This window comes from Malania oleifera, chromosome 3, assembly GCF_029873635.1.
Source record: "Malania oleifera isolate guangnan ecotype guangnan chromosome 3, ASM2987363v1, whole genome shotgun sequence".
In the NCBI taxonomy this organism is placed as follows: Eukaryota; Viridiplantae; Streptophyta; class Magnoliopsida; order Santalales; family Ximeniaceae; genus Malania; species Malania oleifera.
Window position 1 is genome coordinate 118,664,720 of NC_080419.1, and position 72,089 is coordinate 118,736,808.

Consider the following 72,089-nt stretch of genomic DNA (forward strand, 5'->3'; position numbering starts at 1 on the left):
TAAGGGGATGAGCTTTGGTATTGAAGATCAGTTGATCGTGGTAGTGCGAATATATCACGCTCGCAACCCACCATGACTTCCATGTGGTGCGATCTACTCCTGAGTTATGGGTTGCTAGGTGTAAGGGCAACGATTACGCGTGAAGATTGCGTGCCATGTATCGGATGATACACCGTTTTTTCATAATCACCCAATATAGTGGTCCGCATACGTGTCTGAATGAACTTATATCGCAGGACTATAACCAAATCACGTCGTCCCTCATTGCTGCGGGAGATAGTGAATATGATCAGGGGAGATGCGTCGACGTCGATCGCTACATTGAAGGAGTTCATTGATCGTCGATTCGGGTATTCATATCTTATAGAAGTTTGGTTGGGCAAACAGAAAGCAATAGCCCAAGTCTTCGGTGATTGCGAGAAATTGTATGAAACATTACCGAAGTGGATGAAAGCGATGCGCGCGTACAATCCTGGGACTACAGTCAGGTGGAGGTCAACTCCGATTCCAGGTAGCACTAACAGCGCAACCTTCGTATCTGTATTTTGGTCATTTGCAGCATCTATTCAGAGTTTTTTGTCACTGGCCTCCCGTTATATGTGTGGACGGGACACACTTGTACGGTAAGTACAAGGGCAAACTCCTTATTGCGACGTGCCCTGATGCAAAAGGCAAATATTCCCCTTGCTTCGCTATTGTGCAAGAGGAAAGCCTCGACACATGGAATGGGTTTCTGTATTCTCTGCGTTTGATTACCAACAGGGACGACATTTGCCTCATATCAGATCGACATCCAGGGATTATCGTTGCGGTGCAGCACAATCCTGATTGGCAACCACCACATGCGCACCACCGATTTTGCCTTCGACATGTCGTCGGCAACTTTTAATACGAAAGTGCGGAGTGTCAATATGAAGCGAATGGCTGAGCGAGCCTGAAGGGAGCATCAGGTGAGAAAATTTGACACCTGGATGGAGAGGATATTCGACGAGGGTGGAGAGCCAGCCAAGTTGTTCTCGATCAGATCCCTCCTCATATGTGGACTCAGTGCCACGACGGCGGAAAGAGGTATGGAAACATGACCACCAACCTGGTCGAATGTTTTCAACGCCGTCCTAAAAGGCCACACGTAGCCTTCCCATAATGGCTCTCGTGCAACTAACATTTTATCGTGTTGCACATTACTTCAATAGCCGACGGGAGTCTGCTCATAACGCAATATCTGGAGGAAATATGTTAACTCCGCATATATTGCTATCGATGGAAAGAAGGAAGCTGAAGGCGACCGGACAATGAGTCATGACGTTCAACCAGTCTAGTGGTACTTTTAGCATCACGACCGCACAGCGGGGACCCCATAAAGGAAATAATGTCCAAACTTTGAGCATCCAGAGGCGCGAATGCTCCTGTGGGAAGTGGCAATCTTTACACTATCCCTGCTCGCACCTTCTTGCAGCCTGTGCAGAGACACGGCTAAATGCGAGCCAGTTTGTTGAGCCATATTGGAGCACTGCCGAGCACTATGCAACATATGCTGCAGAATTTTATCCAATCATGCATGAGGCATATTGGCCAACTTGCTCTTCGCCAAACTTGCAGGCAAATCCTGCATACGCTAGATATAAAGGTCAGCCTAGGAGCTTACGTATACATAACGAGATGGATGCTCGGGAAGGTCGGAAACATATCACGTGTAGCATATGCCGTCAAGAAGGACATAACCGCACAAGATGTCCGAGAAGGACCCAACCTGGGGATACAGCTGGACCTTCGCACTGACCTATAAGTTATAGGTTATCCGGGATTTGCATACTCTTACTCCTCGCGTCACGACAAGTTTTCAGCTGCCATTCTACTCATTCCTTCTGAAAAATTTTTCCCCAAATGTTAAATCCTCAGACCGCTTTCATTTTTCGGTGAACCCGCGAATGCTCTATGCTCAATTTGTCTCTGAGCAATTGAGTCACTATGTCCATCAATCGAGAATAGTGTATGTTTAGATGAAAACTTGGTGAGACATTTTCATTTGTACACATCTAGGATAAACCCCTGAGATTTTTGATCGGTTCCACCATACAAAGCACCGGGGATAGATACTCAATTCTTATGATTTCTATTTTAATGCTTTTAATATTCTGGCTTGTTTGCAGGATCGATCCAGGGCCGTCCGATACTACTGTACTGAGTATGGGCGATCGGCACCGGTCTAGTCGGGCGTGGACCGATTCGCATGCTAACGTGCTATATTGCCGAGGGGGGCAGTCAGAGCGTACAGGATAGGATAGGCGCAGACCCTCGCATTATTGATTGGATACGTGACGTGGGTTTTTATGAAATATATCAGATTGGCCATATCCAGTTGGATTGGCATCTTGTAACTGGGTTGGTGGAGCGATGGAGGCCAAAGACACACACTTTCCACTTGCTGCACGGGGGAGGCGGACTATCACATTACAGGATGTCGTGGTGTTGTTCTGGCTACCGATTGATGGGTTGCCCGTCACTGGTCGTACAGCTGGGCCAATACAGGATGGAGGCGTCAGTCAAGGGGGAGGACTTCGCCGCCTGTGCGAGATATTGTTAGGAGTGGTGCCTCCAGATGGTGAGCTTGTTGGTGCCCGCATTCGCATGCGGTTTCTAGAGGGGGAGATGTTTCGCCAGCTTCCGGCTGATGCTGATGATCAGACTATAGCGTGTCACGCATGTGCCCACATGCTGCGATTGATATGTGGGATGCTGTTCTGTGACCTATCGGGGAGTTACGCACACTTGATATTCCTTCCACTGCTCGCAGAGCGAGCAGTGATACGCCATTATAGTTGGGGTGCTGCGACGTTAGCCTGGCTATACCGAGAGATGTGCCGCGTCGCTGACGTGTCGCACTCACAGATTAGAGGAGTACTCCGCTTATTGCAGGTTTGGGCATGGGAGAGATTCACGTCGTTAGCTCCTACGCGCCGCGGTGTCCGACGTCTTATTCAGAGGGATGAGGACGGACGACCGATTGACCCAGCTCCACTTGCGTGGAGGTTAGTAACTCAACTGAAAATCATTTGCTTCAGTTGTAGTACGTAGTAGTGGTTACACCTTGCTAACTTACGTTTTATTGTGTACAGGTGGAGGGATTAGTTGTTGGCGCCTAATGTTGCGCAACACACGCTGCCCTGGTACAGATTTGAGCTGGACATGCACCGGGACCACGAGGTAGTCTCGGTGATGTGTATTGATAGTATTTTTCAAGATTTGCATATATTCCCATCCCACCTCTGACATTTACTATATGTCAATGGGAAGTTCGTATGGGCGCCCTACACTGATGACATTGTTGCCGACCTACCACCTGGTTTTGCAGTTGGGTCGGACCTCTGGGTTGCCCGAGTGCCACTCATATGTTTTCATATTGTTGAGTGGCATCTCCTAGACCGAGTGATGTGCCAGTTTGGCTTTCGACAAGGCACTCCTGGTCTGTTCTGTACTTCGGGGGTTGATGTACGTGGGGAGGACTTGCACGAGATTGATGGTCGCGGTCGGGGGAACACAGATTGGGCTGCGGAGCACGCCATGTACGTGAGTATGTGGGTACATAGGCGTGACTACATTGTCGAGGGAGTGCAGGCAAATGGCCCGATGTGTCCGGAGGATCCGTATTACGCGTGGTACAGGTCGATCACAGGTCGCTTCATAGATAGGACTGCGGCGGTCTACATGAGCCTCGTACGCTTACTCAAACGTATACCTAATTTGTTACCGCGATGATTAGTAGTTCAATGTTTTAACCACTATATTCGCATATATTGCAGGCTGACATATTACACCAGGTCGACTCGCTATCATCAGACCCCGCTGTGAGAGATTTAGCGAGAGTTGGTTTGGACATTGTCTACGAGGACGGGCGACGGATCCGTACCCCACGCCGGATCCCGGCCCCACGAGGTGGTCGAGCAGCTCCAGTACGAGGGGGTCGAGTAGCTACATCCAGCCGTCCATCGAGTCCGGCCTTCTCATCGCCCATTGTACATGAGGAGTATGTGTTCAGGCCGTCCGCACCGTATGCCCCATCGACAGCTGCAGATTTTGCGGGACCCTCCAGTAGACCGGCGAATTATCGATCTAACTCTGTCGCAACGCCGTCGGTGTCGTACTTACTAGACGACCCTCTCGATGCAGAGGAGGTGGACGCACCCGGCTTGCCAGCTCGGACTCATCCAGAGACTACATACGACATAGCTCCCCGTACGCTTCACCTAGAGAGGGATTATCCAGTACGTATGAGCGAAGATGACAGACATGTAGCCCCTAGACGTGACCGGACGCCAGACGCGGAGGAGTCCCCAGGTGAGGGCAAACGCAGACGGCAGCCACCCCGACACCGGAGACGACCTCCATGTGGTACCGAGTAGCCGATATATGTATTTGTTAATTAGTTCATACTTTCATTTGTACATCAGATATATGTTTACAGCTTCATTTGTACATAATGTATTTATTCATTATTCATTTGGGCATAATGTATTTATTAATGACTTCATTTGTACAGCATCTATTTGTATAGAATATATCATTTGTCCTTTATTTCTACTTGTTTGGAGTATCATTTGTACATAATGTAATTGTTTGGAGTATCATTTATACATAATGTAATTTTCTTAATTCTGAATCTATAGAGCAACAATACGTAAAGTGACAAGCAGGTATCATTTAGTGTACTAATTTGATATGTTGAATGTATACGAATGTGATGAATGTAACGTTGTGAACATACTGGTGTCAACTGTATTTGAAGAATGTTTTATTTGCACAGATGCGTGGATGGATATGCTCAATTTGTAAACAGGACTCTGCCAAAATTAGTATAGTATTTTGATAGGTTCAATGTATACGATTCTCATGAATGTAACGTTGTGAACATACTGGTATCAACTGTATTTGAAGACTGTTTTCTTTGCACAGGTGCGAGGATGGATATGCTCAATTTGTAAACAGGACTCTGCCGAAATTAGTATAGTATTTTGATAGGTTCAATGTATACGATTCCCGTGAATGTAACGTTGTGAAATATAATTTAGTCTCTCTATGTATGTTTCTTAGGTTTTATTTCTACTTTTAATTTGACAATATTGAAAGTAACAACAAACGGGCCCCCAAGGAAAAAGGAAAGAATTCAATTAGGTGCAATTCAACTTGAATAGGGTTGAAATGTATACTCAGTAAAAGAGCTGTATGATATGATGATTTATCTTTAGAACTACCAAAAAAAAAATATAATTCTAAAAAGTGTATACCGAGCCATTTGTATTTCTACAACAGTTGGTTCGTGGCATCATTGTATCCTTCAACTTTCGGATGCTTCAGAATTGTGTTACTAAAGATACAAAATTTTCATGAACATAAGAATTTTAATGTTTTGACCACAAACATATTGCTAATAGATTCCTTCGCATGGAGCATTAATCTTTTGTTCATAATAAGATTGACATGAAAAAGAGGGTATGTCTTCTTATTTTACATATAAAGTAAGATTTTTTGTTAATTAATACCAAGTTGCGAATTTAGATATGAATGAACAGCTTCGATGAAATGGAGTTCAAACTAAACGAGGGAAAACATTGGAATACTTTGGAATCATTGAATGCACAAACCAGAAGCTAAGCAAAGGCACAATAGAACCAATCATTAAATCAGAAATGTAATGACAATCCAAAATGTAGAAAGTTAAACATAAGCCAGACGAAAATAATAACCTATGATCTGTAAAGGAGAAAGTTCTATTAACTCCTATCGATAATAGATACATATATGATGAAGAAGTAAAAGTTAAAAAACATTAAATGTAGGACAATGTGGTCCCAACTCTACACGCTAGAACATGTTAATAACATAAAAGAAGGAAATAATTTACAAATTTTAGCTCATTTTGTATGATTCTTGAAGGGTTAAACCGTTTAACATTCGGAAATGTGAAGACAATCCGAAGGGGGCTTGTCGTCTGAAGGAGAAGCAGAATCAGAATTCACCTTCTCTCAGCTCCTCGTTGCCTTCTCTTCATTACCACCTACACTGCAGGACACTGAACTGCTCTTCTTCTCTGATGAAATACATGGATTCTCTGCAGGTATCAAAATGTCCGTCAGCAGCTTCTGGCCTACTAGCTGAGGCTGTTGCTTATTATCTTGTCCTCTTTTTTTTCATGCAGCTGTTGTTGTCGATTTAGCATTTGTTGCTACTTGTTTTCATCTACCCCCATTCTTTCCATATTCTGGGCAACGAGCTACCACATCCACCTTAAAATCTTTATTGCTGAAATCATCGTTTTCATCTTCCCCATCAGATATCTCTGTAACAATTAACGATTTTTCTGTGCTGTAGCCGTTGATACTTTCTTCCTCGCAGACACTTGGGGAATTTCATGTTAATTCCCAACAAAAAGAAAAATAAGTTTTGAAATGAGTAAAAGACTCCATAAGTATAATTGTAGTAGTCATTGCAGGAGTAATGACTAGTCTATCTGATCTGAGATCATTAGGGTGTTCTCTTAGTTGGACAAATGGTATGGTTTGGAGCAAATTGGCCAGGGTGATTGCTAATCACCTGGATTCATTGTTTCAGCTTTTTGGGGAATGGGACCTCGATCATTCTAGCTCGTTCATTTGCTATAACTTCTGGATAAGTAAAGGAACTACGGGACCAGTTCCTTGGTCCATGGTGGTTTGGAAGAGTGGAAGTACCCCTATACATGCTTTCACTCTTTCGCTGGGAATTATAAATAAACTACCTACTTGTGATAGACGTATTGGGTTTTAAGGAAACCTGTATTGTTCCTTTTGGTTGGTAAGAGACTTGGTTTGGCCTATACTGTTTATCTCATATGGAATGCCAGAAATAGGAAAAGGTTTGGAGGAAAATTCATATCTCTAATGGAGTTGATTGTGACCATTTAGAAACATATATACACAGTACTAGGCCAAAAGGTCCCTACATTTGCTCAGGCTCTCTTAAGATCCTGAGTGTTAACTTTATTGCTTGTAATTTTGATGCAGTTCATTTCCCCCCCTATATCTGCCCAGTGTTCCATGTAAATTGATGGATCATCGACTCTCTTTGTGCTACAGATAGCGGTAATAAATGGAACATAACATTTAAATATATATTTGTTTAAATTTCTTCTCAAACTCTTGTTGGTTTCTACATCCAAATGGTGCTTCATTTGTTTGCCTCTGTTAATGTTTGATATGCATTGTTGGCCCACAACCTAACAGCTTAAGCATTTAGGTAAAGTGGTATTCTAACTTGCTACTGGAGCTGGGTACCAAAAGGTCATGGGTTATAGTCTTAATGCCTGCCGTGGTGGTGTTTAAAAAATTATTGTATTCCCTGTAATGAGGGTTATTTATCAAGTGTCCATCTCTTCACGTGCTATCGGGCTGCATGTGCGGGGCAGTGCTAAAGCTTGCGATACATTGTTAGCCCACAACCTAACAGCTTAAGCTTTTAGGTAAAGTGGTATTTTTACAACCAATATGGAATGTCTAGTTTGCAATTTCAATTTGTGATATTGTGCATTTTTTTTTTCTGGAAATCAACTGAATATGGTCCTTGATGTTCAGATATTTGCATCTGATAGCTTTCTTCAATTGACGGAGTATACGCGCGAAGAAATTTTGGGGAAGAACTGTCGATAAGATATTTTACATTTGGCATTTTTTTTTTCTGAAATATTGTTTATATTATTAAGCTAGAGTGCCTTGACCCAAGTTGCTGGTTGGAGAACACAATCCGTTCTATCTTAAATCGAGTAAGAGCCAAGTTCTTGTAAAATACATGGTGCCTTAGAGACATCCTTTTCCCCACTCACCTCTTGCTTTTAGATCATTCATGTTTTATTTTACAACTTCTCTTTGTGTTTTCATCTCATTGTATTTTGAAGCCTCTCAATTAGTCATTCACAAATATTTACAAGCATACAACCATAAGTTACATATGGAATGTTATATTCATTTATGTCTCCTTTATATTGAGGGATATGGATGTTAAAGCTTGATATACATTGTTGTCCCAAAACATAATAGCTTAAGCTTTTAGGTAAAGTGATAATGTAACATGGACTCTGCCGTTGGTTACCAGGAGGTCTTGGGGTCTAGTCTTGTTGCTTGTGTTTATTGTGTGGTTTTTAAAACTATTGTATTTCCTATAAGTGGTAATCTAACAATGGATATATTATCTTTTCACTGGGGGTTTGGGGAGCTTCTTGGTTCTCATTTGTTGGGGAAATTTCCTCCATTCTGAAATTATAATTGAAGTTTAGAACATTTGTTGGTAAATTTAAATGTGGAAGGTAAGAGCAGATCAATCTCAATAATTTAGCGCCATTAATCATCATACATGGGACTGGTGCTTAGAAGCTGGAAGTCTTGGGGATTATAGGTTGCAGGCTTATTCTTGATTTTATCAATATATGTGATGGGGCTATCTCTGAAAGGCATGCATGCAAGACTTCATGCCATTTATCCTTTTTATTATGTCATTGGTCTAGTCTAAAGTCTGAACTCTTAAAGATTTCAGGTTGACATTGAATGGTCTTGAATTCAACATTCTATATGGTTTAATATGTCCATGAACTCAAGTCTAACTTCATGCTTGTAAAGTAAAAGATAACTTCATGCTTCTACTATGGGGGGGATATCATACAAATTTGATATGAGAAATATTAAATTCAAAATTTTGAATAGTATATGAAACAATTTTGAAATGAGCATACACTTCTTAATTTTGTTGTCTTACCTGATCTTAATAAACATTTAAATGGATCCAAAAACATAAGGGGGCAGCAATACAATATTAATGAATTTTTTGTAAAATTATAATTGCATTATTATTATTATTATTATTATTATTATTATTATTATTATTATTATTATTATTATTATTATTATTATCCCCAAGATCCAGCACTATCTATGATAAGTATTTTTGTCATTTGACTTAATAAATGAAACTGTCGGATCCTTCTAATTTAAATATTAATATGAGTAAAGATATTTTTAAAAAATAGGCTAAATTCAACAAAATTAGATTTAATTTTTTTATTTCTATTTTTAAAAGTAACTAAGACTTAACATTGGGACTAAGGAATTGTGTTACAGATGACCTCCTCTTCCTCTTTCTTAATTATTTTCAAGCGATAACCACCCTTAGGCCTCCCTATTAAAGAAACTTTTTTATTTTTAAGAAATGAATTACTAAAAAGGTGAATTATATTTTTATTGTGCATGTCAGTATAATGGATGTGATCTGCAGGTCAGAATTCTAAACAGTTGTTGCAGAGCATGCACAGTAGCCTGCATATAGCCATTATTTCCTACCATCCTATTTTTGCTAGCATCCATCAACTACGAATACTAATAAGCAATAAAAATAATATAATGTATATAAACATATTTAGTAATTATTTCTATAAAAAATTTTAAATCCCATCTTCGGATTTGCTGCCGTCCAAAGAGACTAAGCTCTTTGTCAACCATTTGATATTGTCCAATCAGATACAGACAAATCTGGGCTGACGTGGGCCATCCAACTCTGCACATTTTGGGGCTGTCCACTCGAGACGATCCATCCAACGAACCAAAAAACACCACAGCAGAAGGAACCGAGTTTTTTCCTTATTTATCATTTTCTAAAATATAGATATTAAATAAAAAAATTTTACAAAACTAATTCTTAAATTGACACGTGGAAAATCTCGCTACTCCAAGTAGCGAGATTTGTTTTTAGACAATAATTGTCCAGTTGACACGTGGCAAATCTCGCTACTCCAAGTAGCGAGATTTGTTTTTAGACAAATAACTTTCCAGTTGACATGTGGTAAATCTCACTACTTGGAGTAGCGAAATTTGGTTAAATATCGCTACTTGGAGTAGCGAGATTACGTCAGAGTCATTCTGGGAAATTCTTCCCAGAATGAGGTATTATTTAATATATTTTTTTTAAAAAAAGTTAAAACGGGAAAAAACTCTACAAAAGAGAATAGCCATAGGTTTGCCAAGCCTAATTTCCCGACATGACCAGGACTCCATTGGGATCCACATCCATAGCAAAACTGAAATTCATACTCCTGATTATCTTTTTTTTTTTTTTTAAATATATTAAATAATACCTCTTTTTGGGAAATATTTCTCAGAATGACTATGACGTAATCTCGCTACTCCAAGTAGCGAGATTTACTTTTGACTGAAGGGCTCATGCTGACGCGTGACAAATCTCGCTACTTGGAGTAGCGAGATTTTCTTGGGATACTTATTGCTCTGCCAACCGTCTTTTGACGCGTGGTAAATATCGCTACTCCAAGTAGCGAGATTTTTTCCGGATAATTAATGCTCTGCCAACCGCCTTTTGACGCGTGGTAAATCTTGCTACTCCAAGTAGGGAGATTTACTTTGGATTTGAAATGAACATCCACCCTGCTATCAACGCGTGGCAAATCTCGCTACTTGGAGTAGCGAGATTTGCTTCAGAATAACCTTACCCGTTCTTCCTCCTTTCTTGCGCAAACAGACAGTACTGCAGAACCGAGCGCAAGTGACCGTTGCGGGCTTCAAATCGAGAGTTATATAAGAACGAGATGGGGTAAGTTATGTTTTCCATGTTCGGTGCATAGATTTTTAAATTATTTTTATTTCATCCAAAGCTTTGATAAGCGGAGAGACAGAGTTTGTGATTTGTGTTGAAAGATTCGTGGATAAACACTTTTCTTAAGGTTTGTATTTCATTTTTTTGGTATTTGAATTTGATTTTTTGTCGAGAATATTTAATTTTTTCCATTCAAACTGTTGTTCAATATTTATTTTTTTTTTTTTTGGATTGTTGTTTTATTGTAAAATGCATTATCTTTCCTATCCTAGAATTTGTTGAAGTTTCCTCCACTCACTAAATTTGTTGAATTTCCTTTTGCTCTTTTTAATATAATTGTGCAATTATAATTAGATCATATGGTTTACCTTCAAAAGATCGATCGGAAATTTTGTTATTCAATCCTTAAATTTCCTTCTGCTGTTTTTAATACAATTGGGCACATCCACTAAAGTTTTTTAAGAACATGTAAATTGTATGGTTTTAATTGATGCTTTGAGTTAATGTGAGTGCACATTATAATTATAAATTGTATTGTCATTTATCGTATTGCGTGCATATAATTTTCTATGAGTTAATGAATTTTAGAATTGTAATATTCACTTATTTTATTTCCTACACAAACTTTAATAATTTTAACTCATTTAAGAATGTAATGCCTATGATAGATTTCATAGATAACGCATAAAGTATATATATATATATATATATATATATATATATATATATATATATATATATATACGTGACTTTGATGTTTCTTATATTTAATTTCAAACTTTAATTTTCCTTGAATTTTAGTTTCAATTCCTAATGAATCAAGCTCATACCTTGAACCAACCACGTAATAAAGTTCAAGTTGAGCTGAATGTTTGAAAAAATTGGAATAAATTAGAATAGAACTTTATAATTATAATATAAGGAGTATCATTTGTGAAATTTTTATTCTCAAATAAGAGGTCCTAGTGACGGGATTGAGTCCCCTCTCCCTCTCTTACAATTACTAGAATACAATAATTAATAGGATAAAAGATATTCATCTTTTTTTAAGTTTGCTTAAAAGACAAATATCTTTCCTGAAATTTAAAAAATGTCACAGACGTCTCTTAAAGTATCAAAAATGTTAAAAACATCATTTGATGTTTGTCAACAGAAAATGAACTTTCTTTTAAAAAAAAAAAACTTGTCTTTTTGCAAAATTTAAAGTGAGATTTGTGTATTTTTAACAAATCTCAAGAGAGATCCTTGAAATTCTTGAAATGTCAGCCGACGTCCTACAAATTCTTAAAACCCCTCGGGAGATATTTAAAATTCTTGAAATCTTAGGAAATGTGATTGTCTTTTTATCAAATTTTTGGGAAGATTAGTGTCTTTGCCTAAATTAATATACTTTATTAAATAATATAGTTCACCAATCACACTAAAAAACTAAAACTTGCAAAAATTATATTTAAAATAAATAAAAATATCGAAAGAAAGTAAGAGTAGATAACGTGGGGAATTCATCATGAGACAAGCCCCATATGTATAAGATCCTAGGGTGGGGGGTGCCTGAGGAGGCCACAGTCCACAGAGCACCATTAAAGATCCAACGGTACGAGGGCGAAGCCGGCCTCGACTAGCCACCGTTGATGACATTGACTAGGAACACCGTAGAGATGATAGTTAAAAGGTCACATTATTAGAGGAGAGTAGTAATGAGCTTTTTCCTGCCCGAATTTATGTATTTTTCACCAATATATCGATATAAATGTAGTGTTCACATTTTAAAGCACTTGCCATAAGACGATCCCATTCCCATTTCATGAATCGAGATGTTATGCGTCCTAAGTAACATTTTTCCAAAAGATCCCTTCAACTCCTTTGAGTATGGCTGTTCGGATCAGCAATGAATCCTCAAAAGGCTACTGAACAAAATTGAACTTCAAATTAAGTGGCAACCCAACCCATAATGAGGCAGAGTACGAAGTACCATTTTGGAAAAATTACTCTTAAGAGCACCATTTCATAGTTCTTTGGATTCTAAATTAAATTACCATTTTGGGAAAATCCGAAGTATATGTCATATGGGGAAAATCAATACATATTCATGTTTTAACAGTTCATTCATTACACTTTTCAATTAATATATTTGCTTTGTTGGTGGAAATTGAACTTAACTCCAAACTCTAGAGTTGTTTATTCATAGATGTTGAATTAATCTATTTATTTTCTTGGTGGGAAAGTTAGGTCCAAACTCTAAGTTCATTCATTCATTAGAATTTGTATACATCTATTTGGTTTATAGTTATTAGTTATTTCGTCTAATTTACACATATCACTTATACATACAATTTTGTCTTGCGTAGGTTTTTTTTATTTTCCGATCGCTGATCTAAATGGCAGGAAGCTCAAGCAATGCTCCGGTGACGGTATTTTTATATATAGGGGGGAATATTATAACCGCATTAGATGGTGTTAGGTATAGTAGTCGGCCAGTTCGACTTATTCGAATTGGCCGTAGGTGTAAATTAAGTAAATTATATACGAAGATATATAAATATTTGCATATTGATCCAGATCAATATGCATTGTGGGTGACCGCAAGATACCCTGCGCGAGAGTTAAATAATACAGCCTTCTACAAGCTGTTCCCATATCAGATGATTATGGGCTGCGCATTGTATTGGATGCACACTGTGTCGGTGAGACATATTTAACTATGCAATTGTATGTCAAGACCATTCCTCGAGTGGGTGTAATCGCGGTTAGGCAGCCAGACGCGCCTGTGGAGCAATTGGATGAAGTCGGTGAAGACACCGAACAAACACATCAGGTCGATGTTGGTGGGGAGGTTCGTGCTATGTCCACGATCGATTTTAACGAATATCCGGGATCGTCATTCCAGCCGTCGGAGTACGAAGCACCTATTCCTCACACGTTTCCGCAGGGAGGTTGCGAAGACGTCCCGAGTGCGGGACCAGCATCGTTGTTCGCCATTGCGAACGACGCATTGGACGAGGGCATGGACATTACGAACAATGTTCATATTGAAGACGAACACATGCACGAGCAGGAAATGGGTGAAGGGTTAAATGATGTCCCCGATGATGTGAACTTACCTCACCATGACACGGACGATGCAACGTTTGACGCGCAATTCATGGGCGAGCTTCTGATGTACGGTCATATTGACCTAACTGTTGTAGATTTAACTACGGTCGATGAGCTTCCTATACACATCACTCGTTGGGAAGAATCCTCTGAGTTGAGTAAGGGGATGCTCTTCGGATCGAAGGATCAGCTGATCGCCTCAGTGCGAATATATCACGCTCGCACCCACCATGACTTCCACGTGGTGCGATCTACTCCTGAGTTGTGGGTTGCTAGGTGTAAGGACCACGATTGCGCGTGGAGATTACGTGTCATGTATCGGATGATACACCGTTTTTTCGAAATCACCCAATATGGTGGTCCGCATAAGTGTCTGAATGAACTTATATCGCAAGACCATAACTAAATCACGTCGTCCCTTATTGCTGGGGAGATAGTGAACATGATCAGGGGAGATGCGTCGATGTTGATCGCTACATTGAAGGAGTTCATTGATCGTCGATTCAGATATTCAATCTCTTATAAGAAGATTTGGTTGGGCAAACATAAGGCAATAGCCCAAGTCTTTGGTGATTGGGAGAAATTGTATGAAACGTTACGGAAGTAGATGGAAGCGATGCGCGCATACAATCCTAGGACTATAGTCAGGTGGAGGTCAACGTTAGTTCAAGGTAGCACTAACAGCGCAACCTTCGTATCTGTATTTTGGTCATTTCTAGCATCTATTCAGGGTTTTTGTCACTGGCCTCCCGTTATATGCGTGGACGGGACACACTTGTACGGTAAGTACAAGGGCAAACTCCTTATTGCAACGTCCCGCGATGCAAATAGGCAAATACTTCCCCTTGCATTTGCTATTGTGCAAGAGAAAAGCCTCGACACATGGAATTAGTTTTTACCAACAGGGATGACATTTGCCTCATATCAGATCGGCATCTAGGGATTATCGCTGCGGTGCAGCACATTCCTGATTGGCAACCACCACGTGCGCACCACCGATTCTGCCTTCGACATGTGGTGAGCAACTTTAATACGAAAGTGCGGAGTGTCAATATGAAGCGAATGGCTGAGCGAGCGGGAAGGGAACATCAGGTGAGAAAATTTGACACGTGGATGGAGAGGATATTCGATGAGGGTGGAGAGCCAGTCAAGTCGTTCTTCGATCAGATCCCTCCTCATATGTGGGCTCAGTGCCACGATGGTGGAAAGGGGTATGGAAACATGACCACCAACCTAGTCGAATGTTTCAACACCGTCCTAAAAGGCGCACGTAGCCTTCCCATAATGGCTCTTGTGCAACTAACATTTTATCGCGTTGCACATTTCTTTAATAGTCGATGGGAGGCTGCTCGTAACGCAATATCTGGAGGAAATACGTTGACTCTGCATATATTGCTAGCAATGGAAAGAAGGAAGCTAAAGGCGACCGGACAACGAGTCACGACGTTCAACCGGTCTAGGGGTACTTTTAGCATCACAACTGCGCAGCGGGGACCCCATAAAGGAAACAATTTCCAAACTTTGAGCATCCAAAGGCGCGAATGCTCCGGCGGGAAGTGGCAATCTTTACACTATCCCTGCTCTCACCTTCTTGCAGCCTGTGCCGAGACACGGCTAAATGTGAGCCAGTATGTTAAGCCATATTGGAGCACTGCCGAGCATTATGCAACATATGCTGCCGAATTTTATCTAATCATGCATGAGGCATATTGGCCAACTTGGTCGTTGCCAAAATTGCAGGCAAATCCTGCATAAGCTCCACATAAAGGTCGGCCTAGGAGCTCACGTATAAAGAACGAGATGGATGCTTGGGAAGGTCGGAAACATATCACGTGTAGCATATGTTGTCAAGAAGGACATAACCGCACAAGATGTTCGAGAAGGACACAACCTGGGGATGCAGCTGGACCTTCGCACTGACCTATAACTTATAGGTTAAGGCGATTTGCGTACTTGTACTCCTCGCGTCACGACAAGTTTTCAGTTGTCATTCTACTCCCTCCTTCTGAACAAGGTGATTGTAAATAAGTCAGCCGCATCCATCTACGTGAAGATTCATGAACTTGGGCATGGGTCAGGAGAGCCTTGTCCTATATTCCAAATGTAAGATCCTCAGGCCGCTTTCATTTTTCGGTGAACATGCAAATGCTCCATGCTCAATTTGGCTATGAACAATTGAGTCATTGTGTTCATCAATCGAGAATAGTGCATCTTCAGATGAAAACTTGGTGAGATATTTTGTACACATATAGGATAAACCCTGAGATTTTTGTTTGATTCCACCATACAAAGCAACCGTGACAGATACTCAATTCTGATGATTTTTATGTTTATGCTTTCAATATGTTGGCTTGTTTGCAGGATCGATCTAGGGCTGTCTGATACTAGTGTATTGAGTATGGGCGATCGGCACCGGTCCAGTCGGGCGTGGACTGATTCGCATGCTGATGTGTTATATTGCCGAGGGGGCAGTCAGAGCGTACAGGATAGGATAGGCGCAAACCCTCGCATTATTAATTGGATACGTGACGCGGGTTTTTATGCGATATATCAGATTGGCCATATCCAGTTGGATTGGCATCTTGTGACCGCGTTGGTGGAGCGATGGAGGCCAGAGACACACACTTTCCACTTGCCACACGGGGAGGCAACTATCACATTACAGGATGTCACGGTGTTGTTCGGGCTACCGATTGATGGGTTGCCCGTCACTGGTCGTACAGCTGGACCAGTACAGGATGGAGGAGCCGGTTAAGGGGGAGGACTTCGCCGCATATGCGAGATATTGTTAGGAGTGGTGCCTCCAAATGGTGAGCTTGTTGGTGCCCGCATTCGTATGCCGTTTCTAGAGGGGGAGATGTTTCGCCAGCTTCCGGCTGATGCCAATGATCACACTATAGCGTGTCACGCACGTACCCACATGCTGCGATTGATATGTGGGACGCTGTTTTGCGACCTATCGGGGAGTTACGCACACTTGATGTTCCTTTCACTACTCGCGGAGCGAGCAGAGATACGCCATTATAGTTGGGGCTCTGCAACGCTAGCCTGGCTGTACCAAGAGATGTGCCACGCCACTGACGTTTCGCACTCACAGATCGGAGGGGCACTCCGCTTATTGCAGGTTTGGGTGTGGGAGAGATTCACGTCGTTAGCTCCTACGCGCTGCGGTCTCTGGCATCTTATTCAAAGGGACGAGGACGGACAGCTGATTGACCTAGCTCCACTCGCGTGGAGGTTAGTAACTCCACTTACAATCATTTCCTTGAGTTGTACTACGTACTGGTGGTTACACCTTGTTAACTTACGTTTCATTGTGTATAGGTGGAAGGATTAGTTGTTGGCGCCTAATGTTGCGCAACACACGCTGCCCTAGTACAGATTCGAGCTGGACATGCACCGGGAGCACGAGGTAGTCTCGGTTATGTGTATTGACATTATTTTTCAATATTTGCATATATTCCCATCCCACCTCTTACATTTACTATATGTATACGCGCAGTTCGTATGGGCGCCCTACACTGATGACATTGTTGCCGACCTACCGACTGGCTATGCAGTTGGGTCGGACCTCTGGGTTGCCCGAGTGCCACTCATATGTTTTCATTGTCGAGTGGCATCTCCCAGACCGAGTGATGCGCCAGTTTGGCTTTCGACAGGGCATCCCTAGCCGCTTCTGTACTTCGGGGGTCGATGTACATAGGGAGGACTTGCACGAAATTTATGGTCGCGGTCGGGGGAACACAGATTGGGCTGCAGAGCACGCGATGTACGTGAGTATGTGGGGACATAGGCGGGAGTACATCGTGGAGGGAGTGCAGGCAGATGGCCCGACGCGTCCGGAGGATCCGTATTACACATGGTACAGGTCGATCACACGTCGCTTCGTAGATAGGACTGTAGCGGTCTACATGAGCCTCGTACGCTTACTCAAACGTATACCTAATTTGTTACCATTTACATTAGTAGTTCAATGTTGTAAGCACTATTTTCGTATGTTGCAGGCTGACGTATTACACCAGGTCGACTCGCTATCATCAGACCCCGCTGTGAGCGATTTGGCGAGCGCTGGTTTGGACATTGTCTACGAGAACAGGCAACGGATCCCTACCCCACACTGGCCCCCGGCCCCACGAGGTGGTCGAGCAGCTCCAGTACGAGGGGGTCGAGCAGCTACCTCCAGTCGTCCATCGAGTCCGGCCTTCTCACCGCCCATTGTACATGAGGAGTATGTGTTTGGGCCGTCCGCACCGTATGCCCCACCGACAACTGCTGATTTTGCGGGACCCTCCAGTAGACTGGCAAATTATCGATCTGACTCTACCACGACACCATCGATGTCGTACTTACTAGACGACCCTCTCGATGCGGAGGAGGTGGATGCACCCGAGTTACCAGCTCGGACTCGTCCAGAGACTACATACAACATAGCTCCTCGTCCGCTTCACCTAAAGATAGATTATCCAGTACGTATGGGCGGAGAAGACAGACATGCAGCCCCTCGACGTGACCGGACGCCAGACGCAGATGAGCAGCCAGGTGAGGGCAGACGCAAACGGCAGCCACCCCAACACCAGAGACAACCTCCATGCGGTATCAAGTAGGCGATATATGTATTTGTTAATTAGTTCATACTTTCATTTGTACATCCGATATATGTTTACAATTTCATTTGTACATAATGTATTTATTCATTATTCATTTGGGCATAATGTATTTATTCATGACTTCACTTGTACAACATCTATTTGTATAGAATATATCATTTGTACATAATGAATTTGTTTGGAGTATCATTTGTACATAATGTAATTGTTTAGAGTATCATTTGTACATAATGTAATTTTCTTAATTCTAAATCTATAGAGCAGCATTAGGTAAAGTGCCAAGCAGGTATCATTTAGTATAGTAATTCGATATGTTGAATGTATACGAATATTATGAATGCAACGTTGTGAACATACTGGTATCAATTGTATTTGAAGAATGTTTTCTTTACACAGGTGCGTGGATGGATATGGTCAATTTGTAAACAGGACTCTGCCGAAATTAGTATAGTATTTTGATAGGTTCAATGTATACGAATCTCATGAATGTAACGTTGTGAACATACTGATATCAATTGTATTTGAATAATGTTTTCTTTGCACAGAGGCGTGGATGGATATGCTCAATTTGTAAATAGGACTTTGCCGAAATTAGTATAGTAATTTGATAGGTTGAATGTATACGAATCTCGTGAATTTAACATTGTGAACATACTGGTATCAATTGTATTTGAATAATATTTTCTTTGCACAGGTGTGTGGATGGATATGGTCAATTGCAAGCAGGACTCTGCCGAAATTAGTATAGTATTTTAATAGGTTTAATGTATATGAATCTCGTGAATGTAACGTTGTGAAATATAATTTAGTCTCTCTATGTATGCTTCTTAGGTTTTATTTCTACTTTTAATTTCACAATATTGAAAGTAACACCAAACGGGCCCCCCGAGGAAAAAGGAAAGAATTCAATTAGGTGCAAGTCAACTTGAATAGGGTTGAAATGTATACTCAGTAAAAGAGCTGTATGATATGATGATTTATCTTTAGAACTACCAAAAAAAATATAATCCTAAAAAGTGTATACCGAGCCATTTGTATTTCTACAACAGTTGGTTCGTGGCATCATTGTATCCTTCGACTTTCGGATGCTTCAGAATTGTGTTACTGAAGATACAAAATTTTCATGAACATAAGAATTTTAATGTTTTGACCACAAACATATTGCTAATAGATTCCTTGGCATGGAGCATTAATCTTTTGTTCATAATAAGATTGATATGGAAAGGAGGGTATGTCTTATTATTTTAAATATAAATTAAGATTTTTTGTTAATTAATACCAAGTTGCGAATTTAGATATGAATGAACAGCTTCAATGAAAAATCTTTATTCTCGATAATGGAATTCGAACTAAACGAGGGAAAACATTGGAATACTTTGGAATCATTGAATGCACAAACCAAATGCTAAGCAAAGGCACAATAGAACCAATCATTAAATCAGAAATGTAATGACAATCCAAAATGTAGAAAGTTAAACATGAGCCAGACGAAAATAATAACCTATGATTTGTAAAGGAGGAAGTTCTATTAACTCCTATCGATAATGGACACATATATGATGAAAAAGTAAAAGTTAAAAAACATTAAATGCAGGACAGTGTTGTCCCAACTCTATATGCTAGAACATGTTAATAACATAGAAGAAGGAAATAATTTACAAATCTCTACATTTTGTAGGATTCATGAAGGGTGAAACCGTTTAACATTCAGAAATGTAAAGACAATCCGAAGGGGGATTGTCGTCTGAAGGAGAAGCAGAATCAGAATTCACCTTCTCTCAGCTACTCGCTGCCTTCTCTTCATTACCACTTACCCTGCCGAACACTGAACTACTCTTCTTCTCTGGTGAAATACATAGATTCTCTGCAGGCTTCAAAATGTCCGTCAGCAGCTTCTAGCCTACTAGCTGAGGCTGCTACTTATTATCTTGTCCTCTTTTCTTTCATGCAGCTGTTGCTGTCGATTTAGCATTTGTTGCTACTTGTTTTCTTCTACCCCCATTCTTTCCATATTCTGGGAAACCAGCTACCACATCCACCTTAAAATCTTCATCGCTGAAATCATCGTTTTCATCTTCCCCATCAGATATCTCTGTAACAGTTAACGACTTTTCTGTGCTGCAGCCTTTGATACTTTCTTCCTCGCAGACACTTAGGGAATTTCATGTTAATTCCCAACATCAAGAACAATAAGTTTTGAAATGAGCAAAAGACTCCATAAGTATAATTGTAGTAGTCATTGGAGGAGTAATGACTAGTCTATCTGATCTGAGATCATTAGGGTGTTCCCTTACTTGGACAAATGGTACGGTTTGGAGCAAATTGGCCAGGGTGATTGCTAATCAGAGATTGATTCTGGGGGATCTGAGGGCCTAAAAAAACCTGTAAAGGCTCTTAATGCATCCTACTTCTCCCAACAAAAACTGCACGACAATCCCTCGGATGGTGACCTGCAACTACTACTGAATGAAAGGAGAGGGACTGTGAAATTATAGATGGGAAAGGAGAGGGAATGCGAAATGATAGGTGGTCTGGGTGTGCTGGATTTGAAAGCCTGGCATCTTTCCTTGCTCACAAAAACACTCTGCAATATCCACTCTAAAAAGGCTTTGTTTGGTCCAAATGCGTCAATCAAATCTACCTGAAAGGTTCAAGTCTATGGGAGGCCAGGATATCAAATGATGAATTCTCACTATACAAAAAGCTCATTAGAATTAAGAATTAGATTATGTAAAGATGTGCGAACCACCTGGATGCATTGTTTCAGCTTTTTGAGGAATGGGACCTCGATCATTCTAGCTCTTTCATTTGCTATAACTTCTGGATAACTAAAGGAACTACGGTTCCTTGGTCCATGGTGGTTTGGAAGAGTAGAAGTACCCCTATACATGCTTTCACTCTTTCGTTGGGAATTATAAGGAAACTACCTACTTGTGATAGGCGTATTGGGTTTGAAGGAAACCTGTATTGTTCCTTTTGGTTGGTAAAAGAGTTGGTTTGACCTCTACTGTTTATCTCATATGGAATGCCAGAAATAGGAAAAGGTTTGAAGGAAAATTCGTATCTCCAATGGAGTTGATTGTGACCATTTAGAAACATATATACACAGTACTAGGCCAAAAGGTCCCTAGATTTGCTCAGGCTCTCTTAAGATCCTGAGTGTTAACTTTATTACTTGTAATTTTGATGGAGTTCATTTTCCCCCCCCCCCCCCCTTATATCTGCCAGTGTTCCATGTAAATACTCATTTTGATCAATATATTTACTTTTTGATCAAAAAAACGGTATGATAAATTGATGGATCATCGACTCTCTTTGTGCTACAGATAGCGGTAATAAATGGAACATAACATTTAAATATTTCCTACTCAATAATAAAATATATAAAGATTTTCCTATTTAATTAAATATAGTTAATGTATATATATATTTATAGTGTATGATTGTTATATAGTGTATGGAGTAGCGATATTTAATCAAATCTGACTACTTGAAGTAGCGAGATTTGCCAAGTGTCAATTTGAGAATTATTTTTCTAAAAAAATATTATTTAATATCTATATTTTAAAAAATGATAAATAGGGAAAAAACTCGGTTCCTTGTGCTGTGGTGTTTTTTAGTTCGTTTGATGGATCGTCTCAGGTGGACAGCCCCAAACCCTGATTTGTCAGCTTCTGATTGGACAATATGAGATGACTGATAGGCAGCTTAGTCTTTTGGACGGTAGCAAATCGCAACATGGGATTTAAAAATTTTTATATAAATAATTACTAAATATATTAAATGTGAAATTAGATAAAAATATTGAATAAAAATGTTAACAAATATAGCATATGAGTGCTGAGCTAATTTCTAAAATCCCCTCGAGAAAAAATTATTAAACAATAGTTTTTGTTAAACTTATTTTTATTAAGCATTCACTCTTTACGTGTCTTATTGTAATTTATCATTATCATTATGGAATCTTTTAAAAAAGAAAAATTGAAAGATTAGGAGTTAGGTAGGTAAAAGAGAAATTAAAATGAATCATAATTTTGGAATTTAGAGATGGATTTGAGTTTTAATATTTTATAAAAAAGGTTAAAATATTTCCAATATATATTGTATAATACTTTAATTAATTCTTGGCTTGTAAAGTAAAAGATAACTTGATGCTTGTACTATGGGGGGGATATCATACAAATTTGTTATGAAAAATATTAAATTCAAAATTTTGAATAGTATATGAAACAATTTTGAAATGAGGATACACTTCTTAATTTTGTTGTCTTGCCTGATCTTAATAAACATTTAAATGGATCCAAAAACATAAGGGGCCAGCAATACAATATTAATGAATTTTTTGTAAAATTATAATTGCATTATTATTATTATTATTATTATTATTATTATTATTATTATCCCCAAGATCCAGCACTATCTATGATAAGTATTTTTGTGATTTGACTTAATAAATGAAACTGTCGGATCCTTCTAATTTAAATATTAATATGAGTATAGATATTTTTAAAAAATAGGCTAAAATCAACAAAATTAGATTTAATTTTTTTATTTTTATTTTTAAAAGTAGCTAAGACTTAAAATTGGGACTAAGGAATTGTGTTACAGATGACCTCCTCTTCCTCTTTCTTAATTAGTCTCAAGCGATAACCACCCTTAGGCCTCCTTATTAAAGAAACTTTTTTTTTTTTTTTTTAAATGAATTACTAAAAAGGTGAATTACATTTTTATTGTGCATGTCAGTATAATGGATGTGATCTGTAGGTCAGAATTCTGAACAGTTGCTGCAGAGCATGCACAGCAGCCTGCATATAGCCATTATTTCCTACCATCCTATTTTTGCTAGCATCCATCAACTACGGATACTAATAAGCAATAAAAATAATATAATGTATATAAACATATTTAGTAATTATTTTTATAAAAAATTTTAAATCCCATCTTGGGATTTGCTGCTGTCTAAAGAGACTAAGCTCTCTGTCAACCATTTGATATTGTCCAATCAGATACTGACAAATCTGGGCTGACGTGGGCTATCCAACTTTACACATTTTGGGGCTGTCCACCCGAGACGATCCATCTAACGAACCAAAAAACACTACAGCACAAGGAACCGAGTTTTTTCCTTATTTATCATTTTTTAAAATATAGATATTAAATAATATTTTTTTACAAAACTAATTCTTAAATTGACACGTGAAAAATCTCGCTACTTGGAGTAGCGAGATTTGGTAAAATATCGCTACTCCAAGTAGCGAGATTTGTTTTTAGGAAAATAATTCTCCACTTGACACATGGCAAATCTCGCTACTCCAAGTAGCGAGATTTGGTTAAATATCGCTACTTGGAGTAGCGAGATTACATTAGAGTTATTCTAGGAAATACTTCCCAGAATGAGATATTATTTAATATATATATTTTTAAAAAAGTTAAAACGGGAAAAAACTCCAAAATTTCACCTCCTGCCTCTCTATCGAAAATATTAGGGTTTAATTCCTTCAAAAGAACCCATTTTTACTGCTCGGTCTGGATTAAGGGTTTTGTTTGAGCAAAGGAAAAAAATAAAAAAATAAATATTTATTATATATTTTTAATATTAAATTATATTAAAAATAAAAGTTTATTTCATATGATTAAAAATTAAAAAAACTAAATATTAATGATGTATAAAATTAAAATTTTATTCATGAATTTGGTATATTTTTTTATTTTCATTTTTTTTTTTACATTCTATGATAATCAAATATGAAAAAATATATATTCCTTAATATTTTTCTTTTCTTTTAATGATATTTTCCGAGTTTCCAAGGGTTTTCGAGTTGAAGGACCCCCGTACGTGGATTATGTGGCCAATTGTAGGATGCCATAATTGGTTTAAAAAATAATAATAATAAAGTGCTAACACGATTACATGACAACACAATATATCTATTATTTGTGTGTGTCACAATATGAGCTTGACTAATTATAATTAGCAAGCTAATTAGCATGCAATGTAGTACTTAATTAAGTGATAAATGTGCTTTGTTACTTAAAAAGAAAATATTTTCTGCATTAAGTTTAATATTTACTCTAAGAACACATTTTCCTTTAATTCTTTAGATTTTTCGAGAGAAAATATTACTTCCACATATATAAAATGAGCAAAGAGATAATTATACTCCTATTTGTCATATTTTCTTCTTTATTGGGAGGTATGTTTGTTTGATCTGAATAACTTTGTATAGAGATTTATGTCTAAATTGATTTATTAAATAAGTAAATTAGACATATGTTAGATCATTTGGTGGTTGCTTTGAACTTTTTTAAATTCATTAGACCAAATCAGATATATTACCTTGTTTGATATAATAAGAGAGAAATTTTGATCTCGCTTTTTCAATTTTATACCTCATAAAAAATGTAGAGGAAAAAAAAAAAAACCGACACCCAAATGGCCAAACTGAAATAATAAATTTTATTTTTGTCTAATTAACAATAATTATGTTATTAATATTTATAGTTAGAGATTAAATATGTGATAAAAATATTATTTTTATTAGATTAAAAGTTTTGATTTATGTATTAACTTTTAATTTTATCAAATATGTATACTCTTGAGAGTTGAGATAAGTTTAAAATTGAAAAGCAACATATATTGATATATTAGGTATTAAATAATTAAGATAATTCAATTTAAATTCACTGATTAGTTCAAATTCAATTCAAAGCTGAAATAATAAATCAACTTTGAATTCTTGCTTAAATTTTAACGCTTAATACTTAATTTTACTAAACATCTCTTAATATTTACCATGTTAATTTAAGAAAGTTGAACAACCCTATTTAATAATTGCATGCAAGTCTTTCCAAGATTTATGATAGATGCATTTGTTAGACTCATTTATTTTATATCCATTCTCAAACATGAAGGAATCAAACTTTTCATGTAACGACCTACTCCTTTTTCACATATATATATATATATATATATATATATATATATATATATATATTTATAAATAAATTATCATCACATCATACATTTCAACTCAGCAAATCACAATCCACCTGGGCCCGTGGGCACCAGGGATATAACAAAACATACAGCAGAAGCCTACGCAGCAGAAAGTATAAAATCATATACATCTCATCATAATGTGCATAACACATACCAGAGTCACTACAATTACTATCTCACAGTATATACATCTCAAAAATGAAATCTAGGGACAATCCCCACAAAACCTAACTGTCCCTACCAAAACTTACCCTTCCAAAGAGGGCAAACAACTGATCTAGATCAGCGGGGCTTTTCCCGCTCTCCTATCAGGGGCTCCTGAAAAATGTATAAGATTTAGGGGTGAGACACCTCTCAGTAAGGGAAATAAACTAATACCAGTGTGTGGCAACATGAGTATTCTGTGTTCTACATATACCATACATAACATATTCAATACTGTTTATCAAATATAGGAAAACATATGCATATCAACACATAGCAGAATATACTACATTTTCATAAACATATCTCATCTCATACACTAATAATAACATAAAACAATCCTGATAGGTTAGCTGGATGTTGTCATGTATTACCCCCACATGACTGGGTTGTGTGGCCCGAAGGCGGGACCTGACAATGGTTGGCCGACCACTGCCAAGTCAAACAGTAGTCTGTAGGTCCGATAGGTCTACCCAGACTGGTCCGTAGACCAGGGGCGATAACAGCACACTTCTTGAAAATAACCACATCGACCATCCAATCTCACACCACTCCCTACAGCGGCGTTAACACAGATATCATGATCACGAGGACCATGGACACATAGCAACGGTACCGTGCAAGTGCTAGCCTAGACCAAGCCAACCAGGTTCTGATATTATATACATATACTAAAACCGTGATACATAAATATCTCATATCATTTATTTTCACATCAATCATATCATTTCACATATATACGTGTATCATAAAAATCATCGGCCCGTACGCCGGTATTACACATTTTAACATAGCACGGCCCGTACGCCGGTAAATCACATAGCACAGCCCGTACGCTGGCAAATCACATAGCACGGCCCGTACGCCGGCAAATCTCATCCACATAGCACGGCCCATACGTCGGCAAATCACATATGCATATAAAAATATCTCGGCCCGTACGCCGGTTTTCCATCATAGAAATCCATATCGTCCCCATTCCAAAAAAAAAACAGTATTTCACAACATTTTTATACTCATGCCATACTAAACAAATTTTTTACGTATTCAACATATCATCATTTAAACAGTATTTTCCAAATATAAATCATATATATAAATATATTTATTTTTCCTGAAACCAGATGCTATATATATATATATACATACATTTTCTCAAAACAAAACTAGTTTAGTTTATCCCCTTACCTGATTCCTGAAAAGCCCCTAAGAAAATCTTCCCCGTACCCACAAGATTTTCAACTCAACACCCTGAAAATGAAAACTCGCAGAATTAAGGTTTAGTATTTTCGTACGTACAACATTTTTTATAACTACTACTAAGTCAAATTCGACTTAAAAAGTCTTACCTCAACTTGGGGATGATTCCCAACGTTCCCAATCAACACCTTGGAACTGAAAATTTTCAGTATTAAAGTTCAGTATTTTTACGCATATATCACTTTTTTCAACTACCAAAAATCCAAATATTGAATATAAAGCCTTACCTTGGATTTGGGATGAAATCCAACTTCGTTTCCCTGATGATCCACTCCGGCTGACTTGTAGAGAACTTCGCCAGGAGCGTCGTGGTGGCTTCGGTTTGTCGATCCGGCGTAAAAGTAGCCCGGAATCGAAGAGAGAGAGAGTCGTAGGAGAGAGGGAGAAGAGAGAGAGAGAGAGAGAATGAACTCAAAGCTTCTTAAAGAAGCTTGTGTTATTATATATATATATATATAATAGTAAACATTTATTAAAGTGTAGCTTCTTGAAGAAGCTTTTATACTTTATGTATATATATATATATATATACACACACACACACACATATATATATATATATACATGCTTTAATATTTATATATATATATATATATATATATATTTGTTCCTTATCATACTATTCATTTTACTTGTTAATTTAATTAATTTATTTTATTTTATTATTTTATTATTATTATATATATATATATATATTTTTCCCGGTTACTACATTTCATGCCATTATTTTGGAATTTGTTTTAAATTATAAAGCGACTTATTTAACTTACCTCGTTGGATTCCATCTTTTGGTGCTTGATCTCATTTGAATCCATCTCTTAAAGTGAACTCCTTTAAACCCAAAGGGCATGTTGAGATCTCCAACACTTTCACCTAAAAATTGTTAGAAAATTTAATATAAATATAACAAAAAAATAAACTTAAAACAAATACAAATATGATTTGCAATAAGGTGAGACATAGATATCTCACTCCCTTTTAAGGAAATTCAAACCCTTTCTAGTTTTTCGGCTTAGCCCACAAATTGGTGCAGCAAATCTCCAGTTGACTTATCTCTCCTATATACAACAATTTGATTTGAATCATATGACTCCTTACAATTCTGCAGAAAACAAAAGAGTCCAAAGCTCGGCAAAAGAATACCTTTCTTTGGTTTTTAAACTCTTGAGGCTCGAAGATGATGAGAATGATGTGAAGTCGTTGGTTTGTAGAAATTAAGGATTTATTTATGAGTACACTAAGTGTTTCATTACTCATGCACCTAATAAATAAGATGTATCTAAATTAAATTAGGTTCATACCTAAAATCAAGGTAGACTTAGAGAAATAAGTGTTGGATTAATGAGATATATGGATTAAAAGCTTATCTAAATATAGATGCATTTTTCAATCCAAGATTCATGTCTTATTCCAAAATTCCATATATAAATTAATAATATTAAAATACACTAACAAGAACTGTCAATGGGTGTCTAGATATTTCTTGCAAACAAAGGTGACCAAAGGGTGTGCCCTGAGAAAGTCCTTTGATGTTTAAGTTAGTATAAGGGATTGGGTAAATGAGTAAATCAGTTTTAAAAATATGAATTTAAATGAGAGCCATAAATGTTTAGTTGTAAAAATATTCTTTTCTTTTAATCTTACAAAAATTATAAAATATTACAATACTTTTCATTTTTTATGTACAGGTTTTTAAAAAAATAATAATAATTAATAATTAGTTTTCAATTTTTGTACACAAATAATGGTATTCTTAGAAAGTTTCAGAAGGCTGAAAATTAGAAAACTATTTTCTATAACTAAAGAGAGACATGCCTGAGGCCTCGGAGTTCAAATTTCAAATTTACATTAGGGTTTGTAATTTTGTATTTATTTGAATAAAAATAATACAAAATGATATTAAATTTCATCAAAATCAATGCAACTAAAAAATCTTTTGTTTGCGATAAAAATTTTAAATCTTAAATCTCAATTTGTATAAAATTCCATGCAGTTTTATGTTAATTACGTATTTCATTTAAAATCAAGCTCGTACGATTAGATGGGTAGAATTTAAAAATCGTGTTCATTTTTTGTTTTAATGATCCATAACTCCAATCTAGGAAGCTCAGATCCATCCAAATAGGATCAAACCGAAGTATAAAAATATTGGCACCCGTTCATTGACACATCTGTTCTAATTCATCAACTTTGGATATAAATTTAAGTCTAAAATGTCTTGGCTTGCTAGCTAGCCATTAATTTTTGCATAGAGGAAAACACATTGACTGTTAGGATCAGAGGAGCTCATGGGTAGGCTTGATATATATGAGTGACTGAACACCAACTTGATCCAAAAGTTTAAGTTTATTGGATATTGGGATCAATCATGTATATAAGCACCCATCATCCACTCAAATTTTCTAATATGGGACAAGCTCTAACAAGTGAAATTTTCAACACTAACCTCCTTTGAAGTTTAGCAAAATTACACTAACCTCCCTCAGATAGTGTATGGAAGCGTAAATTTCGAACCTTAAATTTGGATATGACTAAATTTAATTAAATTTCAATACAAATTGATATTACATCTTATCCAAATTTAATACAAATTCAAATTTAGAACCTCTCTAATTTTAAAAATTTCAAACATCTGTGTTAAGATTTTAAAATTTTCACAAACCCCCCTTGAAATTTATCAAAGAGACAGAAATCTCCCTAATATTTTATAAAAATACAATGCTTTTGAAGGGTATAAGTATCCCAAAAATCAAATATTAGGAAAGAAATTTTTGTCAAATTTTAAAGGAAATCATTGTCTTTTAAAATTTGTATTCTTTTTTTTGGGAAGGCCTGTGTTTTTGAAATTTTTATTTTTATTTTTGTGTCAAACTCACGATGGTGAAATATCTTTTTGCCCTTTCGCCTCTCTCTCTCTCTCTCTCTCTCTCTCACTCAAACTGTGTTATAAGTATGACGGATATAAAAGTGATCCACATTCATCCATAAATTTAGACTCTCTATGATGAACTTGTGGACAGGAATTGGGGAGACACGACCTGTCGGTGCAGGGTGCTCTCTGAAAAAATTCTGGTAAAGTAAGGGTCATATTACAATATGACAAAATTATTAATCTAATTTTGGAATATTTAAATGAATGCATGCAGGGACACAACAACTGGCGCCCGCCCATCAGATTAATTTATAACCCTTCATTCGAAATATTGTTTTTTATTCACCAAAATTCCCCATTAATTGTTGTATTTCTAAGATGACCCCATCTCCCATCCCCACACACACACACACACACACACACACACACATATATATATATATATATATATATATATACTTGTCTTTTTTATAAAAGAGAAAAATGAATTTATTAATGCTTAATTATCAAATTTAATTTTACTAAAGAAGAATTATTAAATAGTGGATGGAAAAATATTATTAAAATATTTATTTTTTTTATAATTTTGAGTAGCTTAAATTTTTAAGTAATTAAAAATGTTTGATTTTTTTTTAAAGGATCTATGTTTAAAGCTAACATGTATTCTTCAAATTTGAAAATTTAATTTTAAGTGATTATGAAAGATTAAATCTTATCCAAACAATACAGTTTAGGAAGGAATTTATATTTTTTTATGTTTGGGGTTATCAAAGAAAGTCAGTAAGAAAATAAAAAATATAAGAAATATATGAGCAAAATTTTGATTTTACATATCATTAATATTTTATTTTTTTAAATTCTTAGTCATATTAAAATAAAATCTTATTTTTAATAGTATTTAATAAAAAATAAAAATATAAAGAAAAATAAGTCTCTTCCTTATTTTTCGTTCTTTCCTTTCTCCAAGAAAAAACATTTACCCAAATGGACGTTGAAAATTTGAGATTTGTATTCATGGTATATATATAAGAGAGCTTTAAATTTATTTTTAAAAATTTATTTTACTGAATTTATAATTAAAATCAAAATTTCAATTTATACTTAAGATTGATTTAAAAATCCAAAGAATTTTATTATTCATGGTCAAAAATTACAAAACCAATACATGTCCCTATGTTTGGGAGGGATTTTGGATTTGAATTTGTAGGAGTTTGAATTTGATATAGTACAAATTTATATTAAAATTTATCTAAATCCACCAAAATCCAAATTAAAGACTCGAAATTTGTGCCCCCAAATGCAGCATTAAAATTTAATAGCAAGTAGGTCCAACATGATACACAATGTAATTTTTCATGTAAAAATAGATTTGTTTAAAAATTTATTAATATTAATTTAAAACCAAAATCCTATGTTTGGAGAAATCTTAAATTTGAATTGGTATTAACATATAATATAAAATTATATTAAAATTTGAGCGTATCCATTTAAATTTAAATTAAATATTTAAAAACTTCCAAACATAGTAATAAAGTATTTATTTTTTTAATTTAAAAAATATTTCATTAACATATTATCTTTTGGTTCTTCTTAAGAGAGTTCACATTAAATTTATCTCTCCCTTCCTTCAATATTTTAAAACTAAGATAAATTTATATGCTTACCCAATTAAAAGCTGAAAAATAGTAAAAACATTTAAAAATAAAATAATATTAAATTAAGTAGAAACCAAAGAAGGTAAGAAAAAAGGTAATGGAATCCAATGACAAGAAGATTCACAATCCAGGTGGGGTCAACGGTGGGCCCACAGAGAACAAGTGGCTAGGAGGTGGCCAGTGCACGCGGGCCCAGGTGGTGCTTCCCGCACCAGATCACCGCTGCACACGCTTCGGGGATTTTGTCGGCTTGCTTTTGGTTTTTTCAATCTACTCCCGAAACGAGTCGGACCTTTTCACGAATTTTGCGAAAGTAGCAGGGGCATCTGCGTCATTGTCTGCCGACCGCAGGGGCAAAATTGGCATAGTAGTCAAACGAATCGGGCGGGCTTACAATTATTGTCCGTTATTTTTTGAATTTCAAATACCAGACATGGGACAAAGCAGAGCAGAACAGAGCACGACCCCCAACCCACCTCCCCACGAAAACCACCACATCCCCAACCTCCCTCCCTCTCTCTCTCTCTCTCTCCATTGCTGTTTCTGTGAGAATCAGGGTGCGTCTTGGTTGTTCTGGTGAAGAAAGAGCTCATGGGTGCTTCTGGGAAGTGGGTGAAATCTCTGATTGGGCTCAAGAAGCCCGAGAAGGAAGACCATGTAAGCTTCAATTTCTGCTGAAGAACTAGATTTTCTTGTGTTAATTTGAAACTGAGCTTTAGGAGTGTTCTGGTGAACTCACATTCTGATTTTTTTTTTTTTATTTGGTAGGAGAAGGTGGGGAGCAAGGGCAAGAAATGGAAGCTGTGGAGGAGCTCGTCGGGGGATATCGGGTCGTGGAAGGGTTTTAAAGGAAACCGAAGGGCTGCGTCGGAGGGATCGGATTCTTCTTCGGTGACAGATGCTTTTACAGCTGCCGTAGCTACTGTGGTCAGAGCACATCCTAAGGATTTCAGGGCGGTGAGGCAAGAATGGGCTGCCATTCGGATTCAAACGGCATTTCGGGGCTTTCTGGTAACTGGCTTCTCTGTTTCTTCCATTTTCTGTCTGTTTGGATGCCCAGAAAATGTGCGAATAGAGGATGATGAAAATTTTTAATTTGAAAACCCAGTTATTACCCATATAGGAACCGAGAGTACAAAATATTCTGTTCAATGAGCCTGGCCAAATTGAACTTTTGATATTTTATTTTTAAAAAAACTGCAAAAGCAATATATAGCACAAAGTTCACAATTGAATTCATTTTCCCTGCTTTTCCTTCTTTCTCTTATCAAAAAAATGGAGATCAAGTTTCAAGGCTAGTCAATAGATCTATGCAGGGTAACAAGCCAAGGACTTAATCTGAACTGCTAAAAATAGAAAGGGGAGCTAAGCTCCATCCATCCTCAGTTTTCATGCTAGGAATCTAAATCATATAATCTCACAAACTAAAGAAGTCTAGATCTTGATGTACAAGGGCTTCGGCTGTTTCTTACAAATTACAATCTCGGATTAGTGTACTATGGGATAGGATCTAGCCCATTCTTTGGTGACATAGCAAGGAGAACAAACAGACATGTGTTCCAGAACTAAGAATCTCCAGATCCAAATGGTTGAATTTTAGATCTTTATTGGAAACTTGCTGCATGTTATGAACACATCATGGTCCATGCAGTGCAGAAACAGCTGTTCTATCTGCAACCACCAACATCAAACCTTCCATCCACTAGTTACTATATTTATTGCCTAAAATTATGGTACCCATTTTGCTCATTACGACTATGGACTTCTGATTGCCCAGTTGATCACATACCAACTTGCCTATTTAATTTTGTTTAAAAAATGTGGCATTGTTTTGAGCATATTGTTTTGAGGGTCTTGTGTGATTGATACAGGCAAGAAGGGCTTTAAGGGCCTTAAAGGGAGTGGTGAGGCTTCAAGCTCTTGTCAGAGGACGGCAGGTCAGGAAACAGGCTGCTGTGACCCTGAGGTGCATGCAGGCACTGGTTCGAGTTCAAGCTCGCGTTAGGGCTCGCCGTGTGCGAATGTCCATTGAAGGACAGGCTGTGCAGAAGTTGATTGATGAACATCGGAGCCAGGCTGAGCTCTTAAAAGAAGCTGAGGTACAGAGAACCATGAAAAAATGTTGGCATTTATGTTGATTCATTGTTTACGTTAATTCTGAATCTCTAGGAGGATTTAAACATCCAAGTACTTCAATTATTCTTATGAGGACATTTTTGAATCCTTGATCTGGGTTTTTTCAGGAAGGGTGGTGTGATAGCAGGGGAACACTGGAGGAAGTCAAGGCAAAGCTACAAATGAGGCAAGAGGGGGCTTTCAAGAGAGAGAGAGCAATTGCATACTCTCTAGCTCAAAAGGTAAAGAGAATCCAAAAATTTCATATTTCTTACAAATCAGTGTGATTTGATACGAATTCTTCTTTTCAGCAATGGAGATCCAACCAGAATTCAAGCTGTCGATCCAATATCTCAGTGTCTCCTCTCAAGAATCATGAGCTTGATAAGAACAGCTGGGGATGGAGTTGGTTAGAACGCTGGATGGCAGCAAAGCCATGGGAGAATCGGCTAATGGAACGAGTGCACACCGATTCCTCAGATATCACTCCTCCCCCTCCGAAAAACTGCACAGATTCTGCAACAGACAATCGATCGAAATCTTTGGAAGCAGGCAGGGTGAAAGTCAGGAAGAACAATGTCACCACCAGGATTTCTGCAAGGCCTCCCCTGACTGCACAAGTTACGCGCTCATCTTCAAGTCCAAGTTCTGAATTCATGTACGATGAGAGCTCAGCTTCATCTTCAATGTGCACATCAACAACCCCAGCTTCTGGAAACACGCTTTTGGCCTCGGATAGAACAGAGGATAGCAGCAATAGTAGGCCAAACTACATGAACCTGACAGAGTCTACAAAGGCAAAACAGAGAACTTCCAGTTACTTATCACAGAGAGCTCAGAGGCAGTCCATGGATGAGTTCCAGTTTCTGAAGAAGGCAGCAGCATTCTCAAATGCTGACACCAAAAGCAGCTGTGGGTCTGATCCTTCTCTTAATTTCTCCAAGTCTCTTTGCTTGCCAAGTAGGTCAGACAAGAATTCAATGAGGAAGGAGATGGAGAACTCCTTCTATGATTGAGCTTGAACTGAGTTTTGTTGTTGCAGAGTTCAACAATTTGTTGTCTCCCATCATTTATGAAGTATTTGTTGTAAGTTCATAGGCCATTGATCTGTGCTGTGAGATCCAAATGGGCTAATGAGGTGTAATGTGTAAGTTAAAAGGCCACTGTTCTTTCATTTTGTAAAATAGTTTGAGGTAATCTTTGTCACATTTATTTCTACTTCCATACCTTTATTTGGATGAACTATAATATGGGGACTGGTAATAGCATGAAACGTTGACAATTATGTACTCCTTGGCATAAAAGTCAAATAATGTGCAGCGAAGGCCACTATAATATGAGTAAAGTCAGAAACTTTTGAAGAATGGGCCCGCTTTTCCAATGATTGGTGCTGGTTGAAAATTTTTTAAACCAAAAAAAGGCCTATATTCCTAACGGACCAGCTTGGATTCAAGATTTGTGGGAAAGGAAAGAAAATAACAATAAGAAGTGAATTTATTTTTTTATTATATTTTCTTTTTTATATCAAATATCATTAAAAGCAAAAATAAAAATATTCTAGCTTAATTAAAAATTTAAATATTAAGGATGAGTAAATTAAAATTTTGTTAATTGATTTAGTATATTTTTTATTTTTTCTAATTTTTCTTGATAACTAAATATAAAAAAGTAAAATTATTTTTATTTTTCTTTCCTTTTCCTAATATTTTCGAAGTTCCAAATAGTCCATATCTGAAATTTGTGCTTAGTAAAAGTCCTTTTAGGTTCTAGATTTTGGTGAAAAAAGAAAAGAAATATGAGAAGGAAATTCATTTTTTATTATATTTTTTCTCTTCATATCAAATGCTACTAAAAATATAAGTTTGATTAAAATTAAGAAAAATTATATATTAGTGGTATATAAAACCAAAATTATACTCATTGATCTGATTTTTTTTTTTTTTTTTTTTTAACTTTCTTTGATAACTAAACATGAGAAATTAGATCCCCATATATTTTCCTTTCCTTTCCCTCATATTTTCCAAGTTATGCTTCTGCCCTCCCAAAAAAACCCTCACTAGCACACCCATTGATCTAATAACTTCTCACCTGTCCCTGCAGTACTGTGGACATTTTCTTCTGTAGAATATGCCTGTGGAATTTATGAAGGGGGCGAATCATGGGCGAGTGCAAAAATGCACATCCAAATGCGCTTTCCTCCACATCAAGAATTCATTATGCCTCTTCAAATAATGTACTCCTGGGAACTTGCAGAAAAATTTACAACTCCCGAGTACCCACATTACAGTTCTCCATCCCTCCTTTCCTTTCCAGGCTTCTATGCATCCAAACAAATTACTTTACAACGTTATGTATAACATCCATTTAATAAACTAAAAATGATTCAAACATGTGTACATAAAAGGATGGTTTCTCAACATAAGACTCCATGTTTTGACGAACTCGCTTAGCCTTGGAGATAAGAGTGATTACAGGGTGAATCGAGATAGAGAGCTGCCTCGGCCTCAGCTCGTCCACGTGTCACTGATGTGGTGACATGGAATAGGATGGACTCAAATTCTATCCCTCCCAAGTGTTTATCTTGTATATATTATACATTTATACTAGGGCATCAGGGTAATTCGGGCTTCAATGCAAGAAACATTCACAAAGCACTAGACTTTTGCAGAACTTCCTGTATCGATCAAGCATTTCTTGGAGAGGTTTACTATTGAATCTGCAATAACTCTAGCACTTGATTTCATATAGCCACCTGAAATTTAGAGACGTAATTTTCTTTCTTTTTACATATATTTAGTCACAATAGAGACACTAAGATATATAACTACATCACCCTAATGACCTACGAGTCAGATGAAAATGTCAAATTAGCTTACTTTTTCTTTCACTAGCCACTGCACACAATGCGCTTGTTTTGTTGTTTTGTAGCAGTTTTCAGTAATTAATTAATTATAGAGACAAGTGCAAGAAAAATAAAAAGGGAAAATATGCATTGGGGCAGTTATTTATAGATTTGCCAGTTTACTAATTTACCCTCAATTGAAATTTTTTATTTTGATTATGAACACATCAAAAGACTTTCTTTTTTTTGGAATAATAAATATTTATTAAAAAAAAAATTGAAAACTACCTCAACTTAGAAAAGGTAAAATTATAAAAAAGATCTGTGGACAGTGGGAGACCTCAATATGCATCAGTTGGGTCTAGCAACGTACCAGTTGGAATTTACAAATAACTGTTCTTGCCCATCATTTCAGGGGCGCTAAAAATTTTCAAGGTGGCCAATTGCTAAACAAATGTCCGTTCAAAAGGTTAAAAACATTCTACATCTGGAAGGCAGACACCTGGAAACCTAAAGATCATATAATAATCCAAAAATTGCAATAATAAAGAAAAAATGGAGGTTTGTGGTGATTTTAAATCTTTTTCTACTAGTTTAATCCAGTTAAATCTTCAATTTTCTTAGAATGTTAGGATGGCCATATCATTGAAACTGTTGATGCCTTCTAATTTTCTGAATCAAGATCTAATCCTTGGTTCAATTTGACAAGCATTTGAACACCAATAAATGGGTTTTCGCTGAACAAAATCAGAACTCAAAGAACACTTGGTCACAGAAGACAGAAGATACAAGAAAAGAGCCCATGAAATCTCATAATATGGAGAATAAATATGCAGAAGTTCAAAGCTAACCTGATGTGAGCATCACAATAGGGATATTCTTCTCACGGCAAAACCTGAAAACTCTCTCATCACGACTGCTTACACCATCAGGACTGATCTGCACAAGAAGCTCAAAGAAAATAAACATCCAGATGATCGCTAAATATTCGATTAGGGATAAACATAGATAGTAAGGTTACCGTTGGAAATGCTTATTCCTAGGACTAGATTATTTATAATAATAAGTTAGTTACAATTAGTTATACAAAAATTATGTTGCTATCATAAAGCAAATAATAGACTCAAACTTTTTATGAATACATAACAAGGAATAAGCAAGAAATAACTATTCCTAAATTTTACCATGGGAATATCTATTCCTTCCTTATTCCTAAATTCCCTTTACTTTCAATTTTTTCATTGTATTCCGTCTTATTCCAAGGAATTGCTATCCCGTGAACCAAAATGTAACCGAAATTTCCTGTTTCTTTGCTTGTTCAACTCACTGGTACAATTTCTTCCTGTTTATTCAGTTAGAACTAGGAAGTTCAAAAAGGCATTTTGCATATTCCTCACATCTTTTACATTACCACATTTTGACTTGAAACACTCCCATATTCTCAATATATGTGTTTGGCCCACAATACCAAATAGCAGTGTAACATCAAAGGATTCCACCAACTGTTCTAAAATTCTTTATTTATTTTCATTGGGCAGAAGAATCAGCAAGAGCTGTTGACTGCATCAAACAGTCTTTCACATAATACTTGGAATAAGAACTTGACATACTGCTATGAGTGCTTAGTCACCAAGATAAACTCTTCTAGGGAAAATCATCGTGATCAGGAATTCTTAGCTAGTGGAATCAACAAATTTTGCCTCACCAGGGAAAGGAGTGGTATTAGAGTTAATTTAAATGGCAATATAAAACAAGTCATATTCTCTTAGTGAGTAGGTTGAAGCAGATTTCACAAAATCCTTCAATTATAGGTCTGGAAACTTTGTTTCTTTGCTTAATTATGAATATTGGTCCATACTGCAAAAAAGTTTTAAATAGCCCAAAAATCATAACTCAGCTAAACAAGACCCAAGTTTACATGGTGCTCCTACCCAATACTACTTGGTCAGGTTAGTCAAACTTTAAATACAAAACTAAAGGAAGCCTCTTTGCAAGTAAGATTCTTCATTCACACAAAAGCAAGTAGATCAACTATTCCAACAAGAATTTTATGAACTTCATTTTAATCTGGAACACTTGGGGAATGACATTACAGCATTACAATGTTAACCAAATGCAAATCAATCCATTATTAATGTTACAATTAAAAGTAAGGTATAAGCCAGTGAAGCCAACCCATAAGCTACATAGACTCACTCAATAGCTCAACTCAGCTCAATTCTATCAAATTTGAGTCAAAGATCGAGCTACTCGAGTAGCTTTATAAAACGATTGAAGTTTTCATATACTACTCACGAACCTAAGCTTAAATGAGTTTTTGTAATTTTATCATTTTTATATTATATATTGATATATTATTTATATATTTTACATATATTTAATATTATTTTATGATCAAACAGAGTTCAATTGTTAAGCTCAAGTTTAAAGAACTCAGATGAGTCGAAATCGATTGAGTAAAGTCAAGTTCAGATCTTAAAATTTTCAAGTTAAGTCAAGTTTGAGTATCTCATCTATTGATTCGACTCGACTTGAATACGCCAATGGTTCAAAGTAGGGAATAAAACAAATATAATAAAAAGGGAAAAATTCAATACAAAGTTTGGGTAACAAACTATTCTTACAAATTAAGAATATGAACGGGCTTATCAAATGAGTGTGAATGAAATTGCAAGACTAAAGAGAGGTTCAATGACAAAATTACCTTCAACCTGCCCAAGGGATCCCCATCTAAAATATCAGTGCCAGCGTTATAAACCACTAATTCAGGATCAAACATATGCTCTGCAACCTAACATTCACATGGGAAAAAAAAAATTACAGATGTCACATGACGTGTCAATCCTTTAATGGAATTGACTTCTATAGAAAAAAAAATTTCTATGATTTTTTTGCAGTTTCAGTTGAGAGGAAAAATTCACAAACAGCTGTGAATGAAAACTTGAAAGGGATAGTTATAGTATACAAAAATGCCATGCAGGAAAAATTTATTTTTCCCTTCCCACCCCCCTTCCTTTTTTCTTTTTTCCTTTTTTTTTTTTTTCTCCTTCAAACATGGACAAGAAGACAATGACATAAAATTCATGAGATAGTACTCATTTCTGCAGTAAAGAAACATTTTTTACAAGTAAAAAAAATTCAGTTACAACAGAATTTTAGTTCCATGGCATCTAAAATTCTGCAGTAACAGAAATATTGATAAATATCAAAAGCTATTCTAGAAGATTTGAAGTGAATCAAAATAAAATAAAAGGTTGAGTGTATTCAACTTGTTGAGTTGTGGCTTTAGTTTAGAGGAGCAGTCCACTTGAAATCATTAAGGGCAACATTTTGCATGGAGGGTATTTTGGGATTTTCATGGAGGGAATATTTATGTTTGTGATCGAGGATTGAAACCCTAAGGCAAGAGGCTACTTAAAATTGCTGTGAAGTTGCAAGCAGAAACACTGTCAAACCACGTAAAATTGCTGTGTTCTTTCTTCTTGTTCTGTTTTCTTTTGATTTAAGGTGTGTGCGAGTGCATAATCTCAGGTCACAACACAAGAAAAAAGGATCCTAGTCACACTGATGTACCTCAAGTGCCTCATCTAATTTCTGTAAGTACTCATTTGTTGTCATCCCACTCTGTCAAAAAATAGGAAATCAAAATTTATTTATAACCCAAGAACAAGAACAACTAAAACTAGATTCTATTAAAGAAACACTGATGACTTACCCTCACTTCAACCTTTTGATCAATATATCTCCGCGCCTCAAAATCCTGAAGGACAGAAATAATATATAAGACCAAAACAAGAGACTGGAGTAGCAAAAAAAGTTATTCTCAACAATGGTGCTAATCCTGTGATGGCAATATAACAACATGTGCAAGCCCCAATTCAGAGTCCAAAGAACAGCAAACAACCAAAGAGGAAGAAGAAGAAATAAAGGAAGATAAATGAAAATAAAAATAGCCTCTAAAATGCTTTAGTAAACTTGCAAGGTAAACTTACAAATGGATATATTCCAGGGTTGTACATATCCAGAATATAAACTCGTCCTGTCATTACAACATGCTAACTGTGAATTCCCAAATGAGTCAAACAAATACCAGAGGACAGAAAAGAAGTCATACTATCATCAGAAAAATCCATTTCATGTCCGTTTCCTTGATGTGCATCAAGATCAATAATCATCACCCTGCACAAGTTATCAGAAAATGAAGCCACCCATACTCAAAAGAAAACAATTTGAATGAAATGGAGATTTCAACAACCCTATCTACGAAGGCATGCGGCTGCATCTGTTTCAACTGGGCTGCAACCAACAGTTATCTAGTACCTTGAAATATTTAACCGGACAAAGGCATAGTGTATGCAGAGAGAAATGTCTGCATAAGCACAGAATCCACCTCCTTTTTCATGAGAACAATGATGAAATCCTCCACCAACATTTATAGCCCAACCTCGCTCTTTTGCAAGCTTTGCTGCCAAAATGGTTCCACCCACCTGCAGTTGAAGATGATCAATGCATTTTGAACAGCAAAAATACAAAGATAAGAACATCCAAACAAATGAAATGATCTCACCTGCTTGCGGAAGGGGTATAAAACTTTCTTCTGTACAAGACAATTAGGCAGCAGTGCAACAGGGGGAACCTATATGTATTAGCAACTCATATTAGTCAAGAACTCCCAATTACCATCTGAAACGTTGTAGCACACACAAACACAAAATAAGAATTTAAAGAAGGTTATATGAATAATTCAGGAACCTAAGTCACTGGAACACCTTCAACATGGCATCAGGTTACAGATTTTTAACATCATCTAATCAGTTCATTTCAAATTTGAGGCTTTCAACCCACCATGAAGACTTATGACCTCAACACAACCTATTGTACATGTAACGTGAGGAGAAGAAAACTATTTGCAGCAAAAGCAGTTAACATTCAACATAAAATAATTTTGATATAACCTCCAAATAATACTAAAATAAAATTACGAAATAAAATTTTTCAACAGTACCTCAACTATAATGGAAACATTTAAACTGCTTTTTAGACTCTTCAAGTATGATTCTGGATGCACCTGCATAACATTCCTAGAAAAATTAGTCAGGCTAATTAACACCAACATTACCATCCACAGTCACTTTGAAATGCTAAACTTCAGATATGAAAGTGAGGGGAAAAGGAAGAAAAATATTCAAATCAAAAGTAACAAACTGGAATGGAGTTGTGTTTCACATCAGATGTACCAGAAGATACAAGCATAATTTAAATATATACAGTATTAGAGAAAAAAAGGCTTCAAATGATAACAATGGTGAGTACCACCCTACAACCACTGCCCAAATATGTGAAGAAATCAGAATGTTAAGCAATCTCAAAATTTCAAGTCTAGAGAGCGCCATTGTCCTCAAACATTTAAGAAGGATATGTTTGCACAATAGTATGCATTTCTTTTAACATCAAAACAACTTTCTAATGTATGCATGCCTGCCTGAAAAAAGAAAACTTCATAAGCATCCTTTAAGATAAAAGTATGCATAAAAGAAGAATCCGAGAAAGAAAGATGCTAAAGAAATGTAGTGGTTACCACTAAGAGATCATCCGTTGAAGCTTCCATGGGCTCCACAAAATGATTTTTTCCCACAATGCCATCCGAGATGAGGAACTGGCAAATGCGACCCCATTTAGAAGAATCAAATGGGTGCCTACAGCAATAACATTAATAATCAAATAAAACATGACAGCTGTTAATGGACATTATCTTAATGGCAATAAACTGGAGCCTCGAAATATGAACAGAAATTTATTTGTTTATGTTTGTCCTTTTCCTTTTAGATAATTGTGGCTGATAAAAATTAGCATGTTATCTTAATGTTAACCATAGATTTCGATCAAAAATTGAGGGTTTTGAGACCTAAAATTAATAGTAGTCCTACCCAAAATCAGAACAAGATGCAAAGATAGAAACTTTATTTATTCCCAAGCCAAAATTGAGGATTTTGGGACCTAAAATTAATAATGGTCCTACCGAAAATCAGAACAAGATGCAAAATCGTTTCATTGTGGTATAGTGGCAAGCCCATAGACCAGAAAACGCTAACACCCTAACGAACCACATATTGGTACAAACATTCCAAAATGCGCTATGCTTTCGTTCTAGAATGCAAAATCTAACAATCCAAAATTTTAACAAAATATTTTTCAAATATTGGAGAATTATCACATGGTAATTCCATCCTAATTCATTATGTATCTATTTCACAAACGAAATCTCTTTATATTTTGAAACACAAATATCCAGCCCAAAATATACAAGTATCACTACTTATTTTTCACCAATATATCTATATAAGCATACCGCCAACATTCCACATTTTAAAGCATGTGTCATACAACAATCCCGTTCCCATACCATGAATGAGAACGTTCCATGTTCTGGCTAACATTGGGCAAGCCATTCCAAGATTATAAGAAGTGTCAAATTTGCCCATGCAAATTTCCAAACATTTTGGTAAAAGTTTGATATTCCAAACTCATGACTCTTTTACTGAACCAGGAATGGTATTTAATACTATATTTTAAAACCAAGATATGGAGAAGCAACATAAGTTTTTTGGAAAGGAATACAAAAAAGTGAAATCGAATTTGCTGGAATCAAATAAAAGTGTAGAAGTCCTACCACAGGGTGTACAATTAAATTAGAGAACCTTCAAAGACTGTTCTCTCACATACACATACACCCAAATAAGAACAAGAAAAATAAAAATGTAAATTTAAAGCCTCAAAAATATTAACTAGCATATTGATTACTTGCTAGCAGATTGACCATGCATATGCCATGTATGATTTTTTTTCACTACATTCTGAATTTTCTTTTGTTTGTGGGTTTTTTTTCCTTTGAAAAATATCCTACGGAAAGAGATTTGTGGTGGTGGGGGGAACAGATGCAACCATTGCACCATACTCTGCTGATTATTTCAACACACACATATATTTGCTGATTATTTCAACATTTCACTATAAGCCCCACAAGGACCATCTGGCTCATGATTTCAACGTTCATTGTAAGCCTCACAAGAACCAACAAGTCAGGAAAGGAGCAAAGCTCGCACCCTAATTAGTTTCTACAAGGCTGCTCCTACTTATAAATCTATCGATCCTTCAGCTTTGAAATGAAAAGGTACTTCTCAAAACTATTATCAAGAAAGAAACTTGAAGGAAACTAGTGAACAAGAATGCATTCCCTCAGGTGTATGGTCATCATGGTCAGTCGTGATTTTCTTTAGGATCCTAGTGTTAACATTACGTGGATTGGCACAGTCTGCTTTCACAAAACCCTAATTAAATTGAATGTCGGATATTTTGACCTTAACCCTACATTTGGTTCATGGAATATCTATTCCTAGAAATAGAATAGTTATAATAGGTAATAGGTTAGTTACAATTAGTTATACAAAAAATTATGCTAATAGCATAAATAAACAACAAAATGAAACTTTTTACGAGTCTACAACAAGGAATAATTATTCCCAAATCTCACCATGAGAACATTTATTCCTTTCTTATTACATGTTGAATAAAATAATAAAGAACGCACAAGGACTAACTATTACTGACATTTCCAAAATTGTCACTATATTCCATCTTATTCCAAGGAATAGCTATCCCACTAACTAAATGAGCTATAAGGGTATTAAAATTAGGGGCTGTAATGGTAAGTGATCATCATATTTTAGTATTGGGCCTTCATGCACTAATAAGGATAGGTTAGTGTCAGCCTTGTGCCTGAGCAGCTGACGATGGGCAGGAAATTTAAGACTCCGTATATATGGAGAGATCCCTATCCTCACACTAGGGTTATGAACTAACTGTGATTTCACCATCAAGTCACAACTAAAGAAAGAAAAAAGAGAATAATTTGCTCAATGTACACACGCTCAAGCTCTGAATGAGGAATCACATCAGTGGACTCGATGGCAGAACATACACGCTCTTATTGCATATTTTACGTGCTCCATTTTTACAGTCATGAGATTGAAGATCAGAAATTACTAAGAGTAAACCTTCTCTGACATCTCCAAGAAATTGTTCCCTGAAATTGTGAGAAGAAAGCAACCTTTTATTCATATTTTCTTGCACAAATAAGCCTTCTTAACTGTTTAGGGAAGAACATAATTCAGAATTTCCAGATCATTAAATGATAAACAGAAGTTCCAACCCATTCATTGTGTTTGAGAAGAACAACTAGGGAGTTCACAACAAAATTATATATATATATATATATATATTTCTTAGGTGAATTATGTAGCAAGATAGAAGACATAACAAACGTAGTCCATAAAATCTCCACCTTCAGATTGTGCTGTGTGTCAAGAACTTGATGACAAAATATAGAGAGAAAACAGAGGAATAAATCTAAATTGAACAACTGAATTAATTGAATTTACAATGAGTAAGCTAGTATTTATATACACTTAAAGTAATAACAGAAAAACTGAAAAATAACAGATTCTAATTTCTCTTCTCAGCTGCCTTCTCTACTTTTAGTTTTTCCTCCTTTGATTTTAATTCCATTTTGTCAATATGAAAGGCTATACTCCAACACTATGCATATGACAACACCAGAGGTACACTACTATAATTATAATTCATAAAATCTGACTCTCCTTTAGGCATCATTGGCTAGCAAGTCCAATCCAAGGAAGTATTTCAATTGCCCCAAGTCCTTAATAGTGAACTTGTCATGTAGAAAAATCTTGAGTTGTTGAATTTCAATCAAATTGTCACTGGCTAGTAGAACATCATCTACAGAAACTAGTAATGCTATGAATGAAGTGGAAGTTTTCTTGATAAACAATGCGCAATCAGAAGTGCCTGGAGTGAAGCCATAATCGAGAAGGGCATGAAAGAGCTTTGCAAACCATGGTCGAGAGGCCTGCTTCAAGCCTTAGAGACTCTTTAAAAGTTTGCAAACTGTGTTGGGCTGTTTAACACTCAATCCAGGGGGCACTTCCATATAAACTTCTTCATTTAATTCACCATGTAAAAATGCATTATTTACATCTAATTGGTGAATGTGCCAACCTCTAATAGCAGCAACAGCCAGTAATAGCCGAATGGAAGTGATTTTTGCCACTGGGGAAAAAGTATCAAAGAAGTTTAAACCTTCTTGTTGAGTGTAGCCTTTAGCTACCAATCTTGCTTTGTGCCTTTCTATAGTTCCATCAGCCTTATATTTACTCAAAAAACCCATTTACAACCTATGGTCTGTTTATTTTTAGGGAGAGTAACAAGTTCCCAGGTTTTGTTTAACTCTAAAGCATCAAGTTCATTTTTCATAGCAACTTGCCATTCAAATAATTTTGCAGCTTGTTGGTATGTTTTGGGTTCTTGAGAAATAGAAATTGAGGCTAAAAAGGCTTTGTGTGGTATTGAAAGTCTACTAACAAAAAGAAAGGAAGATATAAGATAGAAATTACCTGTGTTAGAGGAGCAACCAACAGAAGTAGATGGATTGTTTGCACATGGAAACAATGAGGCAGTACCACAATAATAATCCTGCAAAAATTTTGGTGGTTGTTTAAATCTGGTTGATATTCTGATATGTGAATTAGGTGAAGCAGTTTGATGATGATCAGTGTTTATTTGAGATGAAATTGGTTCACTAGAGGTTGCTGAAGGTATATTCTGATCAAAAGAGATGGGAATATTTGTATGAGAAGAATCATATTGAAACTCTGGATGAGGAAATAAAAACGTAGGTACTTCAGAGTTGAGTGGGAGAGCTTTGAATGGAAAATTGGTTTCATTAAACACAACATTTCTGGAGATGAGGATTCCGTTTGTGTTCAAGTCCATGAGCTTGTAACCTTTGACATCAGAGGGATATCCTAAAAATATACATTTAGTAGCCCTTTGATCAAACTTTTGTCTGTGATTAGTAACTGTAGATGCAAAGCATAAGCAGCCAAAAACTTTTAAATGAGAAAGATTAGGTGGTTTGTGAAATAACATTTCAAAAGGTGTTTTGTTTTGAAGAAGATGGGTTGGAATTCGATTTATAATATGTGCTGCCATCAACACACAATCACTCCAAAAAATTAGAGGTAAGTTTGCTTGAAACATTAAAGCTCTAGCTATGTTTAATAAGTGTTGATGTTTTCTTTCAACAACTCCATGTTGTTGTGGTGTTTCTACACAACTCCTTTGATGCAAAATGCCATTTTCACTATAAAATTTTGTAAGAGTAAATTCCGAATCATTGTTTGTTCTTATGGTTTTATCAGAAGTGTTAAATTGTGTTGTAACCATTTTACAAAAGCTTGGAAGTAAAGATGAAACTTCAAATTTTGTTCTAAGCATGTAAACCCAAGTACATCTTGTAAAATCATCAACTATAGTTAAGAAAAACTTAAAACCACAATATGAAACAGTAGCAAAGGGACCCCATATATTGCAATGAATCAAATCAAACTCTTTACTAGAAACATGTTGCGATACAGGAAAAGAAAGCTTTTTCTACTTTGTTAGTGGACAGATTTCACAAACATTTGTACAATCAAATGTTATTGAATTGTCTATTTGTTTAAGAAAAGGTGTTCTAGAATTTGAGACATGACCTAGTCTATGGTGCCAAAGGTTTATCTGGTTTTGAGTAGTGGCTGAGGTAAAACATGGAGAAGAATTGAAATGATATTGATGGCAGGAATGAGCTTTCGAGGAACCTTGAGATAGATGGTAAAGTCCTTGTTTCTCAAATGCATTCCCAATCATCTTCTCCATTGATTGGTCCTGTAAAAGGCAATAAAAGCCAAAAAATAGATAGACAAAGATTAAATTCTTTGGTTAGTTTAGAAACAGATAAAAGGTTGAATGAGAAACTAGGAACACACAAACATTGTTTAAATGTAATGTGCTAGAGAGACTCACTGTCCCAGTGTATGATGCTGGAACAGTTTGTCCATTAGGAAGATTAATAGAATTTGTAATTGGTTTAGGGTAGAAGAATATAGAAGAGGTGAGCATATCATATGATCTATTGCACCAGTATCTAGGCTCCAAGAAAAATTAGAATTTAACTTGGCAAAAGCAGAATTGCATTGAGTAAAAGGGTTACCAGAAAACTGAGGAGTAGTGACTAAATTCACAGTTGCTGTAGATGAATTAGAATTTTGGGTGGATGATTTGAATTGGCAAGTGCTAGAAGCTGATTAAACTGTTCGGCAGTTAAAGAAAACCTTTGGTTCTCATTACTATTTTGAATGTAGACCTCTTCAGTTAAATAGCTGCATGTGCAGAGGGAGGATTTCTTTTTCCCTTAGGTCTAATCCATCCAAGGGGATAGCCATGCAATTGGAAACATTTGTCAATTGTATGACCATTGTCGCCACAATGAGTACAATGCAGTGAGGAATTCTTCAACTTCTCTTTGGAGAACTTGGACTGAATAGGCTAATTAGGCTGAGTAAATTGCTTTGCTAACAAAGCATGTGTTTCAGTGCTTGCAGAATTGGTAAGTTGCCTCTGATTTTCTTCTTGAAGCAGCAAAGAAAACACTTTAGCCATGCTAGGCAATGGAACAGCAAGCAATAATTGACTCCTTATTGAAGCATAGGAATCATTTAAGCCAACAAGAAACTTCAAGACATAATCTAACTACTGTCAAAGTAGCAAAAAATTGAACAAATCACAAGTACATGAAGCCATCTTTCCGTAGGTACACATTGGGAATGGTCTATAATTGACATATTCATCCCAAAGAGTCTTAAAGACACTAAAATACTCTGTAATTGATGATGAACCCTAGTTTATACAACTTAAAGATTTTTCAAGATGAAAAACACTTGGACCATCACTTCTCAAATATCTAGTTTTTAACTCATTCCATAATCTACAGCAGATGCAACATAAAACAATCTATTTCTTATGTCTTTAGAAATGGAATTCATGAGCCAAAGAAAGTACCAAGTTGTTGGCACGCAACCAAGCAGTGTGATTAACACGTTGATAAGTAGGAGGATCAATGATCGAATTTTCAATAAAGGGTACCTTGTTCTTGACAGTCAAGGCTATGGTGATCGAGCAACTCCAAGCAATGTAATTTTTTCCCACAAAAATTTATGAGACCAAGAGAGCACTCAGATTATCACTAGGATGAAGAAAATATGAGCTAGAAGAGTCATCCGAAAGATTGACAATAAAATGCAGAGAACTCATGGCAAGAAAATTTGAATTCAAGTTCAAGATGCAAGAGGAAGAAATATGAAAGAAAAGAAATGATTTCGGGGAAGCAAGATTGATTCTTGCTCTAATACCATGTCAAGAACTTGATGACAAGAAAATAGAGAGAAAACAGAGGAATAAATCTGATTTGAACAATTGAATTAATTGACTTTACAGTGAGTAAGCTAGTATTTATATACACTTAAAGTAATAACAGAAAAACTGAAAAATAACATATTCTAATTTCTCTTCTCAGCTACCTTCTCTACTTTTAATATTTCCTCCTTTGATTTTAATTCCATTTTGTCAATATGAGAGGCTATACTCCAACACTATGCATATGACAACAGCAGAGGTACACTACTATAATTATAATTCATAAAATCCGACTCTCCTTTAGGCATCATTGGCTAGCAATTTTCAAGGTATTTTTCATGCTTCTTAGCCCCTGAAAGCAAAGAAAGCCTCGAAAATGCTGCAAAAAAAAAAAATAATAATAAAACAAAACAGCGCCTTACCATGCAACAATAGTCAGCAACCCCAGACAAATCTAAGAAAATTATCACAAATTTAAAAAATAAAATAAAATAAAATCGTAAATCCAAATCAATTGTAAGTACTTAAAAACCCAAAACAATTGATGCAAAAAAGTAAAACTTACAGCTTCTCTATTCCAAGAAAAGCAATATCATACGAGGGTGCGTATATCAACGGAACCTAATCCACCAAAATTATTGTGAAAAAGCATGAAGATTTAAAACAAATTTCGCTTGAATTAGATGTAAATAAGCTCAAAGAATAACACGAAGATCACCTTCGAGAGAGGAACGTCGAAATACAGCTTGCTCGAGAGAATTCGATTTCTCCTAAGAGATTCTGCGTCAGTTGTAGATGTAGAAGAAGAAGTGGAAGCAGAGGAAGTAGTTAAGGGAGGCACAGTAGACATCGCAGGTGAGAGAACTGTCGCGTTGGAGAGAGAATGAGAGAGGAGATTAACGGCGGAATAGGGCCTTTGGAGTTTGGGCAGACTCTGAGTTGACTCCGGGGATTCGTTTGAGTCGGCTCGGAGGGAAGAGCGAGTTTGCTTTGAACTCGGAGTGACGAATAGAACGGATGGCGGCGGTGCAACTGAGAAATTATATGACAAATTTACGCTTACAAATATCGATTTCAATCTTGTTTTTTTTCTCCATACTAAATAATTTTTTTCGAAGACGAAATCCAAAACTTATAGGTTTAAGAGTGTAGACACCCATTTTATTCGGGTCTAATATAATAAAATTAGGTAATTTTTTTTCATAAAATGAGAAAACTCATCATTTTGAAATATAGGGAAAAATAATTTGTACATTAGAAATGAAAAAAATAAAATAAAAAGGGAAAAAGAAAATAAAAGAGATGGGTCAGCATCTTTAGCTCCAAAATTTAAACCTATAAAAAAAGACTCGACAATTAGACATGTGGAGAATATGTGAAAATTGAAAGTAAATACAGATTGATTAAATTTAGTACTAATTAACTAATCAGTATTAAGTTAATTGGTTCTCCAAGCCTATAAATAGAGACTTAGGGTAGAAAACACACAAACAGATAGACAATTGAGTCACACAAAAGTTACACAAATAATTCATAGTGAATTAAGAGTTTGAGAGAGTTTGGATTGTTGGAAAATTGAAGAATTAAGGAAGTTACATAAGGAATTCAAGAAAGTTTTGAAAGTATTTTAGAGTGAAGATTCAGAGGCTTGGAAAATTGCAAGAATCAGAGGCTTGAGGAATAATAGAGCAGAGAGTTAGAGTCAGAAAGGCAATGACACCAAATTTGGGGATTGAATGAGTTTAAAGACAACATGTTAGTTCCTTTAATCTTTTACAAATTGAAATTCAAAATTGTATAATTTGGGTATAAACGGCAATTTAAATTCAGATTAATATACCCATGTCTGGTTGTCACATGTCTATACCCGAATCCGACCTATTGGACTGGATTCGACTCGTTGACCCAAAGACCCAATCCTAATTATGGTTAATGCATATTGAGACTATTGGTTCCTTAGCCTAAGATTAGTCTAGAAGACCAATCAACGAATAGTAATTAGATGAACTAACTCTACCTAGGAAAATAACATGTTAGTAGCAACTCCATCGAAATTTTAATATTATTATTCATTACCATTCTGGACCAATCTATGAGATGTTGTGATACTTGCAATTTTTAATCAAATCTCACATAATTATCATTTAAGATTTTGACTAAACCCCTTCTTATAATGTCCATCACCAATGTAAAAGGGCTAAAGGAGTCCACCGTGCCCATTGTCGACGAATTTGAACTAAATAATGTTTCAATGCTAATTAAAAGGAAGAGTTAAAATATAATGGGAGGATGAGAAATTATTAGTACATTGGATACATACATCAGATCTATTATGATTTTATTATGTGTATGTATTTTAACTAAATTAGACATTTTTTTTTTTTTTACATATGACAAAATCATATTAGATTTAATGTAAACACTCAATGTATCTAATATTTTTCACATGCAAATTAGGATTGGGTTCCAACCAAAGGTGGAGTAAATAAGGTTGAGCATTTTATGCAAGCGAATTCTAATTTTAGGCAAAGAACATAAAAAAGACAAGAAATAGAAGATTTTGTTACAAGTGAATAGAGTTTGAGGCTTTGATATCAAAGATTTTAAGTTTGCAATTTGAGAGGAGTGGAGAGGAATAATCAAACAAGTGTAAGCTTCTAATCAACAACAAATTAAAAATAAAATTTTAAAAAATAAGCTGTTGAGACATAAGTAAGAGTAGGGGTATTCATGATTCCATTACCCAAACCAAATCAAATTGAAGGTTTCAATTCACTATTTTTGTGAATCAAAACTGATTCAAACTCTTCGATTAACCAGTGGTCCAGTTAACTGACGATTTGACTTAACTATTTGATCTCAAACCGTTATAATTTTTTTAAGAAAAATGAGATAATTTACTTGGGCTTTGATTTAGTGAGTGCATTTATACTTTATCTACATAAACTAATTACCTAAAAAATATTTGTGCATATTATTTTGTAACTTTGAGATAGATTATATATTATTATATAATAGTATATAATATAAATAATACGTATAATAAACAATACATATATTAATTCTGTTCAGATGAACATCAATTCATGAACATAAAAACCAAACAGCACCAGTAACCAAAAACCATTAAAAAATGAACCAAAGGGCTGAACAAATTAGTTAATTATAGTTTTGGTTTAGTTCGAATCAAATTTTCAGATCAGATTTGTAACGCCCCGGCCCGTTAAACGACCACAAATTGCTACGACACCTGTTTAGTACACATGTCCCTGAATAACATACATATACAACCCGCCTTGAATAGGGACATACGACTATTTCATATTGATCTGCAATTTCATACACAGCGGAACTAACTATATCCTCAAATACATAAATTCATACTTAAAAACATAATTAGTTCTTACAACCCCAAAAACGATCTCAATTAAGTCTATTACACACATAAAACACTTACATAAGCTAAAATCAAAACGACCCTCCAAGTCCCTCTATTGACTAGGATCGAAGTCTTACAGCACCTGAAAGAAAGGTTGTATATTGGGGTGAGACACTTCTTAGTAAGGTGGAAGATATCATATCAGTATGTGACCACATGCATTTATTTTAATTGAAAACGGATACATATAATGAATATTCTTAATACTGTAATATTGGAGATATATAAACATAAATCCTATGATAGATGGTTTAGTATCATAACAAGTGAGAGTTCCCGAGGTTAGAGTAGGTTACATGCCCATACACTGTATGATCTCTCCGCACGGTACTCAAACTTGTGACTTTGCCCATTTTAGTTTTCAAATCATAAATATGCATATTTAAAACACTATCTAACTTAGATACAATAATAACAACTACCAACACATTACCCCTTGGCCTACGGGTTGTGCAATTTACTATAGTACGACCGGTACCACCTAGTCCATTAATCCACTAGTGGCCACTCCAATATCCAGCTAACTATCTCGATACCCACACTGAAAATCATATGTATGGTTGCACTATATCTAATATATATATATATAGCAACGGAACTGCGCTTAACGTTGAGCATTTTTTAAGGCTCTGATATAATAATAGTAACAAGCTGCGGTTTCCATGGTAAAACAAATTAACTTGTTTCACATTCACAAATCACCTGTACAGTTCCAATATTTTCACAAACCCATGCAATCGTATTGTGGCATAAACCGGCAAACAACCTCTCAGTTTAACCTTTTTTACGTTTATAGCTCAGTATATAATCGGCAACTGTTTTCCACATTTTTCAAATAACAAAATGGAACTCCAGTTCCCATAGTTCATATACGTATTTAAACAAATTTACATATTTCATTTCATAACATGTGTCACACTCGTTTGTTCAAAAATCTGCTATATAGTATATAACTCGATAAATATCATTTAAATGGAAAATAAGGAATTCAAGCATCTCCTACGTTAATATTAATGCAAATAAAAAAGTTTTGAAAAATTTGGAGATCATATGCCAAAACCCTCATTTTTACCAAAACCGTAAAATCGTAAAATCGGCATTTTTTCCCAATGAAACTTTGCAAATAAGCAGTCAATATGTACATATAAATATAAGCTAACTTTTTAGCGGTTTTGTTTTCTAAAATTGACTAATGTAAACAAATCCCCTTACCTATTTCAAATTTCTAAACATGAACGGATTGATCCAAAACAACAACCTAGGATCCTCGAAACCTAAAAACTGAAGAATAATACCTTACTATAATCTCGACTACTACCTAACTACTGAATCAGAAACGAAATCAGATCTTTAACTCGATTTTAGGGATAATCCCAAAAATCTTCAAAACGACAATCTGATCCGCTACAACTATAGAGTTTCCTCCCCTGATCCACACAGAAACTTCCAATCATAGAAACAAATGATGAACGGTGAAGATCGTAGAGAGATAAAAAGAGAGAGAGAGAGAGAGAGAGAGAGAGAGAGAGAGAGAGAGAACTCCCTGGTTCTAGAGAGAGAGAGAAAGCTTTTGGGTTTTCTTAACCCTTAAGCAACCAAAAATGATATTTATAAAGCATTTGACCAAGTCAAATTCATCGACGAAGCGGCTCCTTCATCGACGAGCCAGCTGCTCAATTCGTGGACGAGGTTTTACCTTTGTCGATGAACCTTATCCAAATATTTTCTTTGGTTTCGCTCGGTATCTCTTCATCGACAACTCTCTGAATTTCGGCGATAAAGAGCTGAAGGGACTTCGTCAACGAACATACTGTCTTCGTCGATGAACCCTACTGTAATTCCTTTTTTACCTTTTTCTTATTTATTGTTCTTATAAGGGTTCTAGTCTCTACAAGATCGTTTTTGAAATATTTTTGAATGACCTAGCATAAAGGTGAGCTTGAAAGCCAATAATAATAATAATAATAAGTCATACTACTGCCTTGGTTATTAATTTTATTTCTAAATTAATCTTAAGATTTTGCTCTAATTATCAATGATTTTAAAATGTTTTTAATATTCTCAAAGGTCTTAAAAAGCATCAATCCCTTTCTAAATTTGATCAACAAATTTTTAAAATAATTTAAAATAAGTATTAAACGATAGAATTTTAATTGCATCTCAATAAGAAAGAATTGTTAGATAATATATATTTAACTAGGGGTATTTTAGTATATGTACATATATTAGGTTTATGTTTATTCTATATTTTTTCGTATTGTGTTGCAAAGCAAGGACTGCAGCTGTGTGCTGTCCCTCTCTCTCTCTCTCTCTCTCTCTCTCTCTTCTCTCTCTCTCTCTCTCTCTCTCTCTCTCTCTCTCTCTCTCTCTATGCAATCTCCTTCTCCTCTCTTTTGTAGGGGTGGCAAAACGGGTCATAACCCGTTGGGTCACCCGGACCCGTCCATTTTAAACGGGCTCGGGTTTAAGAAAGTCAATCCGTTTAATAAACGGGCGGGTGACGGGTTGACCCGTTTATAAACGGGTCAACCGGGTTCGGGCCGGGTCACCCATTGGGTGACCCGTTTATTTTGCTCATATTCCTATATATATTATACATTAACTTTACTCGATGAAACCCTAAATTTCCTTGTGGCCGAAGCCGCCTCCCGCTGGCTTTCACTACCTTCGTTCCTTCTGCTTCGTCGCGTGGGAGATTGGCGGCCATCTTCATCAATCATCCCAGTTGCAGAGTTGCAGTATCCTTCCCTCTCCCACAAAATCCCAACCCCGACTCCACGGCTCCGCCTCTCTCTCGCAGATAACCTCCTCTCCTGCGGCATATCCTCTCTCCTCTTAAGCCCTCGACTCTCGCAATTTCAACCTCGTAGCCTCGCAGGTCAGTTTGAGCTTTGACTTCGCAGTTCTCCACTCATGTTTGGTCTGATCTGCCATAACAAATCTGGTCATTCTTGGGGCTTGTTGCCGTCTTCGTCCCAGTTTCCGTCTCCGTCTCCAGCTGACTCGTGGTCATTCAGGCTTACTGGCTTAATGGTATACTAATTTTGTTTGAATCTGATAAGTGAGGAAGCCGCGAGAGAGAGAGAGAGAGAGAGAGAGAGAGAGAGAGAGATGCGACAAGTGAGGAAGTTTAATTCCCCTTCAACCATGAGAGAAAGAGAGAGATGTGCTGTAATTTGGGGCTTTAATTTTTTAAATAAATAAGAGAGAGATGTGCTGTAATTTGGGGTTTTAAAATTTTAAAATAATATATTTTTTTAAATGGGTAACTCGCGATCCGCTCGTTTAATAAACAGGCGGGTTAGGGTTTATATGATTGGCACCCGTTTAACCTCGACCCGTTAAAGACCCGATCCGTTTACGACCCAGCCCGTTGGCGACCCGCCCAAACCCGGCCCACCCGCCCGTTTTGCCACCCCTACTCTTTTGTATTGAATCTTGATTATGAACATATTATGAACTTTATCATGGTATCAGAGCAGTTAAACACTGAGTTTTGCATTGGGCCGCCGCCGCTATCACAGGTCGCTGAGTTGCCGCTGGTCCTCAGAGCCTTTCCTCCTGCTGGAAAGGCAACTTGCGAATCAAGAGATCCGTGCTCTTCTGGCATTTCTGGATTTCACGAAGGGCAACACTTTCGGGATGATAACGGGTAGACTTCTTCACTCGACTGGCGGTAGGCGACGTCGTGCTACAGCGGCTGCTGGTGGCGAACCGTCGTTCCTGTGCTATTCTCCTGTCGTTCCCGTTGTCACATTCGCAAGGTAACAAGTGGCGAGATCGAGTTCACGGAGTTGGAACACTGCTGTGGCAGATTTGGAGCAACGCCAGCGAAGCAACTACCCTTTCAGATTAGCGTCGGCGATGCAGCTTCACTGTTGGAGCCGCATCATATCAGAGCATCGGCCGGAGCAGCATTTACGCGTGCGTGTCCCGCGAAGTAAATGAGGAGTGACAACTTGCGAATTGAATTGTGAATTTTTTTTTTTTTTATTTGTATGTTTGGCGGGGTTATGCGAATACAACTTGGGAACGAGGGCTTGCAAATTGAATTGTGACTTTTTGATTTGTATGTTTGGCGGGGTTATGACAGCTAAAACAACTTGAGAAAATTTTATGATTTGAATTTGTTGCGAGATTTTGAAGGACATTGAGAAAACAAGATCTATATATTTCTTGTGAAATTAATTTGAAGGGAAATTGAATCTGTGTCTTTATGAGTTTGATATGTAAGAGTCAAATCATCCGGCAAAATATAAGGTGTTTGTAGTGCTGCTTTGTTTCTGAATTTACTAATTGTTTTGTTTTCTGGGAAATTGAGCAATTAAGAGTTTTTTGCATTTGAATATGGTTGTTGATTTAGTTGTCTCATATAAGCATATTAACTTTTTGAGTTCGATCCTTATTTTTATGTTGACAAAACACCAGTTTTTTATATCTGTTTTCAAGTGCTTGAACATATTTACTATTCAACACACACATAAGGCAAAAAGGGAATAAAAGCCAAAAGACTAAAAGCTCACATCATACTGGCGTATTTAATGAAGAGAAAAACAAAAAGAAGAAGACATATTTTGAATTGTATTGCATTTAATTTTTATCTTTGGTCTGTAATAATGCATGCGTCTACATGATATGAATTAAATGCTTAGATGACCGTAAATTGTAGTTTTTTCCCAATTTAACTTTTTTTTAAAAAAAATATATTAAATAATACCCCATTCTGGAAAGTATTTCCTATAATGACTCTGACGTAATCTCGTTACTCAAAGTAGCGAGATTTACTTTTGATAAACGATGCTGGTGTGGACGCGTGGCAAATCTCGCTGGTTCATCCAGCGAGATTTGCTTCGAATACTTAATGTCCATCCAGTCGGCGTTTGACGCATGGCAAATCTCGCTAGTTCGTTCAGCAAGATTTGCTTCGGATACTTAATGCCCATCCAGTCGGCGTTCGATGCGTGGCAAATCTTGCTGGTTTGTCTAACGAGATTTGCTTCAACCATTATAGAGCCCTTCCTCCTTCCATTGTCTTCACGAACAGAGAGTACTCCTATGCAGGCTTTGCTGAGAGACGGGGAGGAGCGGAGCAAAGCAGGTTACTGTTGAAGGAGGCAGAGGTCAGACATGTTGCGTAGGTGATCGTTGCGACGAGAGGTTGCCTAACCGTTGAAAAGCAACTATATAAACTCAATGAGATGGGGTAAGACACAAATCCATCATTTACTTTGTTCATAAATTTTAAATTAATTTATTTGATCGAAGAGTTCGCTTGATTAATTAAAGAGTTCAGTGTGCTGTTCACTATTTGAAGGTTTTGTTCAGAAATGCCCAAGTTTAAGGTTAGGGTTTTTTTGTATTTGAATTTTATTTTTTATGATACTGCCCAAACAAAAACATGCATGAAATTTATTTGTTTGGATTATATAATCGTTTTTGTATTTCTATGTTCTTTAGCATATTTATGGAATCATGTTTGTTTGATATATTTGCATCTTTATTTCTAAATGCATGTTGTTTATTATCTTAATTTATTTCATCTAAATTGAGTGGAAGGGTATCATTTTACTAAATTTAATATTTTATTGAACTTAATCATTGACTAACTGAAATTTCATGTTATCAATAAAATTAAACATCAGTTGGGTTTTGTGATTTGATTTTGTGTTAAGTATTTTAAATTTAGAAGCATACAAATTTCAAATTAATTTTTATGCTGAAGTGTAATTAGCATGCAATTGAACTTGCTTATTAGCTAGCCAAACTAATCTCACATAATGAAATCCTTACAAAATAAATTTATTTTGCTTTCCCTTATCTCTCTTTTAATATTATATGTATGTAATTCCATTGCCTACACGCATTATTTTGATATATATATATATATATATATATATATATATATATATATATATATATATATAATATAGGGACTAGTACTTTTAGATTTAAATAAAGTGACAATAATAATTGAATAAAATGAGTAAATAGAAATCCTTAATTTTACTAATTTAAAATATATGGATTAAAATATATTTGGATTGGTAGTATTAAAACTATCAAATAATTTTAGTTTATATATATTAGAGAGCTCGGTTAGCTTTGATGCCTTGAAAGGCCCTTTAATTTTGAATTTGAATTCTAATATTGCATTTTGGTAACATTCATTTTTAGTAGAATCATGAATATTAAATATGAATGTTTATTTTAATTTTTTTTTAAAACCAATTTCCTTTAAAATGATGATTTAATCATATGTGTTAGTGTATTTCGCATAACAAAAACTATATTTTGTATAACATTTATCGATTTACTAATTGAAATATGAAACTAAACAGTATCTTAAAAGTACGTGTTATCAATAAAATTAAACCTCAGTAGAGTTTTGTGATGATTTTTAAAAAATTACATTAGGGCCTACAATAATTTGTTTTATTCCATACAAAAACGAAGTACATGGCCGAGAAAAGAAACTTGTCTTAGCCAGAACTCACATTTTTTGAATTTTGCGTATAGCTTTCTCTCTCTCTCAAGTCTGCAATACCAGCCTCAAATAATGCTCGCGCTCCTCAAAACTTCTTGAGTAAACCAGTATATCATCAATGGATACTACAACAAACTGGTCCAATACTGATGAAATACCCAATTCATAAAATCCATAAATATTACTAGTGCGTTAGTCAACCCAAATGGCATCACCAAGAACTCGTAATGCCCATATCTCGTTCGAAATGTCATCTTCGAAATGTCTTCTACCCTAACTTTCATCTGATGGTAACCCGATCGAAGGTAAATTTTAGAATAGACCTGGGTCCCCTAGAGCTGATCAAACAAGTCATCGATCCTGATAAGAGGATATTTATTCTTAACTATCAGTTTATTTATCTCCCTGTAATATATACACATTCTCATGGTCCCATCTTTCTTCTTCACAAAAAGGACAAGTGCTCCCCAAGGAGACACACTGAGCCTGATAAATCCTTTATCCAGCAATTATTACAATTGATATTTTAGTTCCTTTAACTCAGATAGAGCCATTCGGTAAGTTCTTTAGATACTGGTGCTGACCCTAGTAAAAGATCCGTGGTAAATTCAACTTCACGGTCTGGTGGTAAACTATGTAATTCTTCTAGAAAGAAGTCTAAGAATTCTTTAACCACAGGAATATCGGCTTGTCTCAATTCTTCTTTTGGTAATTCCTTTATGTAGGCAACAAATCCCTAGCAGCCATCTTGAATCAGTTTCCTCACCTGAATAGCTGATGCAAGTTGTGGCGAAGAATGCACATGTGAACCAACAAATTTGTATTCTTGCTCACCTGGAGGTCTAAAAATTACTTCTTTCAAATGACAATTAATACTCGCATGATTAACTGCCAACCAATCCATACCCAGAATTATATCAAACCCTTGCATGTCTAATATCACCAGATCAGTTGGCAGTATTTTTTCCTGAATGGTCACTGAAAAGTCTCGGAGTATCCTACTACATCTCATCACTGATCCAGTCGGCGTAGCTACAGCCAACCCAACATCAAACAATTGTGCCTCATACCCCGTCAATTTAGCATACACCGACGAAATAAAAGATGGGTGTCACCTGTATCAAATAAAACAACAACTTTATACGTAAAAGCAATAAGGGTACCTGTAACTATGTCTCCAGCTGCCTCGACGTCACCCGGCGTCAACGCATAGATCCTCTCCGGTGTAGTGTTCCTCTGTTGGCCTCCACGAGGCGCCTGATAACCACTCCGAAATGGTCTAGGAGCTAGTCCATGTGCCGGCAATCCCTAACATGACCAAGACCAATGCTCAAGTCTCCCACAACGATAGCAGATGTCATCTCCCATATTACATTCACCTGGATGCCTCCGGCCACATCTAGGATAAGTAGGAATAGTCTATCCACCCTAAGGACCATTGCGTCCCATCATCCGTCCTTGACTACCTCCATATCGGTCTCCTATCCATGGGCCTTGACTAGAACTCGCCTGAAAATCCTAAGGCGTGAGCCTCTTTCTTCGATTTTAAGCTGCGGCACCTATCTGCATACCACTCTCGATAACAACAGCCCTATCCACCACCTCCACGAACATCTAAGCTCGAAAGTCGATGACTTGCTCAAACAAATTTTGCCTTAGACCTTCCTCAAATTTTCGTACTTTCTTCTCCTCGTTTGGTGCCAAGTGTGGGTCAAATCGAGACAACTCTATAAACCGTGCAGTATACTGTGATACTATCATTTGCCCATGAGCTAAATGCTGGAATTTTGGTGCCTTTGGACTCCGAGCAATAATAGGGAAATATCGCTCGAAAAACAGCTCCTTGAATCGACTTCATGTTACTGGCACGAGATCAGGCCTCTGTCTCTCAATCAATTACGCTGATCTCCACCAGCGCTTTGCCTCTCCTATCAGTTTAAACAATGTAAATGACACCTTCTATTCATCTGTACATGCAAGCACTGCCAAAATTTCCTTAATATCCTGAACCCAATATTTAGCCACAACTAGGTTAACTCCTCCAGCAAAAGATGGAGGCTTCATCCGCGTAAACTGCTCAATCATGAAGCCACGCTCTTCTGCCCTTCTAGCCATCTTAACCATCACCAACTGGGTGACGCTGTGCAATACTGCATCTGTATCTCCACCTCCCATATTAGAAGGTCCTGGTCTATCACCTCCAGCATTCATACCACTGCTCCCTAGATCCATCCTGAAAATACAATGAACACTATTTCAGAATCCTATCTCCCATACAGATCTAATTCATTTCATTCAACTAAAACTTCAAATTTACTATTAACTATCCCCCTTGTTCCTGACCCAAAATCCAATCTTACAACCTAGACACATTGTAACAACCTACTACTTATTTAGCATTTTTTTTATCTGTAAATCATAATATCATCTGTCTGAAATACTACTAATAACATTCCAGACCCAAAGGAGCACTGGGGAAGACTCTGTACATCATACAAAACTAGGCAGTGGTAAAAAAAAACTGGGAACTGCTATATACAATACAATACCAAATAATTGTAGAACTTTAAAATAGATTTACAATACAAAATACCCAGTGATGTCACTATAATCTAAAAACTATCCCAAAACACTGTTATCTCAAAAATACCTACCCTTCCCACAAGGGCAGCTCAAGTTAACCTCTACCCACGAGCTTGATCTGCTCGCCTAACTGGATCTCCTGAAAAATGATAAGTCACTAGGATGAGACAACGCTCACTAAGTGGAAATATGCTATTACTAGTGTGTGGCGGCTGAGTTACATATTTAAAATACTGAAATCTAAGAAAACTGATAAAATGTACAGAATATATCTATCTATCATGTAATCTTTAAAATATGATTGCATATCTGAGTTTGCTATTTGAAGGTACTACTAGTATAATAATATAAATTGCTGTTGTGTGATATATATGTACATAGGAACTTCTGCTATACCTTGGGATCTGTATATCATAATATAACCCCTCATGATAGGGTTGTGCGGCCCGTGGGCTGGACTTACTCTGGTTGGCCTATGAGGCAAGTCAATCTATATATGTACATATGCCAATCTAGCCCACTGCAATCTCTCCGGGCACTCTCCAAACTCTAACATCGTCTAATCGGCCACCTCAACCTAGCTTGTTAGGGTGAATGCAATCTCTCCTAGCTCGGCTAGACGGAATCCACATACTATTCGAGTTATATGGTTGCACTCTATTTTGTACTAGCAACGGTACCGTGCTCTGCTGTAAATATATTTGTCTGCAAATTCCACAGGGATTTGATTTCATGTAATACTGTATACATATATAAATATATACTCATCTTGCTGTTTTTAACATGATTTCAAAAACAACCATAACACTATAATTCTGAATTGTATTATCTAAGATATCTGACTGAAATATATATATATTATCTATCTGTATCATCTGTGTTTTCTGTCTGTACTATCTGTATAAAATATCTGTATACTCTGTATATAATATATGTATGCTCTGTATATAATATCTGTGTATTCTGTATATCTGCTGTAATCTGTCTAAATAAACTCTCTGAGTGTTATGGTCTAGAAATCATGTTTTTCTCTGAAAATACTGTAAGTCTCATTCATTTCTAATATTCTAAAATATCTGAATATCTGTATATCTATAACACTGTAAAATCTATATATATGGTACTGTAATAAACTCATGCCACACATTTGAAAAAACGTAGTCTTATGCTCAATTTCTGTAATTCTGTTATAAAAATAATATTCATAATTCTCTGAAAAATAATCTAATATACATGCTTGTAAATATACTTTCATAATCTTCTGTATACATATTAAAAGTTGTTAGCATAGCATATTTCCCTTACCTTAAATCTGGATAGCCCTTATAAAATTCTAGCTCTATACCTGTAGGGTTTCTAACTCAACATCCTGAAAACAATATCCTCCAGAACAAAACATCAGTATTTCCCTACCTATAACATTTCTTACTACTACAAGGAAAGCATAATCTGAATAAAATGTCTTACCTGAATTTGGGATGAATTTCAAATCAACTTTCCTCACGATCTGCTCTGGAAGACTTGCAGAGAACTTCGTCAGGAGTGTCGTGGTGGCCTCAGATCTTCAATCCGACAAGAAATGCGGCCAGGATCGAAGAGAGAAGGGAAGGGGGTCGTAGGAGAGAGAGAGGAGGGTTCTGCATAGAAGATTTTGGTTAAAAATCTAAGTTTAAACTATTTATAGAACTGGATTCATCGACGAGACACGTCACCTTGTCGACGAGTTCTTAAGTAATTTCGTTGACAAACCCTACCTCCTCGTCGACGAAATTCAGACTGCCTAAAAACCCTCTCTCGGTATCTTCTCATCGACGAGGCCTATTTATGCACTTGTTGACGAACTCCCTGTGTTCGTTGACAAGGCCCTATGTAAAAATTTTTGAGTTATTATATTCAAAGTGCAATGTCATCGCGTTCGTCGATGAAGCCTGCTGCCTCCTTCTATTTCTATTTCCATTTCCCTCCCTCTTTATTATTTAAATACCATTATTCTTTGGGCGGTTACACACATGACTCGTCAACAGTTTACTATGACTTTCCTGAAATTGTCACCTTAGGAAAGACACAGAAACCACCATGAAAATCCTGTACCCATACCATAGAACAAAACCTCAAATCCTTTTCCTATATTCTGGTATTGTTTCTGCTGCATTCTAGGGTTTACAGAACCTAACAACCTAGACTCTAATACCAAACTGCAACGACCTGCTACTATATACCATTTTTTTTCCTTAATATATATAAAACATATAGTAAATGTAACGTCTTCAAAATATATATCATTTTTTTTTACTCCGATATCTGTATGTAATGGGCACCCCTATGCAGCGGAAAATATAAATCATATAACCACATATACATATATATATATATATATATATATATATATATACACAATACCAGAATTCAGTATTTTCAACCATAACTACATAATACATCTCTGTGTCCAGTGTCAACTACCCCAAAAATACAAAACCCTACACAAAAACTTACCCTATAGCTAGAGTGACCAAGTGATCTCTATCCGCGAGTCTGATTTGCTTGCCTAGCTGGTCCACCTGAAAAATGATAAAGTAATGGGGTGAGACAACGCTCAGTAAGTGGAAATATGCTATTACTAGTGTGTGGTGACCAAGTCGTAAAACTATAATAACCATATTTAAAATCATAAGATCTGGCAAATTAGTAAAACACATTTATAATAATTTAAAACATTCTATTATCTGAACTTTCTATCTTTCATAATGCTAATATCATACTATATTTAACAAATGCTGTAAAGTTGTATACATATACATAACCGTGTTCTTTCCTTGGGACTCTGTATGTCATGATTTAATCCCTCATGATAGGGTTGTGCGGCCCGTAGACGGGACTTAACCTGGCCGGCCCTCCGAGAAAGTCACTATACTCTACACTACCTCAGCTCGGCCAAATTGCATACTCTCCTAGGCACGGGATTCGCTGCTACCTAGTCAAACTGGCCCCCTCAACCCAGTGAACAGGGGAGCTGCATACTCTCCGAGCACAGTTGACGGTACCCACACACTATCTGAGATATGTAGTTGCACTATATCTGTATAAGCATCGGTAGCGTGCTCTATATTTAGTATATGTACTATATCTATCTGTAACCTTTCCATGGGGATATGATACTATATATACATACTATACTCTTTATACTGTTTTCATCATGTTTCTAAAATAACCATAACACTATATTTATGTACTGTAAATACTGTAATGTCTGTAGCATCTTGATGCTATAACTGTATAATCTGTCTATATCTTCTATCTGTATAATCTATCTGTACACTCTGAGTGTTATGACATTTAGGAAAACATAGCTTTCTATACACACTGTATATATTGTTCTGAATAAATATCTGTATACTGTTATATACATCTGTCTGTGTAATCATCTGAATAACACTGTATATGTACACATATTCTATTTGTATGAAATATGCAAATATCTAACTCTATCTGTATAACTTGAAATACTGAAAAACTGCATAAAATTCCATATCAATATCATGTACTCAGGCCACGCATACTTTAAAAATTCATATTTCGTATAACATCTGGTATACATGCTATATATATATATATATAATTTCTGATAACATAAATAAATTTCCTAGCATAGCATATTTCCCTTACCTTAACTCTGAAAAGTCCCTACTGTACTCTAGCCCTATACCCGTAGGGTTCTCCACTCAACACCTTGAAAACCACATCTCCCAGAACAAAACATCGGTATTTTTTTGTGTATTGTATTTCTTATAACTGAGGGAAAGACAAATACCAAATAAAATGCCTTACTCTGAGATTGGAACGAAATCCAAACCAACTCCACCAACGATTAGCTCCAACAGACTTGCAGAGAATTTCGCCAAAAGCGTTGTGGTGGCTTCAGATCATCAATTTGGAGTAAAATGGACTCGGAATCAAAGAGAGAAAGGGAGAGGGGCGTAGAGAGAGAAAAAGGAGATTTCTTGCACCAGTTTTTCATCAAAAATTTGGGTTTTCACTATTTATAGAGTCAGATTCGTCGACGAGACACATCACCTCGTCGACAAGTCCTTTAATAATTTCGTCGATGAACTTCCTCCCTCGTTGATGAATTTCAGATTGTCCCAAAAACCCTTCTCGGTATCTTCTCGTCGACGAGGCGTGACTTCGTCAATGAGGTCCCCTTATGCACTCATCGACGAACTCCCTGTGTTCGTTGACGAAGCCTACTGCCACCTTCTATTTCTATTTCCATTTCCCTTCCTCTTTATTATTTAAAAATATCATTATTCTTTGGGTTGTTATAGTAAACTATCTGTAACACTACTGAAAACATCTCAGGCCCAAAGGAGCACTAAAAAAAAAACTTTGTACACAATACATCCTAAGCAGCGGTAAACATGAAACTGTAAACAATTATATACAATACCAGAAATCTAAAAGGTCATAAAATATATACATCAAAAAATACCCAGCGACGTCATCAAAATCTTGGGATCTACCCCCAAACCACTAACATCACAGAAACACCTACCCTTCCAGAAAGGGTAGTGTAAGAACTTCTCTACCCGCGAGCCTCATCTGCTCGCCTAGCTGGATCACCTGAAAAATGATAAATTATTGGGATGAAACAACACTCAGTAAAAGGAAATATACTATTACTAGTGTGTGGCAGTTGAATTACACATTTAAAACTACTATTATAGTACTTGAGAATGTAAAACTGCTAATTTAGTATACTATACATGTAACATCCTCAAAATTCATACCTTTTTTTTTTAATAAATATATATTTGTGTATTCACATCCATACCTAAGCAGCGGGAACACATATCATACAACCATTCACATATATACTATACAATACCAGAATCCAGTATATACAGACTATAGCCATACAAAAATACCCCTCCAGCATCATCTACTCAAAAATATACACAACTCTATCAAAAACTCACCCTATAACTAGGGTAATCAAACTACTCTCTATCCGTGAGCCTGATCTGCTCGCCTAACTGGCTCACCTGAAAAATGTTAAAATAATAGGGTGAGTCGACGCTCAGTAAGTGGAAATATGCTATTACTAGCGTGTAACAACTAAGTTAAAGATACTTTTAAAATAACAACTGAACTGTAATGCAACAAATAATCAGTAAGGCATATCTTTCTTTCTCAATTTAAAATATACTGTATCGTCTGTATTTTCTACTTTTCATATTGATAATATCATACTATACTCATCATATACCGTATATATACATATACATAACTGTACTTATTCCCTGGGACTTTGTACGTCATGATTTGACCCCTCATGACAGGATTGTGCGGCCCATAGGCGGGACTTCATCTGGTCGGCCCTCCAGATAAGTCAATATACTCTACTTTACCTCAGCCCAGTCAAACTGTATCCTCTCCTAGGCTCAGGACTGGCTACTACCTCGTCAAACCGGCCCCCTCAACCTAGTGAACTGGGAAACTGCAACCTCTCCGAGCATGGCTGACGGTACCCACATACTATCTGGGATATGTGGTTGCACTCTATCTGTATATAGCAATGGTACCGTGCTCTCTAATCTATATCTGTACTGTATCTATCTGTAATCTTTTCACAGGGATCTGATACTATATACATATATACATATATACATATATACATATATACTCTTTTACTATTTTCGCCATGTTTCCAAAATTACCATAATGCTATCTTTATGTACTGTAAATACTATAATCTCTGTATACTGTATCTATAGCATCTTGATGCTACCTCTGTATATCTGTCTATATACTTTGTCTATATACTCTGTATGTTATGGTAATAGGAAACATGGCATACTAAACTTTGTATATACTATTCTGTATAAAGTTGCGATATAAATACTGATCTGAATAATACTGTATACATGTATATTTATATATATCTGTTTTATGAAACTATTCGTATAAAAGTTGTGTATGCATGTACATTTCTCTACATAATTTCTGTGAATATATATATATATATATATATTTGTGTATGCATGTACATTTCTCTACATAATTTCTGTGAATATATATATATATATATATATATATATATCTGCATATTTTGTATAACTCCATTATATATATATATATATATATATATATATCTGCATATTTTGTATAACTCCATACACTGGGAAAAACTATATAAATTGTACGTACCGTCAATATCTGTGTATTCAATATAGTATGATACATTATAAAAGCTATATACATTTCTTCATCACATGAAAATTTACTCAGGCCACACAAACATTTAAACTTATATTCTGTGAAAACTGTATAATAAGCCGGTATGAATATATATCTATTAAATCTCTGTTAACTTTATTAAAATTCCTAATATAGCATATTTATCTTACCTTAACTTTGAAAAGCCCTTATAAAATTCTAACTCTATACCTGCAGGGTTCCTAACTCAACATCCTGAAAACACAATCCTTCAGAACAAAATATCAGTATTTTCTTACCTACAATATTTCTTATAACTGGGGAAAAGACAAATACTGAATAAAATGCCTTACCCTGAGATTGGGACAAAATCCAACCCAACTTTTCCAGCGATCAACTCTAGCAAACTTGCAGAAAATCTCGCCAAGAGCGTCGTGCTAGCCTCAGATCTTCGATCCGGCGAGAAACAGGCCTAGAAACGAAGAGAGAAGTGAGAGAGAGTCGTAGAGAGAGAGAGGGGCGCTGAAAATGGGTAAAAATCCCATTTTTCCACTATTTATACTGCCAGATTCATCAACGAGACACGTCACCTCGTCGACGAGTCCTTCATTAAATTCGTCGACGAAACCCTGTATTCGTCGATGAAATTCAGAGCAGTCCATATCCGTTTCTCGATATTTTCTCGTCAACGAGGCCCTGTATTCATCGACGAATTTCCTTATGTACTCGTCGACAAAGCCCCGTATTCATCGACGAGTTCTGGCAATTCCTTGAAATTATTATTATCTCCAAAATGCGATGTCGTCGATGAAGCCTATTGCCTCCTTCTGTTTTTATTTCCATTTTTCTCTCTCTTTAATATTTAAATATCAGTATTTTTCGGGTCATTACAATATAGGTCATGTTTATTATAGCTTAAAATACAACTGGATATCTAAATTTTCTATTCACACATAATTCTAATATTATAATAATACTATTATAATAATATTATAAACAACTGTGATAATACCCTGGGAACTGAATATCATGATTTAACCCCTCATGACAGGGTTGTGCGGCCCGTAAGTGGGACTTACTCTGGTTGGCCTACTAGGCAAGTCAATCCATATCTCTATCAACCATCTAGCCCACTGTAGTCTCTTTGAGCATACTCTTACTCTATCTTGTCTAACCGGCCACCTCAACCTAGCTTTGTGGGAAGATTGCAATCTCTCCTGGCTCGGTTAGACGGAATCCACATACTATCTGAGATATGTGGTTGCACTCTAATCTAAAATAGCAATGGTACCATGCTCTGTTGTCTGAATCTGACTGAATATCTCCATAGGGTATGATACTATTTAGTACTGATATATATATATATGTTGACCTTATAGGTCACGCCCGGTTTTGATAATGACAAATACTCCTGTATTTAATAAATATCTAGTTCATATGCAGGTTCATATTAGTATATCATCAATGGCACGTGAAAGCTCAAAGCTTGAAGACAAACTCATGCTTTTAATTGTAATAATTTTTAGTGAAATTTGTCTGTAATAGTAATTAGGGTATTCGGTTTGTAATAAGCACACACATCACATACATGGTTTATTTTGTAAGCTCAAACTAGATACAAACCAAAAATGACCATAGAAAGACCTTAGGGTATTCCCTTTGGTCGACCGACATTGGAATTTTTCGGTGTCTTCAAATTGGAACCCAAGTGCCCCTAGGACACACACACTTTCACATATATCTGTTAGGCACTTGAATAGGGCTTGTTTGTTTTGATACGGGATCGAAATGCACACAAGCTAGTTCATTTTGGCCTAGTCGACCGAAACACCCTAGGTCAAAAGTTTGACTACCTGATCGACCAAACCAGGTAGTTCAAAAGGCCCTGGTCAACCGAAACTCCCTAGGGTCAAAAGTTTGACCACCTGGTCGACCGAACCAGGTAGTTCAAAAGGCCGTGGTCGACCGAAACCCCCTGGATTCAAAAGTTTGACCATTTGGTCGACCGACCACTTTTGTACTACAATTACTTGGTCGACCGGAGGGTCCTCAGGAGAATTCCCAGTGGTTTGGTCGACCAAACCAGGCAGTTCAAAATGCCCTGGTCGATCGAAACTTGAAAAATTGAGAAATCGCCCTCTCTTGGTCAACCGTGCCCTTAGTTCAATATTTCCTGGTTGACCAAACCATTTGAGACTTGGTCGACCGAAACATTTTTGGTCAACCGGACCTCTCGGGTTGTCATCATTTTTACCGCGGGTTAAATATTTTTAAACAGGGTTAAATTGATTTAAATGTTATTAATCTTTTCTAACAATCCCTAATAGGTCCCCAACGGTCAAAATTTTCAGTATGTCTATATATACTCTTTCATTTGGGAGAATTAAGCATCGAAAGAGTAATTAAATCCCACGCTCAAAAGATTTGCATCCCCTGATATAATAATAGAATTCTTAGAAAATTGAATAATAATACTAATACATACAAAATTTTCTGATAAATTTTCTAAATTCCTAGTATAGCATATTTCCCTTACCTGACAACTGAAAAGTCTCTACAATGTCTAGTCCTACACTCGCAGGGTTCCCCGTTCAACACCCTGAAAATAATATCTCCTTGAACAAAATTTCAGTATTTTTTCGAATACTACATTTTCTACAACTACGGAAAAGTCCAATACTAATTAAAAGCCTTACCTTGAATTTGGGATGGAGTTCAAGTCAGCCCCACCAACAATCCACTCCAGCAGACTTGAAGAAAACTTTCCCAGGAGTGTCGTGGTGGCTTCGGATCGTTGAACCGGTAAGAATCCGGCCCAAAATCTTAGAGAGAAGGGGGAGGGGACAAACAGGAGAGAGAGAGAGAGAAGTTCTTCGCGTAATTCTGTAGAAAAATTCAAATTTAGGCTATTTATACACCTGCACTCGTCGACAAACCACGTCACTTCATCGACGAGACCACGAAGGAAGTTCGTCGACGAACGCTTAATCCTCGTCGACGAAATTCAGAGCTGAAAATAGCCTCTCGGTATCTCCTCGTCGACAAGACATGTGTCCCCGTCGACGATCCCAATAAGCCACTTAGTCGACGAACACTTTGCATTCGTCAACAAGGACCTGCTGTGACCCCCCTTTACAATTTCCTTTCTTTATCCTTTTATTATTTAATTAATATAATTTCTTCGGGTCTTTACACCTTCCCCCTTGTTCGCCACTCAGGTTAATCAGATGTAGACACAGCTTATTCCCAAACAGATTAGACGTTCGGCCAACTCGCCTCCCATGACACATCTCAGAACACTTACCCCAATGAGGCCTACTGAGAGTCTACACTGAGTGCATCAACTAGGATTCGAACCCTCGATGCTCCCACTTGAATGCCCTGCTGCTTTACCACTGCGTCAATGCCCCGAGAGTTCATAAGAGCTCTTTTATTTATATATGATATGGTTGATACCAAACCATACTTAATATCTCTTAAAAGTGGGTTAGAGAGTAATTAGCTTTTAAGCTAACCTAGTTGCCTCCCTAGCCCTATGCCTATCAGCCTTGATCTCTATTTTACTCATAATTTTTTTAAAACTTTTTGAAATTCATTCTCTTTTTTTACAAGTGCCAGGGTTTTAAAATTAGTTTTAATTTGCTACAATGTTTATTTCCATTTCGAATTTAACATCATATTGAGTTTTGGGATTAAAAGATTTAATTTTTAGTTAATGGGTTTTGAGTCTTCAATCTTTTAGATTATCATTTGGGACCACTTATGCAGAAGTATTTTTGAAAAAAAAAAAAGTATTGAATTTAATAAGTGTTGATAATAAATGTAGAACTCGAATTGTGTTCAAAGTTATAAGTGGTGTTCGGTTGTATTTAAAATAAGTGATATTTAAACACTTATTTAAATTTCAAATATTAATGTTTTTTATTAAAAAATATATTAATAATTAATTTAATTTTTTATAATTAAAATTTATATATTTTCTATTAAAAAATAATATAAGATTTTTTATTTTAAATTAATAATAATCCCATTATTAATGTATATTTATAACATATTACTATCATATTAAATTATGACAAAAATAATATTATTAATTAAATTTAAAATTTTAATTTATTTAATGATAATTTAAATTAATAAACAATTCTTGTTCAATCTAGAAATGAATTATAATAACAAATATGTATTTTTAAATATATTTTAAATAAAATATTAATATTTTTATAATTTAAAAATTAAATGATAATTATATTATTTTTATAATTAAAACTTAAATATTTTCTATTAACTAAAATAAAATAATATTATTTATTAATTAACAATAATCTTGTTATTAATGTATATTTATAATAAACATCTGAATGAATGTAGTCAAGGATCCTCTCCGTCTTGTGTGTGGTTGTCATAAACTACACTCTATTCATAGCATTAAGGTGAATCTCAGCATCAAGTACCCATGGCAGATAATTTCTTCCAGAAATATCAAGGGCAACAAATTCAAGTTTTGTGAGATTTGACATTATAAAGTCACTTTGAAAATAAATAAAAATTCAAAATTAAGTAAATATTAAATGGAAATGTTATTATCATATATATTTTAACATAAAAATATTTAAAGACACGTACTCAAAATAAGAGATATAGTTAACATATAAATATAGTTTGACGAAAAACTAAAATTATATAGATAACAAATGTTAAAGGAAATAATATTATTATCTTAGAATAATACCAACAAAACTTGTTATACCATTAGAGATTTGATCGTGTTAATAACGTGTTGTAAATGA

At 36.1% G+C, this 72,089-nt stretch overlaps 2 protein-coding genes across 10 annotated transcripts; one reads left to right on the top strand and one right to left on the bottom strand.

The window, feature by feature from the left end:
- The first annotated feature begins 31,612 nt into the window (after window positions 1–31,612).
- LOC131150845 (protein IQ-DOMAIN 6) lies at window positions 31,613–34,647 on the top strand. The gene is made up of 5 exons (XM_058101866.1): window positions 31,613–31,971; window positions 32,083–32,325; window positions 33,186–33,413; window positions 33,558–33,671; window positions 33,741–34,647. The coding sequence occupies exons 1-5, from the start codon at window positions 31,906–31,908 to the stop codon at window positions 34,443–34,445; spliced, it is 1,356 nt and encodes a 451-aa protein (XP_057957849.1). The 5' UTR covers window positions 31,613–31,905; the 3' UTR covers window positions 34,446–34,647.
- Window positions 34,648–35,779: 1,132 nt separating this feature from the next.
- Window positions 35,780–49,678, bottom strand: LOC131150846 (histone deacetylase 2). Of its 9 annotated transcripts, none has more exons than XM_058101868.1 (14): window positions 49,299–49,589; window positions 49,146–49,201; window positions 45,742–45,820; window positions 41,850–41,927; window positions 41,277–41,339; window positions 40,839–40,907; window positions 40,592–40,758; window positions 40,386–40,450; window positions 40,264–40,310; window positions 39,987–40,031; window positions 39,845–39,895; window positions 38,976–39,062; window positions 37,123–37,210; window positions 35,780–36,145 (listed from the first exon to the last, which is right to left on the bottom strand). In XM_058101868.1, the coding sequence occupies exons 1-14, from the start codon at window positions 49,428–49,430 to the stop codon at window positions 36,084–36,086; spliced, it is 1,089 nt and encodes a 362-aa protein (XP_057957851.1). In that variant the 5' UTR covers window positions 49,431–49,589; the 3' UTR covers window positions 35,780–36,083. The 9 variants fall into 9 exon arrangements, with proteins under 9 accessions (XP_057957851.1, XP_057957853.1, XP_057957855.1 ...); XM_058101870.1 differs by having other exon boundaries at window positions 35,780–36,204; XM_058101872.1 differs by having other exon boundaries at window positions 35,780–36,208.
- Between the last annotated feature and the right edge of the window lie 22,411 nt (window positions 49,679–72,089).

Coding starts and splice junctions, on each gene's coding strand:
- LOC131150845 (XM_058101866.1), top strand. CDS start 31,906: ATGGGTGCTTCTGGGAAGTGGGTGAAATCTCTGATTGGGCTCAAGAAG. Junction 31,972..32,082: donor AGCCCGAGAAGGAAGACCAT/GTAAGCTTCAAT, acceptor TTTATTTGGTAG/GAGAAGGTGGGGAGCAAGGG. Junction 33,414..33,557: donor AGCTCTTAAAAGAAGCTGAG/GTACAGAGAACC, acceptor GGGTTTTTTCAG/GAAGGGTGGTGTGATAGCAG.
- LOC131150846 (XM_058101867.1), bottom strand. CDS start 49,430: ATGTCTACTGTGCCTCCCTTAACTACTTCCTCTGCTTCCACTTCTTCT. Junction 41,340..41,849: donor CAACGGATGATCTCTTAGTG/GTAACCACTACA, acceptor AATGTTATGCAG/GTGCATCCAGAATCATACTT. Junction 39,896..39,986: donor ATCAAAAGGTTGAAGTGAGG/GTAAGTCATCAG, acceptor ATTTTTTGACAG/AGTGGGATGACAACAAATGA.